This window comes from Alligator mississippiensis, chromosome 1 (assembly GCF_030867095.1).
Source record: "Alligator mississippiensis isolate rAllMis1 chromosome 1, rAllMis1, whole genome shotgun sequence".
NCBI classification, from domain to species: domain Eukaryota; kingdom Metazoa; phylum Chordata; order Crocodylia; family Alligatoridae; genus Alligator; species Alligator mississippiensis.
The window spans coordinates 243221268-243287647 of NC_081824.1; the positions used below are offsets into that span (position 1 = coordinate 243221268).

Consider the following 66380-nt stretch of genomic DNA (forward strand, 5'->3'; position numbering starts at 1 on the left):
TATTTTTTGAATTGAGTAATTTTTTATTATTTTATTCCACATTTCTAAACACAGTATTTTATTTTTTGTCTTAGTTGATTTTTATTATTTTTAAGAATTTTCTTTTGGGGGATTTTTAACATTATTTTGTCCCTTTTCTTACTATTTTTAATTTTTCTTCTGTGTTATTTTTGTTAATTTTTTCCCCATTTTTAATTTATTTCATGCTGGTTTCTGTTTCTGTTGCTTTTCCAATATATATTTTCATTTTTGTGTCATATGAGGATTATATCATTTTTATTGTTTTTCATGTTTTTCTCCATATTATTTCTTTTCCTCATTTTCTGTTTGTGTGTTCATATTATTCATCATGTTTATTCTTCCTTTCTCTTTTTTCTTGTTTTATTTTTTTTTAAATTTTTTTTCCTGTGAGCTTCAGTTTTGACGATGTGCATTTCCCATTAGGAGAGAATAATACTTTTTACATTTTACCTTGCAGGGATCCTGTTTTTTTGTTAGAAAATCCAAAATTATCTGATTAAAAATAAATAAATCCAGAATTCTCTGATTAAAAAACCCAAAATCCATGTTTTTCCACAATTAAAATGAAGTGCCATTATAAGTAGGAATCAGTTGAACATAGTGTTTTATTGATACTAGGCCTGTGCGAGTCGGCAGCGATCCGATCCAGCTTCGGATCTGGTCACTTCGGATGGCCGTGATCTGATCCAGAGCTCCAGACCTGGTTTCCGCCTCCATCCAGCCGAAACGACTCCAAAGTGTTGGAGCCGCCTCGGAGATCCTGCCATAGGGTATAATGGGGAATCAATTAAATATCTATAACTTTGTTGTTTCTTGTCTGATTTGGATGAAACTTGCAGGGATGGTAGCCTCTGCTGAGACCATGCAATCTACAAAGTTTCAAGAATATCAGTATAAGGGTTTGGGGGGAACTGTACCCCAAATTCTTGAAAGCCAAACTCATGTCACAGCTGTGTGTCACACCACAGGGGGGGTCAAAACTGCAGGGGTGGTGGCCCCTGGTGAGGCCACAAAGCCTGCCAAGTTTCAAGGATATCAGTGCAGGGGTTTGGGGAGAACTTCACCTCAAGCTGTGGACAAGCCAGACTCGTGCCATGGGTGACACTGCATGTGTTAAGGCGCAGCGGGGTGACAGCTGCAGGGATGGTGGCCCCTGCTGTGACGCCTGCCAGCAGTGGAGGAGATCGGTGCAGGGGGGCTCTGGGGCCCTGCACCCCTAGCTGCTGAAGGACAAAACTCCTGCCAAGACTGTCTCTGTCCTGGGGCAGCTGATTGCCTGTATTGAGTCTTTCCTCTCCTTAGCCTGGTTTTGTAGGTGCTAATTGATGCTCATTGAGTCGTTATGTAGTAGCTAGGTCCTGTGTATTGAGCTGGTCCCTGAGTCCCTGGTCCCTGAGTGAATCATGATTGATTGATTGGTAACTGGTAACCCAGTAGCTTAGCAGCCAGGCCTGCAGCAGTGTCTCCCCTCCCCGCCCCAAGACAGACACAGTCAGTCCCGCAGCACCCATGGCATGAGTTTTGCTTGTCCGCAGCTTGAGGGGCAGTTCCCCCAAAACCCCTGCACCGATCTTCTTGAAACTTGGCTGGCTTTGTGGCCTCAGAAAGAGCTACCACCCCTGCAGTTTTCACCACACTATGTTGTAATACCTAGACGTGACATGAGTTTTGCTTTCAAGAATTTGGCGTGCCGTTCCCCCCAAACCCCTGCACCAATCTTCTTGAAACTTGGCAGGCTCTATTCTCTCTGCAGAGTCTACCACCCCTGAAAATTTTATCCAAATTGGACAAAAACAAAAAAGTTATAGATACTTTATTGTTTCCCCATTATACCCTATGGCCGTATCTCTGAGGCGGCTCTGAGGCGCTTCGGGAAGCCGAACAAGGCAGCACTTCGACCCGGATATGCTGCTTTGGACACTGAAGCGCCAGGAGCTTCTCCAGATCTGAAGCTCTGTTCGAAGCCTTGCACAGCCCTAATTGATATATTTACAATTTTAAAGTAATTTGGAAGCCTACCAGTGCCTCAATCATTATAATAAAATATATTCTAAATACCTATATATTTTGGTGTTTGATTTTGGTTTATCATGGAAAATCAGAGCTCCCCCTGCCCCCTTCACTCACCAGGATGTGGTCCCAGCTGCAGCTGTCCCCCCCGCTGCTTTGTGATGCTGAGCAGTCCTGACATGCCAGTGCCCTGCTGGTACCTATGCCGCTGTCCCTTACTCCCAAGCCACAGCCCCTGCCCACCCCCCACTTGCTTCCTCCCAGCAGCAGCTCCTGCCCTGTACCAGGAGGATGTGTGGGGAAGGGTGTGTGTGTGTAGGACAGGGGGTGTGCAGGGAAGGGGGTGTGTGGGGCTATCCAGAGCTTGACCCCTGCCTTGATGATGCAGGGCTTGTCTGGACTTGCCAGAGCTTGGCCCCTGATGGCCTGAGCAGACCCCATGCCATTGGGGCCATGCACCAGGCTCTGACATGCCTGAACCACCACTGTGCCATCTGGGGACTCCTTGATTGTGCAGGGCCACTTTGGGCTCACCAGACCTTGGACCCGGCCCTGGTGATGTAGGGATGGTCTTCAAGCCCTGGCCCTCCAGCCCCCTCCTCCCCCAAAACCCTGTCCCACAGACTTATCTGCATGCAGCTGTTGGGGCTGCTCCCATCTCCTCACCTGGCTGTATTACAGGCTGTGTGTATGTGGACCAAAGCAGCACCATCCCCAACTAGATCATCACAGCCAAAGCTTTGTCCAGCCAGGTTTTGAAAACCTCCAAGGATGGAGCTTCCACCACCTCTCTGGGTAACCTGTTCCAGCATTTTATATTCTCCTACTGAGAAAATTCATCCTAATATCTAACCTAAATGTCCCGTGCTGCAACTGTAGAACATTGCTCCTTGTTCTGTCATCTGACATTGCTAAAAAAATAGTCTAGCTTCATGCTCTTTTGAACCCCTCTTCAGGTAGCTGAAGGTTGCTATTAAATCACCCTTCAGTATTCTCTTCTCTAAACTAAATAAACCCAATTCCCTCAGTTCTTCCTCATAAGTCATGTCCTCCAACCCACCCACAATTTTTGTTGCCCTCCCCTGGACTCTCTCCAATTTGTCCACATCCTTTCTGTAGTGGGGAGCCCAAAACTGAGCACACTACTCCAGATGTGCCCCCACCAGAGCTGAATGGAGGGGAATAATCACTTCCCTTGACCTACTGGCAACACACCTAACAATACAGCCCAGTATGCTATTAGTCATCTTTGCAACAATGGCACACAGCTGGCTCATATTCAGCTTATTGTCCACTGTAACCCCCAGGTCTTTTCTGCAGAGCTGCTGCACAGCCAGTCAGCTCCCAGCCTGTACCAATGCATGCAACTCTTCTGTCCTAAGTAGAGGACTTTGCACTTGTCCTTGTTGAAACTCATGAGATTCCTTTTGGCCCAATCCTCCAATTTGTCCAGGTCACTCTGAATCCTAGCCCTACCCTCCAGTATACCTATTATTCCCCACAGCTTGGTGTCATGTGCAAACTTTCTGCAGGTGCACTCTATGCCATCTTCCAGGTTTGTTGATGAAGACATTGAACAAAACCAGCCCCAGGACCAACCCCTGGGGCACTCTACTTGATACCAGCTGCCAACTAGACATCAAGCCAGTGATTATTACTCTCTGAGCCCAATGCTCCAGCCAGTTTTCTATTCACCTTATAGTCCATTCATCCAGTCCATACTTCCTTAGCTTGCCTGTGAGAATGCTGTGTATCAAAAGCCTTGCTAAAATCAAGGTACATCACATCCACCAGTCTCCCCACATCCACAAAGCCAGTCACATCATCATAGAAGGCAATCAGGTTGGTCAGGCATGACTTGCCTCTGATGAATTCATGCTGATTGTTCCTAATCACCTTTTTCTCCTCCAAGTGTTTAGAAATGGATTTCTTGGGGACCTGCTCCATGATTTTTCCAGAGACTGATTGGTCTGTAGTTCCCTGGATCGTCCTTCTTCCCTTTCTTATATATAGGCACTCTGTTTGCCTTTTTCCAATCGTCCAGAACCTCTCCTAATTGCCCTGAGTTTTCAAAGATGGTGGCCAATGGCTCTACACTCACATCAGCCAACTCCCTCAGCACCCTCAGGTACATCCCATCCAGCTCCTGCAGGTGGAGGTGAAGATCTCTGCTTGCTGCCAGAAGTCACAAGCCTCCAGCTTCCACCCTCTTGGGTGTCCATGTCCTCTCTCTACTCCATGTCCTCTCTCTACTCTAGTGCTGCATTTGGCATTTCTTTGTCCATAGAGCCAAATCAGTCAGCACTGAATCAAAGAACGCCTCATGGCAGACCATGCTTTGGAGCCTCACCACCTCCTCCTGTAACTCTCTTGCCTGTTGCCTGAGAGACACCACCAGGAGGCGCTGCTCACACTGCAGGCACTCTCTGACCTGGCCATCACTGGAAGGAACCTGCAAGCCGCAGTCCCTGCAGTCCCAAACCTGGCCCTGGGTGGAAGTGTCAATGGTGAGCAGTCCTGCCTGGACAGAAAACTCACAGATGTAAGCAGACGCAGTGGCTCTGGCATTGCAACTTCCTCCTTTCCCTGAGTCTCTTAATCTGCCTTCTCTCTCTTACTGCTCTTCTTCCAAGCACACCTTCCATAAAAAACTCACCTGGAACTGGCCTGTTTATTTCTCATTGGCCCCAAAATGTTCCTTTTTTTTTCTGCTTCCTCATACCAAGCTGAAAGACTTACCCCCCAAAAAAGGGGGAAGGGCCCACAAACTGGTCTCAGAACTGACCTGTGAACTGCTTGCAAACTGCTTACATGTGCAATGTGGGGGGCCGCCTGGGTGACGATGTCTGTGAAGGTGTCCTGTCACGTGTGGAAGGTGTGGAACCAGAGTTTGCTATTGCAGGTGCCAAGGACAATCTGCTCCCACCACTTAGTGCTGGTAAGGTATGCCCAGACCCTGTGCTCAACAATGTGGAGGTGGTCCCAAAGTACTCCGATGTTTATGGCATCCAGGATGCCCTCATCATCGTTGTCCAGCAGAAAGTCATGGATGCTCAGTGGGCAGGGGTACAGAGGCAGGACAGATGGTTTGGTGCATGAGGGTGCATTCCAGGGCCTCCCGCTGCTGTGCCAGGTTCAGCAGGCCATGCATGATGTACCATATCCTACCATGAGAGTCATGCAGGGTGATCAGCAGGGAAGCAGGAAGCCATAGTGTGGTATGGGATAGCTGGGACACACAGTGAGAGGACAGCAGGGGCAGATTGCTGGAAGTAGCTTGGTACTCACTAAGGCATGGGTCCCAGCATGCACCTGCTCCTCTAACAGTGGCTGTGTGAGGCCACTACTTGGTCTGGAGCAGGGGCTCAGATAGTCAGGACATCACCAGAAAGTACTCCTTGATCATGAAAACAATCCCTTGATTGTGAAAAATCCTGTCCCTGGTGAATGCTCATTGTCCTCCATCGGCCATACCTGGGCACACCATGCCTACTGATGGTGATCTTGGGGGCCAGCAATCGGCTAGTGCAGGGGGGGCTGGCTGGCCTCCCACCCTGAGAAGCAGTGTGCCCAGTGCCCACTGGCATGGGCTCTGGGAGTGGAGAAGCCCCCTGGTCCCCCACCCACCTGCACAGAGGCAGCCAGCCACACCGGGGACTTGGCCCGCCAGCCGGCTGCCTCTGTGCAGGCAGGGGATGATCAAACAGCTATCGGAGGGGGCTGGCCAGATCCCCAGGGAGAAGGTTCTCGTTGCTCCCCACACACAAGGACAGCCCCCCGGATCAGAGAGCTGACCGGCCAGCGGACTGCTGGCTGAGGCCGTGTGCAGGGGCAGGGAAGCGAGCCAGGCATCGGGGCATGGGGGCTGCCCACAGTTGTGCGATCCCAGTCAGCCAAGGAACTGCAGGTGTCAGGGAAACTGGTTCTAGGTGGCTGCATCTGCCCAAAGTTTCCAGGAAAGGAAAGAAGCACGGACAGGGGAGGAGGCAGTGAGGTGGGAGGTGAAGCAAGGGAAGCCAGGTGGCTCTAACAGTTTTATTGTTAAGGTTGGAATGAGGAAGCTGGGGAGAATGGAAAAATACTCAGATGCAAACACACCTCAGCCTAGAGCTCCCCAGTCACTAATGGCTTCATGGAGATTCACTCCTCCCTGAATCCTGCCTCAAGCCCATCCCTCCCAGTCTTCAGCCAGCTGCTATTCCAGTTCTGACCTGCACACACGGCTTTCACCTTTTTATTTTCAGAGTCCAGCCCCGGAAGCTTCACATGGATGGGCCATAAACCAGACTCTTTGCAATGTTGAGGCTGTGGCTGAGATCTGACTTCTCCTGCTCTAGCAATAATTAAGGAGAACTGTAGAGAAGCTGGGAGTTAGGTGTGGTCTGGGGTGTGTTAGCAGAGTTTAGTGCAGAGCTGAAGATGGCATAAATGAATCAATTGCGTGAAGGCAGGAGATAATCAGGAAGATGTTGAGGTAAGAGCTATAAAGCATCTCAGTGTTTTTTATGGTGAAAGGGTTCTCTGTTATTTGTTTCCCCACCAGCCTCCTTTACACCCTGTCAACATTTTTCCAGGAACAACTCTCTCTGCATGGGCCAAAGAAGAGATCTCCCTGTACATAAAAGCCTCCATGAAGCAGCACGACATGTGCAGGCATGTATAGGTGAGCATCCCCTTCTGTCTGGAACATAAGCCACTTTGAGAGGCCACACTGGCACCAGGGAAGGTGTTTCTGTTCAGCCCAGGCAGACTGCTCAGGAAATCAATCCCTGATGGAATTTTCATAATAATACTTACCACAGGTGACTCTGCTCTCCCCAGAGCAGCTTATGAATTTCAGCTGTCTAATCCACCCAGGAAATGTCATTCCAGTCCCCATTACACATCTGAGAAAGCTAAATAAATGCAGATGTGAACACAGAAGCGGGACAACTCAGGAAAGTACAGTGCATCCCAAAGAGGAAAGGTGGTAGTTATGGTGAGACACGGTCAGGAGCTTTTTTTGAAGCTGGGTAAAGAGCTAGCATTAAGCGCAAGCTCACAGGATTTATGGAAGAGATGATCCAAGGGCTAGAGACGCAGCTGGAGCTCCTGGTGGGATTCAGACAAAGTGAAAGTGAAAACAAAATGAAAGAGAAAAGAAGCTCCATGAACAACTCAAGATTCACTGGTATCCACTAAGTGGGATGACCTGAACGGCAAATCACTAGACAAAGAGGGCAACCTATGTATGAATGTCACCAAGAGAACAAGGCAGGGGAAGAGCCTGGCTACTTGAGGAGAAACAGGGCTGGCTAAAGAATTGGGTTTGTTGCCCCCGGTTAGCAGGCAGTAGATATGATGGCAAGAGACAAAAATAGGGAAGCCAGTCCCAGCAAATAGAGGGTAGAAAAGGTCAGAAAGCAGAAGGAAGAAGGAATGCTTTGAAATGTGGGTACTGCAAGAGACAACAACAGGTACAAATCTCACGCCCTGTCCTTTCTGTTCTGTTTGTACCAGGAGGAGTCTGTTGTTGGGAACTGTTGAGACTCCTGTCACCAGAACTGATCCTGAGAAGAGAAGGTAGTGCTGTCTGCCAGGAATAAATATCGAGCCGTGGGCCAAATGCTGGGAAGAAGCAGAGCAGGGAAGAACCCACGGACTGCCCTTCAGATCAGGACAAATAGCTCTCCCAGTGTACTCTGGAGCTGGCCTAGGGGTCTTGTCAGAGGGACAAAGAAGTGGGGGCCCAGGCTTCTGTGGACAGTCCCTAGAAAAGGAGACCTAACGTGCATGACCAGAGTGAAGATCAGACAGTCACTTGAAGGTCGGTGACGTGAATGGCAAGCTGCAGAGAAACCTTTGTGGGAAGAGGGGCATTGGCCTCGTGGAGGTACGGGGGAGGGGAGGGGTCCAAGCAGCCTGGGATGTGGACTGGCTGGAGTGCTAGGAAGAGCCTTAGCGGGGGTGGAGGCGGGGGCAGGATTGGGTTGTGCGAGGTGCTTTGAATGAGGGGGAAGGGAAAGGTGGCAGCTGACGGGGTAGCAGAGGAGACGGGGCACCGGGGCGCCCAGGAGAGCGAGCACGGCAAGGCCCGCCTAAGGAAGCAGGGGAGCGGGAGGGAGCCTGGAGCAGTGGCGGCTGTGCGAGCGTGGCCCTGCCTGGGGCTGCCCCGCGGCCGGGAAGACTGGCAGCCGGGGCCCCGGGGCCGGCCCTGCTGGCGGCGCCGCGCGGCCCGGGCAGGGCTCGGGCCCCGGGGCTGCAGCCGGCACCAGCCGGGCTCCGCCGGCTGAAGCCGCGCCCCGCCCGCGGGCAGTGCCGTGCTAATGAGGCGGCGCGGGGAGCTGAAGCCGGAGCGAAACCGGTCCGGTCCTGAGCGGCGGGCAGGGCAGGGCTGGGCTCCCAGCCGGGCTCACGGAGCGGGCAGCGGAGCGGGGGCGCAGCGCCCGGGGACAAGGTGCAGCAGCGCCGCCAGGTCCTGCGGGGCGGGGGGCGCTGGAGGGGCGCGGGCGCGTGCGCATGCTCAGTCCGCGCGTGTATTCACTGTTTGTTGCGTGTTCAACCTGTCGAGTGTGTGTGTGTGTGCGCGCGCTCGCGCGCAGCTTTCGTGTGCGTACATGGTCAGTGTGTACGCTGCTTTCAGCGTGCATGTGCGCTTAGCGGGGGGGGGGGGGAGAGCACCTGGTGTAGGGGGTTACAGGGGGCCAGGTGAGGGAGGAGGGGTTATCTGGACAGCACAGTGCTGGTAGGGCATGCATGGATGGCCTGTGTGTGCGCGTGGGTGCATGTGTGTGTAGTCATGAGGGCAGTGGAAGGAGAGCAGTGTGGCTGTGGAGGGTACAGGGCCCTAGGGAGGGTGGTGGTGAAGTGGGACAGAAGCCGTTGCTGCGGAGAAGGGGCTGTAGGTGTGCATTTTTGGGAGGACACAAAGGGAAGTAGGTGGAGAGGCTGGGATAATGGATAGGGTGGCATTGGTGAGGACAAGTGGTAAGCATGTGGAGAGGTCAGAGCCTTGGGGAGGGGAGGGGGTATCTGTTTGGACTGGGCAGTGTTGGGTGGGGCAAGTATGACTAAGTGGTGGAGAGGTTGGGAGAAGTGGCATATTATCAAGAAACTATGGATGGCATGTCCGGAGGAGCCAAGTTCTTGGGGAAGAGGCAGACACTGAGTGTGTGCGTGGGGGGACTGGGGGCTTGGGTGGGATGGCAGCTTGTTCACAGAAATGAGAGAGTGCTTGGGAGGATAGGTGTGCTTGGAGGTACCAGAGATATGTGTGCAAGCATGCAGGAATTGGAGTGTTGGGGAGAGAACATGTCCAAGAGTGTGAAGGGACCAGGTTGTTGCATAGGATGATGATGTGTGTGGATAGATCATGGTCTTGGACGTATCAGCAGTTTGTAAGACAAAATGGCAGAGTGCTGGATAGGACACAAGTGTGCATGTGTGTCTGTAGAAGGGCCAAGTTGAGGAGGAGGGACTGTGGGCAGAACAGGGCATTAGTAGAGTATGTGTGGAGTGGCCAGGATAGTGGGAAAACAGCAGTGTGGATGTGGAGAGCTCGGGACACTGGGGAGGGTGGCAGTATGTGGAAGAGAGGCTGTAATGCTGTGCATATGGAGTGACCAGGATGCTGGGAGTGATCAGTGTGTATGCAGTGAAGCCTGGGTGTTGGAACAATCCGAGTGTCTGTATGAAGAGGTCGTCTTTTGGAGGGTGATGTGTATGGACAGAACAGGGTGTTTGACAAGGTGTTAAGGTTAATTTTACTATGTGCTGGAGGAGTGCTGGAGAGAGCATAGTGCTGGGAAGACATGGATGTATGTTTTGAGAAGCCAGGCTGCTGGAGAACTTAGGCAGGCCAGAAGTCACTGGTTGGAGTGGCTGGGGCCACAGCATAAAGGGATAGGGTTTAAGTGTTGTGGTGCCGAGGTATTGGGCAGGATACTGGAGCCAGGGTTTTGCATGGGCACAGATTTCCTATATTAGATGGGTTGCAGTAGTCACAGCTAGTATCCACAGTGCCTGATTCTGAGTTTTCTGTCATAGGGTGGAGCTGCAAAGGTAGAAAAGATGCCCCAAGAGGAGAGTATGAGGCAGTGCAAACAGGGAGCACAACACCAGCAAAAGCATGAGGAGGTGCCGGAGAAAGCAGAAGAGAAGCACGAGGGCCTGATCGAGTTCCACAACTCTTACCGGGAGCTCTTCCAGTTTTTCTGCAGCAATACAACCATCCATGGAGCCATCCGGCTGGTGTGCTCCAAGAAGAACAAGATGAAGACGGCCTTCTGGTCTGTGCTCTTCTTCCTCACCTTTGGCCTAATGTACTGGCAGTTTGGGATCCTCTACAGGGAGTACTTCAGCTTCCCCGTCAGCCTGAACCTTAACCTCAACTCAGACAGGCTGACCTTCCCTGCTGTCACACTGTGTACCCTCAACCCATACAGGTACGAGAGCGACTCTCATGGCCTGCAAGCATGTGTTGTACCCTTGTGGGATCGAGGTGAATATCCATGTTCTTGTTTTCTTCCTGCACAGGAGGTAGAGACATAAAGTACATGTCTCCATAGGCATAACAAAATCAGAGTACATGCTCCACTGCTATTTAACAATGGAGTAACTATATCAGAGCAAAAACACTCTTATACTGGAATAGTGTCCATACAGGCACTTACACAGGTGTAGCTGTAGCAGAGTAAGTGCAACTATGATGGGAAAGTTCCTTGTGCAGACACACCCTGATTTGGAGGTCTCTTCTATCTACCTCATAGATACAGTGCTGTTCAGAAGGAGCTGGATGAACTGGACCGGATCACCCACCAGACACTGATGGACATGTACAACTACAACATGTCTGTGACACAAAGTGATTGGGCTGCCCAGTATACACACAAACGTAGCTCCAGGAGCCTGTTCCACTATGTTCAGCGGCACCCACTGCGGAGGCACAAGCGTGATAACCCAGCTATTGTGGAGGAGAACAACCCTCCTGTAGATAAAAGTGACTGGAAAATTGGCTTTCTCTTGGTAAGGTTTCTAGATCCCTCCTGATCCTGTCCTCTGTGATCTGATGAGGCAGCTGGGACTATCTTATAACATTAGCTTCAGCCACCACCACCACCACCACCATGTGGGAATACAATTAAGTTGTTGCAGCCGTTGCTAAGGAAAGATAGAGTTGGGAAGAGTGTTCAGGTCCCAACCTGTTCCCTTAAGAGCCTGAGAAGTGAACTCACTAGAATCTCATAGAAGCAAAAAGGTCTAGTCATGACTCACCCATGGAGAAGGATCCCCTCTTTCAGAGTGTAAAACTTTTGTTCACACACCACACAGGGCATTTTTACATATGCTTCCAGGGTAGGAGTGCTTTAATTAGAGCAGCTCTGAGAGCCGCTCTAATTAAAATGCCAGAGTGTCTTCACCATGCTTCAAAATGGTGGCGGGGGCACTTTAACTAAAGCTCATTGAACAAGCTTTAGTTAAAGTGCCTCCACTGCCATTTTGAAGCACAGAGATGATGACACACAAGATGCAGAGACTGGCTGGGGCACACCAGTTAGCACACTCCATCAGGCTTGATTAATTACAGCATGTCAGAGCAGCCTCCCGGCACATGTACAGGCACACATAGCTAGGTCTTTCTTATCCCTCTGGAAACTTCTCTGCAATTTGCTGCCTCCTCCATCACTCTCAGCTCTTTCTCCTGCCCAGGGACTTCTCTTCCATGTCCTTTATATGCATTTGTCAAGTATTACCTTGCTTTGTTCCCTATCCATAGTCAGGGAGCTCATATATCTATCTTCTGCTTCATCCCTTCCTCATGAACTTGGAATCTGTGACATAGCTGCCTTTTCTCTTGCAGTGCAATGAGAAAAGTGATGACTGTTTCCACCAAACATACTCATCGGGCGTGGATGCTGTGCGAGAGTGGTACAGTTTCCACTACATCAACATTCTGGCACGGATGCCCAGCACTAAGGACCTAGATGAGTCTAATTTTGAGAGTTTCATCTATGCTTGCCGCTTCAACGATGTTACATGTGACAAGGCGTGAGTGCTTGGGAGGACTTCCACGTCTCATGCTGAGAGCCCTCAGCATTCTTCCTCTTGGGTCAGGATACAAAAGCTGATGGAATATTAGGACATAAGTCAGAATCATTCTCCCTTGTTGAGTCCTCAGGCACCTACTTCCCATAATCTCAGACTGTGGGGTTGAGTTCTTCCCTTGGGGTCTTGGCATCTCCAGTTCAAAGATTCTGCTGTGCCAGAGTCAGTTCTTGGGCTCTGTCTCCAAGGGCTGGTTCACACCAGACATGTTTCTCCTGCAGTGCTTGAAGTCCCTTACTGTTGGGTGGGAGGAGCAGTTCCTTTCAGAATATACTGCCTCTGTTCCAGAGCCCTGACAGCCCCTCATCTGAACATTTCCGTCTCTCTCCAGGAATTACACTCATTTCCATCATCCCATTTATGGAAATTGCTACACATTCAATGATGACAATAGCAGCCTGTGGACATCCTCACTGCCTGGGATCAATAATGGTGAGAGCGACAGAAGATGTTGAGGGGCAGAAAGAGATTGTGGGCAGTGGGACACTGCTGGGCTTACTCTTCCTGGTAGTAGCAGATTTCTTCCCTTCCTGTGAGCTCTGTCTCTATCAGTCCCAGATCCTTACCTTCTTATTCTTAGCTCATCTTGGCTCTATGTTACCCCTCATTGAACTTTGCTCTCTGTTTTCCCTGCCTTCCATGGCCCTGATCACCCTAGTTTTCTGACACCCCTGCAGGTCTCTCACTGGTGGTGCGCACAGAGCAGAATGACTTCATTCCCCTGCTGTCCACAGTGACAGGAGCCAGGGTGATGGTCCATAACCAAAATGAACCAGCTTTCATGGATGATGGGGGCTTCAACATACGTCCAGGGATAGAGACCTCCATCAGCATGAGAAAGGTGAGGGAGGAATAGTTGAGATAGGGAAGAGGGGATGTGGGCTTCCATGGAGAACCACATGGGAAGATTTCCTTCAGTAGGCAATTGGTGAGATAGGAGCAGAGGAAAGAGAGAGAAAAGGGGAAAGCAGGGAGAAAGTGGTAGCAGGAAGGAATACCCAGATATTGGTTGGGGTAGATGGGACTAAAAGCTGGTAGAAAGGAAGTTGGGTATCAGATGCTTTAGGCTAAACTATTGTTTGAATCATCAGGAGATGACTCTGCGTCTTGGGGGCAGCTACAGTGACTGCACAGAAGATGGGAAAGATGTGCCTGTGCAGAACCTCTACTTATCCCATTACACTGAACAGGTAACCCATGACCTCTGGTACAAGGCCAGCTTGTTCCTTACCTTTCTGGAATACCATTTCAGCCCCGCTTGCCACAAAGGGATCTCTGTTTTCTTGGTACTGGGATTTGAAGTGAGGTCTGTGGGTTTGGGTTTCTTTGAGCTCTCCCCTTCTCTCATGGTTTCCAGGTCTGTATTCGATCCTGTTTTCAGCTGAACATGGTGAAACGCTGTGGATGCGCATATTACTTCTACCCCCTGCCCTCTGGAGCAGAGTACTGTGACTATACTAAGCATATAGCCTGGGGTAAGTGATCATGGGACAGGAGGAATTACATAGCAATACCCCAGGCTTTTGTAAACCCACCTATTCTAACCTTAACTCTTAGAATCTCCCAGCAGACCCTTGTGGAAGCTGCTCACCCCTCTGATGGGGCTCTTCTCTGGGATTTTCTCCCTAGAGCAGTAGGCCCCTCAGAATGTTAAAGGAGGTAGGGGCAAGAGGAAGGGTACCCATTTCTGGGCTACTCTTGCCTACATACAAGCCCCAGAGATTCTCTTCCTTGTTCAGAGATGTTGACCTTGCATTTCGCTCATTTGTCCCCTGCTCAGGTTACTGCTATTACAAGCTCCAGGCTGAATTCAAAGCTGACATTCTGGGCTGTTTCCGTAAATGCCGGAAACCTTGCAAGTAAGTTTCAGTTTGTTGTAAGGTGAACTAAAATTTTTCTCATTCCTAGAGATAGATTAACGCCAAAGAATTAGATTGGCTAGAGAAACTGTTCAGCGATATGGGGCAGAGGAGGGTTTGAGCATGTATAGTAAGACGTCTCAGGGACATTTAACTTCTTACCTCTCAGCATGAAGCAAAGTTAGGCTGCATGTGGTGGAAGCTGCTGAGGCTTCTATGTTAGCACTTACCTTGTGGATGTCCTAGTCTGACCTATCACCAATGCCTCTCTCCCTCCAGGATGACAGAGTACCACCTATCAGCTGGATACTCCCGGTGGCCTTCTGCCCTCTCTGAGGTAACAAGATATCTTCCTGCTTTTACTCCCTTCCCCAGCACAGGGTGTCAGACCTGTTCCATCAGTTTCTTATCCCCCAAAAAGAGATCCCAGCCTCCTCACAGTAGAACGTATTGATGATGCCCTTGGTACTTTCATTTCAGGATTGGGTGTTTCACATGCTTTCCCAACAGAATAAGTACAATATCACATCCAAGAGGTAAGAACTCCGGGGGGGAATCAGTAGGGTGAGAGGACTGAGATGATTCTGTGGGTAGAGATAAAATGCAGGGATGGTCAGGGCCTGGGGCCCAAACTGGTGACAGTTCAGCACTGTGAGGTTGGGCAGTAGGAATGACCCAGTCTTAGGGAAGGGCTAAGTTGAAAATCACATGAATGTCCATGAATAGTGAGAGCATGGGTCTAGTTCTGTGAAGTTTAGCAGAGTGTTAAAGACTGTGGGTGTGGGGCCAAGAAGGGGTAGGGGTGACGTGAGAACTGTAGTTGCTGTGGATTTGAGGGATCATAGGTTTGAAATGACACTACATTTTTGGGAATATTCTTCCTGTTTGGAAGGTCCCCATGGAATCTGGGAAAGACTTCAGGCTTAAATGTCGGACTGAAGTCTCAAGAATGGCAGGATGAGGGAACTGTACAAATCAAGGGGATATGATGGGGGAGTGAAAGTTTGATGGAAAAACAAAATGAAGAGGTTATGCCAACAGGCAGAGGCTGCAAGATGGTCATCATTTCCCTCCTTCTCTCTTAATAATAGGAATGGAGTTGCCAAACTGAACATATTTTTTGAAGAGTGGAAGTATAAAACCAATGGGGAGTCTCCTGCCTTCACGGTACATACTGCAACCCCTTGCTGTCTCTAGCAACCTGCTCCTTATAGATTCATAGATTGTAGAGTCGGAAGGGACCACAATGGATCATCATGTCTGCCCCCCTGCCCCAGCTTGGAACAATGCAAGTCCAACAGGGATGCTGAAATGGGATTGGAGTGAGGACTTCTTCAGTATGATGCTCTGCTTTGGAGGCTGTTTCTTTCAGCTGCATCACTAGCATCTATGTTTTTCTTCCTGAAGAAGGATGGGGGATGGAGATGTCTTCCTAGGCCAGGCATGGATGCTTTTGCTGGGAAGGTGCCTGCTAGTGAATGGAAAGGCCAGGACCCTTGTGCAGACCACATTCTCACTCTCTCCATCTGTTTCCTGCAGGTGGTAACCCTCCTTTCTCAGCTGGGGAATCAGTGGAGCCTCTGGTTTGGTTCCTCTGTTCTCTCTGTGGCTGAGCTTGCAGAGCTGATTTTGGATTTCGTCGTCATCACCTGTATCCTGTCCTTCCGCTGGCTCCGCGCCTGGCATGAGACTGCCTCCACTATGTCACCCCCGGGTGGGCATGACAACACTGACTTCCAGTCTGAGGTGTCTGGCCCCAGCACCCCACACCGCTTCACTGTTGAAGCTGTTGTGACCACATTGCCCTCCTACAACAGCTTGGAACAATGCGAGTCCAACAGGGATGCTGAAATGGGATTGGAGTGAGGACTCTGGTGCCATATCCTACCTACATGTAGCTCAGGGGTCACATGCACTACACCATTGATCTTGTCCTTGGGTCTGCAGCTGTGTGGCAGACCGAACCAGGGACCAATTTCCTGCTTGGTGCTAGAATAACTGTGGATTAGCTACACCTGTCCTTTCTTTACCTGGATCAGATCATAGCAGATCACTGCACTATTACTGGTGATGGGTTAATTTATATTCTCTTCTGGTGGCAAATTCTACAATCCTTCTCCCACAATGCAATGTGCTTAGTATCTGGTACTTACCATTGTCATGGGTTCCCAGTGATGGGAAACAAATATATTGTGGGGGTCAACTGAGCTCTTTCAGGTTCACATACACGCTCTCTTTTTTCTTGTACCAAGGACACACCCACTCTGGTCTGTAACCATTAGAAAATAAAAACTAATCAAAGAGGTTTTAGTGTGTGGCTTGGTTTGCCTGTGTGTAACAAGGAACAGAGGCAAGGGGATGTGACATTCTACAGCATGGATAGGTTACAAATCTGCACACATGCCTTTTCCCAGTATGGGGAACTAGGGGCTGCTTACCAGCTCTGAGCTATTTTTCCAAAGATTTAGTTGTTCTAATAAAAGATATCACATTTACCCAAAGAACCTTGTCAGCTCTGAGCTGTTAATTTTGCAGCCGAGTCCAGGCTGGCTATTTCTGCCCCTGTTGGAGTCTGGGGAGGAGGCTGGGAATGCCTGCCTGGAAGTAGTTTTTCTGTGCAGTTGCCCTCACTGTGCTGACCAGTATCCTCTCCTTCACCAAACTCCAGACAGTCCCAGAGTTTGTGACTGGGTCAGGGGGGAGGGGGAGAGGAAGAGAAGGCAGGGACAGACAGGTTGGGGTCCAGTATGGATGCACGAGCTGGCTCCAAACACATTCTAGCTTAAGGTCTGAAATCTTCTCAAGCATGCTACTGGCCAATAGAAAGATGTGTGCAACCCAACACACATCTCACTTCTGCACTCCATGCAGCCAATTTCCTCTTTCCTGAATGTTCTGGGACAGCTTTATTGTCTTGTGCCTTCCTTAGTTAGGACCGCTAGGGAACAGAGTAGTGCCTGACATTGAGAACATACCTAGACTGAGCTCCCACAAACAGTAGCTCTGGTGCACGCCATGGCAGAATGGAGCCAGCGTAGTGCAGAGTCAGGACAGCCCTTATGAGCTCTTCCCTTCTGTGTTCAAAAACTGAACATTCCCCCCAGTGAGAGAGGCTGCTGTGCAGCCAGCACAGGGAAGGACTGATTGCAACATGGGAATTATTAATAGAAAACAGGTTTGGAGACCTTTAATTTTGCATTGCAATGAAGCACAAGGACACTAAGAAACTTTTATGGAAATAGTACAAGAGACAATGAAGCTGTAGTCATAGAATGTATAATGTAAAGATGCTTCATAACTAAGGGACTGAGGAGGTTGGTAATTGGGAGATGGATCCACAGTTAAGCAGCTGCAGGACCACAAACTGAAGGACTACAGAGGTTGCCTCCTTCTCAAAAAAGGGTGCAGACAGAAGTGCAGCTCCCAGCTGTAACTCAGAATGATTTCTGTTCTGAGATACAAAGTTACCCCAGACCAAACAGAAGTACACTGTTGGTTCCAGGGGGAAGGGAGCCTGCAGTCAGGTTCCCATAGCAATGGTAAAGCTCTCTGCCAGTGCTCGCTGCTTCCAGAATGGAAGGGGGAAAGGCATTCTTAGGGCTCCCCAGCAGATGCTGAAGGGTGGAGTGGATGAACTGAAGCCCCCTTCACCTCAGGGGGGGCTCTAATGCATACACCCCACCCTCGGGCAGCAGGGAGTGGGAGAGGTGAAAAAAATCCCAGACTGAACTCCTCCATTCTTTCCCCCACTTCCATTCTGAAAACAGCAACAGGCTGGGAACTCTGCAGACATAAGTTACAAAAGAAGCTACATTTTGAATTCTGATACCTGATGCAATGAGGGGGGGCAGATTTTCACCGAATCAGCCATTTTTAAAGTTGTTTACAGCCGTGCACTTGCATTTGGTCACAGCTATAAACTGCTTTCTGTAGTCAGATTGGGCAAAATGTGTCACTTTGGTCTGCACCCAAAGCTCATTATTGAGTTATTCTCACTCAGGTATGCTTGTGTTTATGGAACCCAGTGATCACAAAAGGGTACTTGGTTGAGACACAGGACCTGGAATTCAGTCCTAGTCTGCCTGGTTCACAGGACAGATTTCAACCAAGGTCTCCCTCACCCTGGGTCAGAGTCTAATCACCAGGGATCCAGGTTTTCCATTTCCCATGGCAAAATGAAAAAGAAATGCAGATTTTCCCTTTCAACCAAGAAAAAAGTAGGTTTTTCATTTTAACAGAAAAAACACATGGATTTTCCTCTTTTACAAAGAGATCTCTGCAGGCTGGCAGAGTTCCAGCCTGCAAGAGCCTCTTGCAAAAAGGGCAGAAAACCCTAAACCCTGTCCCAAGTCAGAGGGAGAGGGGGAAAGGGTGGGCCCTGAGACTCTCGAGTTAGCCAGAACTTGGCTCACGCTCACTTAACCTCCTGAAGCCTTTGGGGTACATAAAGCTTGCAGGGGACTAGGGGCCAGCTTGGACCCCCCTCCGGCAGGGCTGGGGTGGGGGGCCCTGTGGGCCGGGTGTGGGTGCAGGTGACTGCCAGGGCTGTGTAAAGAGTCAGCAGGGCAGGTGGAAGGCAAGGCAGGGCAGGTGTGCTGAAGGAGGAGAGATGTCCGTGGGCAATCTCAGGCTACCACAGGAGAACCTGGGCAACATCCATATGCCCTGCTGCCAGGGGTAGGGATGGGCAAACAGGCAGGGTCTTTTACTTGTGTACTTCGCAGTGTCGAACACCTGGACCACCTGCCTTGCTCCCTGCTCCCACGAAGAGGAGGCAGTGGTCACAGCTCAGTGCTGCAGCTCAAGTGATGTTGTGGTGTGCTGGAGGCACCGAGCTGCTGCTGCTGTCCATGCACCGTCGGGCAGGATGGCCAGCTCCATGCCTCCACATGGGGCTACTAGCACTCCAGCAGAAAGCCACATGCAGAGCCAAGTAGGAGCCCACCCAGGCTGATGGCATGTGACTCCATGCCTCTACGTATGGCTTCCTGCTAGAGTGCTGAAAGCCCCAAGTGGAGGACCCACCCAGTCTGATGGCCCATGGACTGGGAACTGCATGCCATTGGGCTGGACAGCAAGCCATACACGGAGGCACCGAGTTGTGCACCATCAGGCCAGGCAGACTCCTGTTTGCCTCTGCATGCAGCTTCCTGCTTCCTGCTGAAGCGCTGGAAGCTCCATGTGGAGGGCCAGCCTGGCCCGATGGTGCATGGACTGGGAGCCATGTGTCATTCGGCTGGGCAGGAAGTTGTACATGGCACATAACTCAGTGCCTCCATTGGGCTGGGTGGGCTCCTGCTTGCCTTCACATATGGTTTCCTGATGGAGTGCTGGAAGCCCCATGTGGAGGCATGAAGCCAGCTGGCTCGACCCGATGGCATATGGTCTGGGAGCCACAGAATCAAAGGACCAGAAGGAACCTGCAAAATCATGTGCCATTGGGCTGGGCAGGAACTGTACATGGAGCCACTGAACTGAATGCCATTGGGCTGGTGGGCTCCTGCTTGCTTCCATGTGTGGCTTCCCACTGGAGTGCTGGAAGCCCCACATGGAGGCACCGAGCCCACCCAGCCCAATAGCACATGGCTCCCAGACCACATGCCATTGGGCCAGGCCAGCCCACCACGTGGTGCTTCAAGCACTTCAGCAGGAAGCTGCATGTGGAGGCAAGCAGGAGCCCACCCAGCCCAATGGTGCATGCAGCGAAGCTTGCTTGGTCAGCGGCTGTCCCCACAGTGTTCCATGTGGGACTAAGCCCTGCCAAAGGCAGCCAGTGCCATGCTCCCACCCATGAACAACGTGGGTCCCTGGAGGCTGAGGGGGCACAGTGACCACCCGCAGGCGGCAGCAGCGGTGTCAGCGGCGGAGACATGGTGGCAGTGAGCGGGGACCGCCTGCAGGTGGCCACAGTGATATCAGTGGTCAGGGTGGGCCAAGCGGGGACTGCCTGCAGTCACCTGCAGCAGTGTCAGTGGCAAGGCGGGGGAATAGTGAGTGGTAGGCAGCAAGTGGGGAGCACCTGCAGCTGCCGTTCATGCTGTTGGCAGTGTTGAGAGGGGATTGCCAGCAGCTGTGTCAGCGGTGGAGGGATGGGGGGTGGGCAGTGACTGCCCACAGAAAAGAGAGGTGGCCAACAATCTCAATCTATGCTCCCACCCACAGCCACCAGCCCTGGATTGGGCCAAGAGGCAGGGTGGGGCGGGGCCATTCCCAGCACAGCTGCATCCAGCCCGGCTCCCATTCAATTGTCACATCAAGGCAAGGGGAGCACAGCAGCACCTGGCTGGCTGCAGCCACACCAGAAGCTGTGAGCAGGCTGGGGCCAGCAGGGCTGCTCTGCTTCCCCAACCTCCAGCAGCAGCCACTGCTGCACCTATCACCCCTGCCATGCTGCTCTGGGTGGGCAAGTAGGAAGTCTCAGCAAGAGACTGCTGCCCAGCGCACACAGAGCTCTGACCTCCCTCCCACTCTGCCCATCCGGCATGACAAGCATCTCCTGAGGGTGGGCAGAAGGTGACTGGAAGCTGGAGCTTCATGTGCTGGGCAGGAGCCTCCAGGCTGAAACTGCCTTTTTTTTTTTTTTTTTTTCAAATGAAAATGTTGTGTGTTCCAAGCCAAATCAGCCAAACTGATTCCAAATCTGTAAGTCAGTCAAGAACCATAAGTGGCCCTACTACTGGCAAACATCCTTCACCCCACCTGGGGCTTCAGGTGTTTCCAAATACTGTGGCCGGCATCCTATGTGCAGGCCCAAGCTCAGAGGCTTGGGGTTCAGGTGCCCCCGAGTTTCACTTGCCCTTAGCCATAAGGCCCCAGAAGCAAGCTAGGGAGGAGTCTCTGCCTGCCCAGAGTGGCATGGTGTGGCAAGAGCAGGAGCTGTAGCTAGAGGCAAGGGGAACAAAACAGCCCTTCCAGCCCCAGCCACCATGCAGCTTCCAGTGGGGCTGGTCCCAGTGCAGCTGCAACCTGCTGGATGCTGCTGTGCTCTCCTCACCTCCAGCAGCAACTCCTCCTCCAACTCCTGCCCCCTGCTGCAGCACTCTAGACAGGTGGGCAGACCTCACGTCAAGCTGGGCCAGGTCCTGCCGGCACTGGGACCTCTCATGCAGCCAGGTTGGGCTGGTCCCAAATTTGCACCACGGGAAACATTTTTTCATTTGTGCACATGCCTTTTAACATGTCTCAAAGTGGTTTGAAACATGGCAAGAGGCTCATGCACACTCATCTGGATGCACCCTTTGTCATGAGCATGGTATAAAATTTCTTTTTTTTAGAGCCAAGAGCCTGGAGAAGAGAGAAATAAGTTTTTTGGAAGTATCAGGGTCTCAAAGTAAAAAAGGATGTATGTACTTTTAGATGGTCAGGCTTAGGGAAGACTAGGGACAGCATTTTTTAAGGAAATGGGGTTTTTAAGAACTGAGGTGTAGGAGAGGAGAGGGTTGGAAGATCACAAGTTTTTCACAAGAATCATAATCTTGGAAGGACGTGGTGTTCCCTGGATAACATTGATCCATCACTTCTCCAAAATCCTTTCCTTTCCATGGTTTAAGAGAAGGTTCAGTATTTTGTTAAGGACAAAGATCCTGTAAAAGATAGCAGTGTTTGAGCACTGAAGCCAGGGTTCTGGAGAAGAGAGGCCTACATGTTTTCAAAGGGCTCAGGTTTTGGAGAAGAAACAGATGTACATACTAGGAAGGAACGAGGATAACAGAAGAGAAGGATTAAGGTTTTGGATGTCTTGATGAAGAAAGGGGTATCCCTACTTGGAACAGGGAATGGTTTGTGCTTGAAAGGTGCTTATTTGTGAAGGGTTTGTGTTTTGCAAGGTGGTGTCTTGGAACAAAACAGCATGTTTTAGCTTGGAATAGGCTATGGCCTTGGAGAAGAGAAGTGTTTCATGTTTTTAAGGTAATGGGGTCTTGGAAAAGAACATGTCTGGAATGGGCCTAAATCTTGAAGAGAAGCATCACAATTTTGTTAGGGGCTACAACCTTGAAGGGGACATGGATGCTTGGGAGAGATGGCTCATGAAGTGTCAGAAGATTGAAGGGGCAGGTTTTGAGAAGAAAGGTCAGGATTATTTTTTAATGTCCAAGTTCAGAGAAGAGTCAATTCTACATGGGGTCAGGCCTTTGCAGGATAGATAGAAGTATTGACTGAAGCTGTTCCAAGACCTTGAAGAAGAGAATCATCAGTGATTTGGAAGGGGGTGTAATTTTAGAGACAAAGCAAGTGAGATTGGAAAGGTTTTGAAAAAAAACAACACTCTGTATTTTGGAAGGGCTGTAGTCCTGAAAAAGAAAGAAAAGTTGACAAAGAAAAGTATGAGGTCTTAGAACATTAGACAGGGTCTTAAAACTAAGTATTTTGTCAAGGTGCATGGTTTTGCAGATGATAGGGGTGTGGGTATTGCAAAGGAGTCTGGTCTTGTAGAAAACAGGTGGGTGCATGCTTGGATGGGATTAGGACTAGAGAAGAAAGGCTCAACATTTAGTAACAGACTGCGGTATTGAGAGAGAAGGATGTCCATGCTTGGAAGGGCCCAAGGTCTTGAGGGAAAAAAAAAGGGTTGCAAGTTCATGAGAGGCCAGGATTCCAGAAAATAGAATTGTGAGTATTTCAGAAAGACTGGTGTGACAGAGTCAGTATTTTGGAAGTAGCCAGAGAGGTCTGAGTACTTGAGGGAACCCAATCTTGGGTTAGTATTTTAGAAAGGCTTGAAAAGTGTATGGAGTTAAGGAAGAGACAGGATTCTTGGAGGAAAGAAGGGTCAGTGACAATGTGTTGAAAGGGTCAGAATCATGAGAGAGAGAACTGATTGGGCTTTTAAAGTGTTTGTGCTTGAAGGAGCCTGGATCATAGAAAAGTCTGGGGTGAATACGATTGCAGCAGCCAGAGTCTCAGAGGAGAACAGTGTGTGCCTGAAAGAGGTTGGAGCATTGAAAAACAAGGTCAGGGATTTTGTTAGAAGCCAGAATCACGAGCAAGTTTGGAATGAAGACATCTTGGAGACAAAAAAAGTGTTTAAGAAGGGACTGAGGTTTCAAGAGAAGAGACACATGACTATTTAGAAAGGGATGAGTCCTTAATAGGAGGTAGGGTATGAATGGGTCCTGCTCTTCAAGAAGGGACAAGTGTTGACTGGTTTGGAAGGGGCCATGATCTTGGAGGTGTGATCAAAATTTTGGGCTGTTTGCCAGCTGTTTTGTTTCGAGACTGTTTTGACTTGTTTTGAGCTCAAAACAGCAAAATCAAAACAAAACGAAGGGCTTCAAAACAGCCTCAAAATGAAATGAGGGCAGTCAAAACATTTTGAAAGTTTCAAAACGTTTCGAGTTTCGAAGCTCAAGCTGGGCTTGCCTGCAGGGAAACAGAAAGTAAGGAGAAGGATGGGGAAAAGGGGCGGGGGAAGGACTGCACTCATATTGACTGTGTAGCTGGCTAGTGACCGTGATCCTTCCCTGAAGTCCCTTCCAATCCCAGTGCTCTGGGGGAGGGATGGAAATACAGCATAGAAGGCAGCATTGTTTGAATTGGCATGCTTTTGGCCTTCGGGTCTGACAGTTACTGAGCTGCGTCTTCCAGCAGCTCAGGAGCATTAGACAAAGGTTACTACTGGCATTGATTTGAATGACTTCCTACTTGGTAGCCTAGCCTAGCAACTGGGATTCCAAAATACCTTTTCTTTCTTCTAGACCCTTTTATTTCATTATTATATTGATTTATTCCTTTCAATGTTATAATTATATTGGATATTACACAATAGAATTTGATTTATATAGGGAGATACATTTATATTTTATTTCTATACATTTATACCTTGTGGCATAGACTACACACCTTAGACAATTATATAGGAACACAGATACATTTATATATTTGTATAAAAGCAAGACACTATGAAACACACTGTGAAGTGTGGTGGAAAAGCAGCTGGCAAGCCTTCAGAGAGGGGCAGAAGAGGGGGTAGAGGGAGAGGTGCAAGTGTCCCCCCCAACTGAGATGCAGCTTCTTTCCTACAACTAGCAGGGATGAGGCTTCCACAAGCAGCAAGGAGAGGGGAGCAGTGGCAGTGCTACTGCCTGTGCCTGAGGCTGCATCTGTGATGACCAGAACCAAAAGGGTTAATGAACAACTTATAGCAAAAAAGAAATCTGCTTTTTGAGAGTAAGGCGTGCAATAAATATTGGCTAAAATAAACCTTATAAAACTGTTTCCTGCAGGCGCTTCCTGTCTGTCAGGAGTATAACCCGTAACATTATATTTAACTGTTTGTACCGATCATAAGACTGACATAAGTTTCAAAAAGCAGAGCTAAAAAATAAAACTGCAGACTTAGCTGATTTAATAATTTTTTTGCTTAAAGGTCAGTAAGATTAACAAATCTAACCACAAAGTATAATTAACACATCTTAAAATTTTTTTAAGTAGGTTGGACTTGGGCGGGAAAAATGCTAATCTCAGACCCCAAAGTGATGTGGTGTGATATGCTTATTGGTTAAACCCAAGCTTAGGCAGTAACCTATTATAATAATTTCTAACACCTTTTAACCCCATAGGGTAACAGCTGTAGGGTAAGATTGTGAGTGGCTCTAAAGACAACAGATTAGCATAAAACAGGATATAAAGGAACACGCACATTAAGTGACCAGAAGGAAGGACGGAATAGAATGGTCATTGCTGTCCCATGTCCCCGGATTCCTTACTCCCAGTGTGAGTGAGGACCAGATCCTGACTGAGGGATTTCCCCTGGTATTTCCTCTGACAGCCTGCATCGGGGATGCCTGACTTCCCTGGATCAACTTGGTGTACCTGGCACTGAGGGACAATCGGTAAGTTGCTAACCAAGTAGGAACTCTTTGTCAATTTGTCTGTCTGTTTTTATTATCACTGCCAATTTTTAACTTTTATTGTTATGTTGTCTGTTTATTAGCTTAACCTTTTTACTGACTGTTATACAAGCAAACTGTCTTTTTTGCTGCTTAAATATATTTTTTATTATTTTGTTGTTATAAGTAAAATTCATTTTTACTGTTATAAGTAAAACTTGTCTTTACTTTACTCCCAACTGGAGTTTGGTTGATCCCTGACCAAACAGCCCAGTGGCTGATACAGTTGCAGCACTCAGTCAGCCTGCAACTAAATTGATACTCACAGTGCCCAGCTGGCCTGTGACATGCACCCCCCTCAAAGGGCACCAGCCATAACCCACCCCCACCATCACGACAACAAGCAGCAGCACCAGCATGACAAGTCTCCCATTTCACTTCCCACGCTGAACCTTCCAGTGCCAGAGGAAGAGTTGGAGCCGAGTGCCCTAGCAAGGGAAATTCTGGGGAGGGGGGGGGGAAAATCAGCTGAGTTTGTGCTCCACACCTTTCAAGTTTCCCCTAGAGCCAGGTCTCCTTCCCCAGATGGCACTTCAGAGGAGGCTGAGGTAGAAGTTGCGGAGGCAAATGGCTTAGCTGAGTCTGCTCCTCCTGTTGCTGTGCCTCTGCCTGCTGAGGAGGGGGAAATTGCAGCATCCACACATGCACGGACACCCAGAAGCCAGCAGGTAGTGTGGTCTGGGATCATTTTTTGCTGGCAGATGATCCCACATACGCTATCTGCCTGCACTGGCAAACCAAAACCAGCTGGGGCAGAGGAACAAAACACATGAGCACCACAGGGATGCTGATGCATCTTCACAGGCACCACCCTCTAGCCCTTGCTCCTCCTCAGCCTGGCACCAGCAGGAGTGTGCCCAAAGGGAAGTCCCTCTCTCACTCCAAAGCCCCTGCCCCCCCCAAAGCAGAGGCAGGCCACCCTGGAACAGTGGGGGAAAGGCAGACAGAAGGGGCGGGGGGCGTTGCAAGGGCAAGCGAGATCACCCAGAGCATTGGGGAGATGCTTGCTGTCTATGACCAGCCCTTCTCTTTAGTTGAGCAGTGAGGGATCAGGTGGCTCATGATGCTTGTGGCCCCAGCCTACCAAGTGCCTGCATGCACCACCTTCAGCAGGACACTGGTGCCCTCCCTGTATGCAGCATGCAGGAAGTACTTGAGGGAGGAGCTGTGCAAGGCAGGTCCACAGGTGGCCTTACACTTCACCTCGGACAGCTGGAGCAGCCAGGGTGGAGATCACACCTACCTCTTCCTCACATGGCACCGGTGCAACCAGTCAGGCCGTCAGTGGGCTCTCCTTCAAGCAGAGATGATGGATGAGTCCCACACAGCAACAGAGATCATGGAGGCCATAAATTGCTTGGTGCAGGGGTGGCTTGTTGGGCAGGGCAAGTTCACCCATGGGTTCACGGTCACCGACAACAGGGCCAATATGATCATGGCGATCTGCGATTCCAACTTTGTTGGCATCTGTTGTGTGGCACACAAATTCCACCTCATTGTCAGGGATGCCTTGGAGAGGGACAGGGCTGTCAGTGATGGCACCAGCACCACCCGCAAGCTCATTTCCAAATGCAGGAAGGTGGCAGGCTACTTCCACCAGAGCATTTAGAGGGGCAAGATGCTGCAGGACAAACAAGCAGAGTTGAACACCCCACAGCACAAAATCATGCAGGATGTGGAGACTCAGTGGAACTCCACATACCTGATGCTCAAGAAACTGGTGGAGCAACAGAAAGCCATCCATGAGATGGCCTTGTTCAGGGAGATTGGAATCAGCAGCCCCCTTAACAGAGCCAAGTGGGATACCATCTTCCAGATCTTGGTGGTCTTCAAGCCCTTCCTCAAAGCCACCAAGACCCTCAGTGCTGGCAATGCCCTCCTTAGCCAGGTGATCCCCATAGTGAGAGAACTTCAGAGCCAAATGGAGAGCTTCCAGGGATTCAATGTTCCTGGCTGGAACAAGCCACCGTCACCAGACGTCCAAGCACTGTTGAAGCAGCTGAAGGAGGACATCAGGAAATGGTTTGATCCAGTACAGTCCACATGCTGGGCACCATATGTGACCTGAGGGTGAAGGAAGGCGTATGCAGCAGCCAACGCCAAAAATCAGTGGACAGAGGTGCTGGTGAAGAGAGTCAGGGAGGCAGAATGGTGGAGGCGGGAAGACATGGAAGAGCAGGATCCACTGTCCCATGCTAGCACACCATCCAGTCTCCTTCTCCACCACAGGCGCTGCCAATGTGGACAGAGGGCATGGCTTCCATGGTGCAGTCCAGAGGCACCTGACCCCACCATCAGGCAAGTAGCACTCAGGCCTTGGCGGCTGCCTAGCTTGCCAAGGATACGGAGCTGCTGCTGTACGACCCCTTGACCTACTGGGCAAGCCGCAGCCAGATGTGGCCGGATCTGGCCACAGTTGCCCACAAACACCTGTCCTGTCCCCCGCAACCAGTGTTCTAAGCGAGAGGATGTTCAGCATTGCTGGGGATGTTATGACACCCTACCGCACCTGCTTGGATCCTGGTTTGGTGGAGCAGCTGGTGTTCCTGAAGGTGAAGTTCCCACTGCTAGGGTTCCCCACGCTCCAGGTGCAGACAGAGTGAATGCCACCCTCCTCCCCCTGTCCACACCTATTACCTTTTTTCATTTTTTAAAAAGCCATTTAATTCCCCACTCTCAGAGATGGAGGGGGCACTCACTGCATCACCAGCCAGCAAGGGAACATGCCCCAGCTGAGCTCCCGTGCCAGGAAGAACTTGGAGGTATGGGCTGGGGCTATGGGAAAGGAAGAGGCCCCAGGTCCTTGGGATGATCACTAAAACTGCACGGTACCAGGGTCAGAGAGGCCTGGTAGGACTGCTGGGGCGCAGCAGACCCAGGAAGTGCTAGGACCAAGGATCCCCCTGGTGAAAGGCAGGTAGATCGAAATGAAACACTGTCCTGTTGAAAGGGAATGGTGCTGTTTCAGACAGCCCTATCACAAAGTACCAGAAGACTGGGGAAAAAGACTACTGTGCATACCACAAACTCCTGGAAGACCACTTCAGGCTCAACTCTGGACAACCCAACTGAAGTTTTTCCCTAAACTGTGGAATAAACTCACCCCAAAGGTGGTGCAAATCACTTACTCTGGAAATCTTCAAGAGGAGACTAGACAGTCACCTCACTAGGGTCACCCAACCTCAGTTGCCTTTCCTGCCTAACGCAGGGGGTTAGACCCAATGATCTTGTAAGGTCCCTTCCAGCCCCTAACAGTCTATGAATCTATGCTCGACTCCCACATCTTGGGATCAATAGTATTTTCCTTAAGGAGCGTTTGCAGACACGAAAGCTTACATCCCCAGTGTCAAGTGTTAGCAATATATGGTGTTAGGAACACTGACTGTGGGAAGAGGTCAAGCTGGAATACTACACGTGAAGAAAATTTCCCATCACTGAACTCAGGGCTGCCTTGCCTATAGAATCTCTCTTCCTCTAAGGTGCTTTGTTTTCTGCTATTAAGTAGGTCCTGCTGCTTGCCTTCCTAGCAGGAGTTTTCTTGTTGTAACCCCCTCCACTGAGGAGAGGGGAACTCTCCTCTGCACATGAGGTTGAATAACTGAGAGTCTGACATGTTGATTTTAGACTTGCCCCTTCCAATAAGTAGCTAGCCCCAACAACAATCCCACTCTCTCCTCCATGAAGGGTATTGATGATACCCTTGGTAAAAATGAAAGCATTTTAGGACTGGGTGTTTTAATGCAGCTTCCTCACAGAATAAATACAGTATCACATCCAAGAGATGAGAGCTCTGAGGTAAGAGGCACAGGACCAGAGACAGACACAGTGATGGTGGGGTGAAGAGATTGAGGCCCATGTCCAGATGGGGCGTGGGGACAGTCAGGCAGAGATCAAACCAGTCAGAGAGAAGAGACTGGCAGAATGACCAAGAAACAGGGCCCAATTTACCTAATGATGGCAAGTGTTGCAAGTGGCTGGGCTAGTCAGGCCAGGCCCCAGTCCCACATGGTTTGACTTCCATATTCACACACACTTAAGCTTAAAGAAACAACACAGTGAGTATAACTAGAGAGCCTTTAATTACTGTCAGCTAGCTGATTAAACTGGCTGGCAGAAGGGAAGTATACAGAGGTTACACATTTTAGGAGATGATAGAATAATTACATCTTTTATAACTTTGTTTTATATTGCATAACTATAGAAACTAGTTAGATTTTGAGGTCAAGGTCAGAAAACTAATTAGTACTTATTATATAGACAACTATGCAGGTATACCCTATCTTACTACTTTGGTATGTCTATTAAGAATATCAGGAACTACAAATCCACACAAAAAATGTGGTACAGAAGAAAAAAAAAAAAAAAGTGCTTCAGAGACCTGGGATAGGGTTCATGGATTCAGTTTGGTACTCAGTAATAATTCGGACTGTGCAACAATGAGGTACTGAAGTATGTATGGGGGAAGGGATCTGCAATCTTAGGCAGGGACTCAAAAAAGGTGAAAGCATGAGGGTTTCTGATGTACAGACTGAACTGACAGGAAGTTTAGGGCTCTATATTGCAGTGTGGGGCAGGGGGGAGTATTAAGCATTCAAGAATCACATGTTAGTTTGTAGTCACTGTAGATCTGACCATATCTGGGGTGTTAGCCTGCTATGTCTGGGGTATAGTATAGGTTTGAAAGGATGCAGGAACACCAGCCTGAGGATCCTACTCTGGTGCCCAGTCTCTAACTTAGGACTAGATACTCCAGTAGAATTGCTAGGCACCAGGAAAAATACTCCTCAGAGACAAAACTACTAAAAGCATTAAGATAACCTTGTTTTTGAATAAGACACTTTACACTGCCAGAGGAAAAAAAAGTGTGCTTAGCTTACAGTAACTGAGATTCCCTGAGGTGCATTATCTACACAGCCTTCTCCTGGTGCTCTATACACGTTGGATGCTTTTGACTTCCAGTACCTCTTGAAGTTATTCCTGTACGCTAGATACCCTTGCACCTAGCATCCCCTCTTTATGTCCTTGTGTAGGGGAGAACAGGTACAATGGTTCCTCTGTCCCATAATCAAGTATAGAATCACAGAGAAGTAGATGAAAAGGAAAGGTGTCAAAGTTGCAAATAAAATACCTTGAAGAGCTTTAGAAACCACAGGTATTTTAAGTGACTGCCTACATAGATTTTGCTTCTGGTGGCAAGAGTTGTGTGTACTTGATGGTGGGCATTATGAGACCCAATTAAGAGCAACTGAAACAGTCCTCCCTCCCAGCTAGTTTCTTGTAAAAGCATAAAACTTAAACTCCACAAAAGGAAACTATGAATTTCAAAGGCAGGAGCACTAGCAAAATGATCCAGTAGATGTGCAGTCTAATTAGTAACATGAATTTACAGAGCTGAAGAGAGAAGTAGCCAGAGAAGATTCAGCCAGAATATTCTCTTCAAGGGATGGAAGGTACCAGGATATACCTCTAAAAGGCCTGCTAGAGAAGGATATTGCCTTTATATCCCATTGTTAGCAGAATGAGAGGGACCTGTCTGAATTCAGCTGACTGGGTGGTAATTTAATTTACCCACATTAACTTGGCACTGGTGGCATAATTTTCAATTCCCGCTGGCTCATGAAGGATACAGCTTCTTCAAGTTTCCCTCCCCCAAACAGAGTTTCAAACCACATATATATCTGGGAAGTAGAATGGAAGCTTTACACTGAACACAAGTCCACCTCCTCATTCCCACTTACCCTTTGGCTTGTCCACCAGATGCATACTCCTAGCATGACTGGAACTGGTGTCGTACTGTTGAAAGGCTGTGCTTCACTTCCAGATGCCTGGAACCACTTTTTTTTTTTTTTTTTTTCCAAAAACACATGGGAGGATTTCAAAGTGAGTAGTAGAATTAGAATGAAGTCCCTTTCCCTCAAGGGCAAAGTGTAAGGTCACCCTTCCCTTTCCCCACTCATATCCACACAGAGACAATAAGGTGGCAGACGCAATAAGGTGGTGGGATTGTGTTTGTTAGCAGAGTTCAGAGTACATGAGCTGGTTGCTCTACATGCCAGAAAGGAAGGTTACAGTTGTATTTATAGAGGAGATTACACAAACCACACGTGCGTGAGACAGCGGCTGAAGTCCTGTGGAAAGGGAGGGAAGTCCCTTGCTTCATCTTCTGGGGGCCTGGGGACAGGTATATTTTTGCCCATGCAGAAAGACAGAACAGGGTGAAGGAGGAGGAGAGAAAGGCAAGATACAACACCCTAGAGGAAGAAATGGAAGAGACAGCCTCAAGGCCTCAGCCACCAGAAGACCAAGAGGAACGAGGTGCCAAAGCTTTGTCCAGGAGAGTTCGAGAGATGATTTTACTTCTGTCCATCCATAACCAAAGCTCAATTCCACGGGGGATGGGGAAAGTCCTCTAAGGACGAGGGCTGCTTCACTCCAGATCTTCATCTCTACCCTTTCCGAAAGGGAAGGATGGGGAATAGCAGGGAGATGGACTCAATGCAAGTGAAATGCCAGTGCATGGAGGTAAACATGCAAAAATCCAGCCCCTTCTCAGCAAGCCCTGAAGGAGGAGACCCTTCCCAGCATGCCCCAAGACAGCAAGCAGCTTTCATTCTCATCAACAGTTCTCAACCTCACTCCCATAGGGAGGCCTCACCAATTGCACCCCTCCCCCTTCCCAGTATTCCACCTGGCTATGGTATATAACCCTCAGAGCACCATGCTGAACAGTTCCAGGAGTTCTAGTTGAAGGGGCCTTCCTTCAATCTAAAACATATCTTTACTCTTTTCTCCACATTCTCTCCCCTCTCATCCTCTGGAGGTAACAAGTCACCCACAAAAAAAACCCCAAACTACCCACAACACACTTTTGTAAAGATTTACTATGCAACTTACTTGTCCATTCAGTCCAGAGCAGCACTTTAAGGATTTAGAGCAGCCTTGTGAAACACAGCCCTACCTAAATAGGATTTGCCTATATAAGATCATACCTTAGCCTCAGTGAGGAAGTTGCACATTTCCTTCATGTAACTGGTACTAGATCTCAGGAACACTGGCAAGTTCCTACTCTTGGTTTAAAAAAAATCTAGGGCAGAGTTTGCAGCCCAAGGGAAGTAAAACTATTTAAGCTTGTTGATGGGACAGATTCTCAGAGAACCAGGAGTTGCTGGATGTGGGAATCTGGTGCCTCTTTCCCAAAACCCATCCTCAGAGCAGGGCTGCATTTGGAAGCTGCTCTTGAGAGTCTGCTCTGAATTTCTCTTAACTCTTGCGAGCGTAAGGGGCTTTAGAAAAAAAATAAAAATAGCAATAACCAAGGACTGGCCAAGAAACGCAGAATCCAGCCCAGGACAGGCTGGACCTGGCTATGCCACAGAACATGGTAATCATGCAGTCCTAAGAAGCCCTTTGATTCCTACTCCTGATTCACTCCTGCTCCACCCCCCACCTTGCCCCACTATACCCCCAGCATAAGCTACATGCCAGTAAATAGCTAGAGGGTCATGTGCTCAGCTGAGTCTTGTAGGTGTACAGAACACCAATCCAAATACTCCTGCTGCTACTGCCCCTGCATGTCATTCCCCATGTTGCAGAAGAGTGCCTATAGCCTACTGCTTTTGAGTGGAAGACTAAGTAACCAGTGGTAACCAGATTTCAGAGGTTAAAGGGAAACACAGAATTGTTGCCATTGGCTCCTTTCAAAGGAAACAATGCTGAACAGCCAGCATGGGAGTCTTCTTTCAATCCCTGGAGCTCCTTACTGCCAGGGAACTGCTTAAGGAAGCTCACACTACCAGAGCCCAAACCTCAAGGCACTGCTGTGAAGGAAGTTCACACTGAAGCTGTGCTACAACTCCAATTACAACAGAAGCTGGAGGGGGCAGAATTCTCCCTCCCTTTCCCTTCTCCTCAAGTGGAGCTGCCCCTCCCAGGGGCTGCAGCAGCTGTTGAAGGGATTAGCCCAGGTCCAGGGAAGATGCATCAGAACCTCATACAGAAGACAAACAAACAAAAAAATTAATGATGGAAAAGCCAGGTGGAGGGAGCTTGGGCAGGGGAGAGATAGGGTGATCAGGGAAGGTAGGCTGCAGATTATGGGGAACCACATTCAAGTAAAAAAGTAGACTGCAGACAAAACAAAAGAGAAAAAAAGAGAGAGAAAGAAGGAGAGAACAAGAGGGCCAGTTACACCAAAGTCCCCACACTCATCAACCAAAATATCTCCCCCAGCTGGGAATTTGGGTATTTCAACCCACCTAGTGCCAGGCAGAGGTCCTTTTGTGTAGAAGGTAAAAAGCAGCACTTCAAAGAGAGACTGCTCCCAAACCTTATTTATTTGTAAAAACTTTCATAAGTCTCTGGGACTGACAGGAGGTTCCAGTTCCCTGTCCAGTCTCATTGAGCAGTGAAAGTTGCCACAAGTAGGCAAAGTTACTCTCAAGGCCCCTAATCAAGAGGGAGAAGGTTCCCTGACCTTGTATTCTGGCCCACCTATTGGTACTTACGTGCAATAGCAACCACCACAATGGCACAAATGACTCCCAATATGATCATCATCTGGGGAGAGATTACGAAATGGTGAGACTCAGTAGGCTGGCATGAAGTAGTGTCCCGTGCCAGCTGGAGCATCTATTTATGCCCTTCAAAGCAGACCTCTAGTCTTCCACATAACATGGCCTGACACAGTGATACAAGCCTATCATCTCAGTGTAACCAGGTAGATGTACTGGCTAAACCAGGCACTTCCAAATCTGAGTGACTAGCAACCCTAGGTCAGAAGCTTCAAAAAATATCCTCTCAGCCTGGACAGCAACTGCAGGGCTGGTTAAGTCTGATCTTGACCCAGCCAACCTTGTGCCTCAGAGGCTGAAAAGGAAAAAAGCAGAGAACCACTGAAAGGATACAATTCATGCACTCCTAAGAAAATTACACCCTTCAGCTAATCCTGCTTGTAACACATTCTGTTCTTTACACATTGCTAAGAGGCAGAATCATGGGCAAGATGCTCCACTAGATTGGCATACAGCTATGCAAGATCAGTGACATTTTCTTGTAGAGACAGACAATTGTTTAGCTTTGGTGTAAGGAGGGGGCTGGGCAGCCAGACTCACTTTCATGTTCTTCCAGAAGTACTTCCTCTTGAGCTTTCCAGCACTGCTTTCAAACTGTGAGGCACCAGCCTGGAGAGCATCTGCCCGGTCATCCAACTCTGACAGTTTCTGGTCTCGCTGCAGCACTTTGTCCACATTCACACGCATGATGTCTACCACCTGCAAGGGGAAGGGAGTGACCCTTGGAGTGTCTCTAGACACTGCTACATAACAGCTCAGAGAAAAGGCAGGCTCACACACAGCAACTTACCTCCTCCACCTGGGCCTGCGTCTGCTGCAGCCGGCGGTTACTACTCATGTTGGGTGGAGGGCCAGGGGGACCCCCACCCGGTGCTCCCCCTTCTGGGCCTGCTTGCTGCGTTGGGTCAGACCTGAGGAGACAAGGAGACATGCCAGAGAAGAAACTGGAAGGTGATGCAGGTTTTACCCCAGACTATGAGCTGTGCAGGAACAGAGAGCCTGGAGGGGACCACAGAGAAGGGAACCCAGCAGGGCAGGTGGTGGTGCCAAATGCCCGGATGTGCCCAAGACCAGACCTGCTCCTCACTGAAACCCGACACAGGTGGATAGGGCTGTTGAGGAGCGAGGGGCTGATGGGCATCCTCAGGGCAGGGGCACCCACTAGCAGCCCCCCAGCCACAGCCGCCTGCACGGGGACCGGGACAGGGCCTGGGCCGCTGCTGCGGGCAGCGCCTGTGTCCGTAGCGCGAGCGGGAGCGGAGCCGCAGTCAGGCAGCCCCGCGGGGGCAGGAGCCGCAGAGCCGACAGCCGGGCCCCCACCCCTTTCCTGCGCAGGGGCCCAGGCGCCACGGCTCGGGAGGCGGCCACCATGGCCCGCGCAGGGAAAGCGGAGCCCCGCGCCCGGCAGGTGAGGGCACCCCTGCCCGGCCGCGGCGCCGCCCTCGGGACGCCCTTGCGCGCGGCCGGGCACTGCAGGGAGCCGGGCTGCGCCCGCAGCGTGTCGCAAAGGCCGCGCCAGGCCGGGCCGGGGCGCCCTCGCCAGGCGCAGCCCAGGCGGAGGCTGCTGCAATGCGCCACTCGGAGCCACCGCCGCCGCCGGACCAACACAAGCCAGGCCGGCTCCGCGCCGCGCCACGCCCCGCCCCCGGCCCTCGAGCCGAGCACTCACATGGCCGGGTCGGGTCGCGCCGGGCCGGTCCCGTGCTACACCGAGTAAGTCACCACGCTCCGCTCTGCACCAGGCTGTGAATGCGGCGGCCACCGCCTCCAGCCTTTTATAGGCTGGTCGGGCCTCGCCCACGGCGGCGCCAGCCAATGGCGGGCGCTCCGCGCGGTGCCCCTCAGCACATGGAGGCAGCTCCGGGCCAGCCACCTCCCCCCGCCGCCAGCCAATAAGCGCTTCCGTCTCTTCTCTTGCTACACGCCTGGCCAATCAACGTGCACCTAGCACCTGCCACGGCCGTGACTGCAGAAGCCGGCTGGGCTGTTCCGCGTCCGTAGTCGCTGATGGTGGCAGCTCCGTGCACATGTAGGACCCGCGCTGGGGCCGGGGGTCCCTGGTCGCCGATGGAAAGCGTTGTTATCCAGCACCGTCTGCACAGCCGCGTGCGGCACTGGATCCAGGCTGCAGCCCTGAGTGACAAAGGGCGGCGGATCACCCCCAGCCGCAGGTTTCCTTTGACCCCACCCCAAGTCACGGCTACCAACCACTACATCCCAGGGAATTCTGCGCAGAGAAATTCAGTTATGCAAAATTATTATTTTTTTTTTTACAAAGTAAGCTCAATGTAACACTAATTGAACCTTCTTTAGAAATATATGGAGGAACTTGTGTGTGTGTGGGGGGGGTCTGATTGAGAGGCAGGTTTTGGGTAAGCATGCAAGGGGCAGGGTTGTGAATGTGTGGTGAGATGTGGGTGTGGGGAGATTGTGAAGGGGTGCTGGGGGTGTGGGCTGCCTGCTGCCACACCCCCATATGCCCCTCTTCCCCTCCCTGCACACAGCCCTCCATCACCACACACCTCTCTGGCACAGCCCCTGCTTCCAGCATGCCCTCTAGGTGGTCCTGTCTGTAGCAGGAACAGTCCGCAGTGGGGCACCAATTCTGGGTGCTGCACGTGGCAGCACAGACTCAGCCTGGTTCAGCCTGCAGGTGCCTTTAGGCCAGACTACACTTGCTCTGTGCAAGCATTTGGGGCTCATGGCACTGCAGGTGGGAACCACATGCAGCTGCAGGTACTCAGCTGCATCCACATGCCACTGGGGGCTCTGCCTGTCCCAGTTAGGAAGGGGCCCAGGGTTTCCCACCAGGTGCTGCCACCAGCAATGGGGGCTCTGCACCATGGGATGTGGGGCAGGGGGCCACACCCACACGGACACATACACCCCTCTCCTGCAGGCAGGAGCTCCCCTTCGCACTCTCCAGCGACACTCCAGGGAATTATGCAATATTATGTTATTACGCACAGTCATACGTTTTACATGCAAAATTACATGGGCACGTAATTGCATAATTCCCTGGGGTGTAAACCACCATCACATTTTTGTCCTCTCTTGGTTCAGCTTTCATTGTTTTACCTACATCCAGTCCTCAGTTGTAGGCGGGCACTAGGTAAGAGCCAAGACTGCTGGGTCTGGCTGATGTGAAAAAGAAGAGAGGGGTGTTATCAGTACTTGAGATCTCTGCACAGTCTCATCCAGTGACCTCAGATACACAAGTAGGAGATAAGATGGAACCCTGGAAGAACAACTCACAGGAAAGGTTGAGGCCAGGGTGAGCACTCAGCTGTCACCACACTCTGGGACCATCCTGCTAGGAAGGAGTGGAACCAGATAAGAGTGGTTCCACAAATACTCACCTGGTCCTATAAGCATGCTATCAGCACCTCGTGGTCAACTGCAGAGTGCTAAAAAATCTAGGAAGATCAACACTACACTTTCTGCCATTGATCTGCAGATTGTTTGCCCAGGCCACAAGCAATTTAATCCAGTCAATATAAATGGGACCAGACCAGGTTTCTCTACCCCCAACTCTGATTCTGCAACTGCACTGGAGGTTCCCAAGCCATGCCAACTATGAGTGATTTTGTCTAGAAAAGTGGTCGCAAACTGCTGCTGGAAATTGGCCAGCACATCATAAGCAAGGAAACATTGTAATAGTTTCCTTAGGGTGGGAGGAGCAAAAGTAATGCAGCCCTGCTGCAAATAGGGCTTCCTAGCTGCTCTGTGGACACCTCCCTTTTCACCCATTTGTCCCTTCCCGCAGAGGCTCCCACTGCAGGAACAAGGAAAGATCTTTTTTCCTTCGTTTTGCTTTTCAAAACCAAGTTGTGTATCTTATTTGGGGACATGTTGTATGGGAGAAACTACTGTGTTAACCATCAACCTTGCATTAAATAGCAATATATCAGGCTCTCCACTGGTTGTAACAGAACAGGGAAACACCAAGTGCCTCCAAAGACATTTTCTTACTCCTTCCACCATCCAACCCAGCCTCGTTTCCCAACCTCCCAACCCTCTAACTTCCTGCATTCAAAAAAGCAATGTCCTTCCCCTACTCCCTCCCATCCACTCCCACTCTTCCACCAAGTTGTGCTCGTAGTCTCCAGCAGAAGAGAAGGTTTTCAAGATGCATCTTCAGAAGGCATAGGGGAGCCCCAAATTAATTTGTTTCCTGTAGCAATACTAGTTTGTCCAAGGACAAAGCCAGGTTACCTGAATACACTTGACAGGTTTATCCTCCTTTCTCCGCTCCTCCCCACACCACATGATTCCATGGATATGGTACAATCAAATGTCTAAATTATGAGAAGTAGCCAGCATACAAAACTACAGACAGATCATACGTACCTGAGCCTGAGTTAGCTTTACCCAGTCAGTGACAACTTTAGCCTTGCAAATGGGTGAGGGCACACCAGTTTCAAATGTACTCAGAATATTTTATCCAAAACCCGAGTTTGGTTTAGCTCATTGGTCCACTACTACTTTGCCGCTTTGCTGAGCTATGCATATGGATCACCTCTAACCTTGACTGCTCCATATTCACAGTGACAGGGTGTGATGTAGGAGATGATAAATTAAATGCTTTCTGGTCCAGCTCACGCCTGTCTGTTGCTCTGTCTACACACTACTACTCTGCAGATATTCACCCCCACTCTTGTTGCCTCCCAGGTGGAAGGTCAGCTGCAGAGTCCCCAGTCAGTGGCCAGCATCACTTCTAGCTCCATGTATATCCTGGGAACTGACCTTGCTCCACACCTTTGAAATTGGAAGGAACTTGCTATCCTGTACAGCTGTTCCTGTATTCTATCTCCTGCTGTGGGCCACAATACCTGGTATAAAAGAAAAAAAAAGTACTGATGTACTCTGATGCCTACCAGGAAGGGGAAAACCTTGGTGCTACCAAGCTTCCAGGCTTCCACCTAGGTCCAGGCTTGACATTGTGGAGACTCCAGCTTGCAGGTTCTTTACAGTGACAGCCAGGGAGGGTGGGGGGAAGTGCCTGCGATGCCAGCTGTGCCTCCTGGTGGTATCCCTCAGGGAGCAGACAAGAGAGCCATAGGAGGAGGTGGCAAGACTCCAAAACATCCTCCGTCATAAGGACTTGATTGATTCAAAACCTGGCTGGAGGACACCTGGACTGTCAGAGGCAATGCTAGAGAAAGAAGAGTACACGGACTCCCAGAAAGGCAGAAGTTTGTGAACGCTGGCAGCAAGCAGAAGTTTTCATATCTCCACCTGCAGTGGCTTTCCTGGAAAACAGATATTGAGCCTTAGCAACAGAGGAGGAGCAGCACATTCCATTGGTAGAAGAAACCAGCCCAGGCATTGCCAAGGTTGGGAGAATTAAGATCACTGCCACCAATAGGGAGCAACAGGTGGTGATGGTTGCTGGAAACTCCCTTTCTGCACGGGATGGAGGCATCCAACTTCCAGCTTGACCCCTTGTCACAGGAGGTCTGCTGCTTGCCTGGAGCCCAGACTTCAGATGTCACGGAAGGATTACTGAGACTCATCCGGCCTTCTGAGTGCTCATCAATGCTGCTCGTTCATGTGGGCACAAATGATACTGTCAGGGGTGCCCTGAGCAGATCAAAAGTGACTACAGGGCTCTGGGAGAATGGGTGAAGGAGACAGGGGCTCAGGCAGTGTTCTCCTCAATCCTTTTGTTCAAGGGCAGGAGCAAATGCATGGCTGTGTGGACAGCATTGCCAGCAGGGCTTTTGCTTCTTCGACCATGAGATGTTGGAAGAGACAGGATCTACCTGACAAAGCGATGGAAAAGCACCTTTGCAGACAGGCTCCCTAACTTAGGAGGGCTTTAAAACTAGGTTCACTGGGGGATGGAGACCAAAGCCCTGAGATAAGTAGGGAAGTGAGTGACTTGGGAGGAAGCACAAGCAGGAGGGCACAACAGGGGAGGCCTTCTCTTTCTTCCTGAAAAAGTAAGGCAATCAGCTAGGCAGCTTAGGTGTCTGCACACAAATGCACAGAGCCTGGGAAACAAGCAGGAAGAATCAGAAGTTCTCACACAGTCACGAAACTATGACATGATTGGAACAACAGAGACTTGACAGGATAGCTTGCAGGACTACAGCACTGTCATAGATGGACATAAACTGTTCAGGAATGATAGGCAAGGTGAGAAGAGGAGGAGGAGTTGCACTGGATATAAAAAATGCTCAGAACTCCAATATGAAACTGGAGACAGGCCTGCTGAAAGTCTCTGGGTTAGAGTCAGAGGGGGGAGCAACAAGGGTGATATCATGGTGGGCATCTACTTTAGGCCACTGGACTAGAAGGTGGAAGTAGATGAGGCTTTCTTCAAAAAACTAGCAGCAGTTTCCTGACCACAGGCCCTAGTTCTCATGGGGGACTTCAGTCAACCTGATGGCTGCTGGAAAGGCAACACAGCAGTGCACAGGCAATCCAGGAAGTTTTCGGAGAGTACTGGGGACAATGTCCTGATACAAGTGTTGGAGAGGCCAACTAGGGACTGTGCTCTTCTTGACCTGCTGCTCACAATCAGGGAAGAATTGGTGGGGAATGTAGTAGATGGCAACTTGGGCAGCAGCAACCACAAGATGATTGAGTTGAGGATCCTGAGGAAAGGAAGGACAGCAGCAGAGTAAGGACATTGGACTACAGAACAGAAAAGCAGACTTGCAACTTACTCAGAGAACTGAAGGGCCGAACCCTCTAGGAGGCCCATCTGAAGGGTAAAGGAGTCCAGGGAGCTGGCTGTACTTTAAAGAAACCTTACTGAGGGTGCAGGAACAAGCTGTCCCAATGTACATGAATACTAGCCAGACTAGCAAAGTGGAACTTTGCACAAACAACTAGGGAGGAGTACAAAAGTATTGCTTGGGCATTCCAGGATTAAATCAAAGGCCAATGCGCAGTTGGAGTTACAACTAGCAGGGGATAAGAAGGACAACAAGAAGAGCTTCAACAAGCATATCAGCAAAAAGAGGAAGATCAGGAAAAGTGTGGGTCCCTTACTGAATGGGAGAGACAACCTAGTGAAAGAAGATGCAAAGGCTGATGTACTCAATGTCTTTTGCACCTTGCTATTCACAGGTGAAGTAAGCTCCCAGACTACTGCACCTGGCAGCACAGCTTGAGGAGAAGGTAAGCAGCCAACAGTGGCAAAAGAACAGGTTAGGGACTATTTAGAAAAGTTGGATGTGTACAAGTCCATGGGGTTCGACGCAATGCTTGCGAGGGCGCTGAGGGAGTTGGCCATTACAACTGCTGAGCCTCTGACCATTATCTTTGAATATTCGTTGCAGTTGGGAAGAGGCTCCGGATGACCGGAAAAGGGCAAATATAGTGCCTATCTTTAAGAAAGGGAAGGAAGATCCAGGGAACTACAGCCTCACCTCAGTCCCTGGAAAAATCATGGAGCAGATCCTCAAGGAATCCATTTGTAAGCACTTGGATGAGAAAAGGGTTATTAGGAACAGTCAGCATGGATTCACCAAGCGTGAGTCATGCCTGACCAACTACCTGATTGACTATGATGAGATGAATGGCTCTGTGGATGTGGAGAGCAGTGGACATGATATACCTTGAGACTTTACAGGGCTTTTGATGCGATCTCCCAAGCAAGCTAGGGAAGTACAGGTTGGATGAATGGCCTGTAAGGTGGACAGACAACTGGCTTGGTTGATGGACTGAAAGGGTAGTAATTCCCAGCTCAATGTGTAGTCAGCAGCTGCTATCAAGACCATCAATCGTGGGGGTCAATCCTGGGACTGGTTTTGTGTAGTATGTTCACCAACAATCTGGGAGATAATCCCAGTGTGATCTGAAGTGAGTTGAACCCTTAGCAAGTTTGCAGATGACACCAAGCTTGGGGTGGGGAGGGTGTACTAGATATACAAGGGTTACGTAGTGGCGAGTATCTACTTTTAGAACTCTTTATTCCACAGGTGTTAATGGCCCTCTCAATTTAACTGTGTTGGTGTTGCTCCAATCAAGCCAGCCTTTGTTCTGCATTGTCTGTCAGCTGCTCCTGGTAACTCCTATTTCACAGCTCATTTCAATGAATCCTAAAGAATCACAGAGAAGTAGGGACCTTCAGAGGTCATCTAGTCTGCCCCCTGCCTGAGGAAGGTTTATCATGTTGTTAGGGTAGCTTGTCATATTTTATGCTTTAAACTTGCACCTGCTTATAGGGTGGTGAATTATAAATATTGTTTAAACTTTTTTTTTTTTTATATTCAACCTTATTTAATCATTGTTTAAGTTTTGTATAGTATCATTATCTTTTCATTTTGTTTAGCAGCTGGCCTTGAGTTATTTTTGTAGAGCTCATAGTGCTCATTATATCTTTTCTTTTTTATCACTGTGAGACGTTCTTCTAATGTAACATAGTTATGGCCTTGTTACCAGCTCAGATTAACTGAACTTGGCACTGAGCAGCTGAATCACAGGGATGAAATGATTGGATATGTTGTTGAAAAGTGATAAGGGAGACCAATGGACAATGCCCAAGACACTGGAAAAAGGCCAAATTAAGAGGTGTACTTGTGATGGGTCTGTTGAACAAAGTAATACGCTGACAGGATAAAATATGGACAGTATGCTGACTGCAGAGAAACCAATCTGAAAGCAAGGATTCATCAAAGGAGTGAAGTTAGAGAAAATAATAGAAGGGGACAGCAAGAAAGTTAAGTGTGTCATCACAGTCATAAATTCAGCTTCAATACCTGTCTGGACCGTCCCAGCCAACGACTCACTCTTTGCTTTCAGGAACTGAGTGGCTGCCTTTTTTGTTAAGCAAAGTAACATCTGGGATTGGGTGAGATCAGTGTACTAAATGTTTCTCTCTCTCTGTGTATAGAAACTGTTAAGATAAAGTTTGTTGCACTAATAAAGTTAGACATTCATTTTAGGACACTGAGTTGTCTGTGTTCATATTTCACATTCCATTTAAGGGTTAACTGAGCTTTAATGATCCCTAAGCATTGTGAGCAGTGGTGCTAACACAGTCCAAAGCAATCCCATAAAAATCATCATCTAAACTTGGCCTATGACTACCATCAACCCTGACAAAACACAGATGTAGCACCCTCACAGGTAATGAAAGGGAGCCACATCCGTCCTGCTTCTATAAAGTGTTTTCAGAATATGCTCAAGAGATCCCAGGGAAAGGCCACACATGCTACAGAAAAAGGCAAAACCTCCCTCAGTCCAGACCAATCTAGCCACAGGGTAGCATTCCTTCCTGACCTCAAACCTGGCAATGGGTTGGACCCCAAGCGTAGAGGCCAGACCCCCTAGCCAGGAACCTCCAGCTCTGAAGTCCCAGCAGGAGCATTGGCACAGCCCAGTTGCAGTCCTCAGCCAGGGCCGCAACCAGCACCCAGCTCCTGAGCACAGCTTAGTTATGCCTGTTTTCACTTTGATCCGCTAGGACTCAAAGATCCCTTTCCACTTCCGTGCCACCCAGCTGGTCATTTCCTAGGCAGTAGGTGTGCTGGACATTTTTCCTCCCTAGGTGCAGCACTTTGCATTTCTCCTTGTTGAACTGCATTCTGTTTTCTGCCCACTTGTCCAACCTGTCCAGGTCTGCTTGCAGCTGTTCCCTGCCCTCTGGTGTGTCCACTTCTCCCCATAGCTTTGTGTCATCCGCAAACTTGGACAGAGTACACTTCACTCCCTCGTCCAAGTTGCTGATGAAGACATTAAAGAGCATCAGTCCAAGGACCGAGCCCTGCGGGACCCCACTGCCCACACCCTTCCAGGTCGAAACCGACCCATCCACCACGACTCTCTGGGTGTGACCCTCTAGCCAATTCGCCACCCACCGGACTGTGTAGTCATCCAAGTCACAGCCTTTTAACTTGTTCACCAGTATGAGGTGGGATACCGTATCGAAGGCCTTCCTGAAGTCTAAGTATACGACATCCACCCTGCCTCCTGTGTCCAGGCGTTTCGTAACCTGGTCATAAAAAGAGACTAGATTAGTCAGGCATGATCTGCCTGCTACGAACCCATGCTGGTTTCCCCTCAGCATAATTTGTCCTGCCGGGCTCTCGCATATGAGAGCCTTGATAATTTTTTTAAAGACTTTGCCAAGGACTGAGGTGAGACTGACTGGCCTATAGTTGCCCGGGTCCTCCTTCCTCCCCTTCTTGAAAGTGGGGACCACATTGGCCCTTTTCCAGTCCTCCAGGACTTGGCCTGTGCACCACGAGCGTTCAAATATTCCTGCCAGTGGCTGTGCAATGATGTCGGCCAGTGCCTTCAGTACCCTCAGATGGAGCTCGTCCAGGCCTGCCGACTTAAAGGCATCCAGTTCTTCCAAGTGACTCTGCACCATCTCAGGGTCTACACATGGCCGTCTGGCACCTTGCTGCTGCCTCTCTACAACCCCAGTGAGAGACTTGTCTTGCCCCTCTCTTAGGAACACTGAGGCAAAGAACTCGTTGAGTTCAGCCTCGTCCCCCCTGTCTGTCACCAATTGCTTCTGCCCATTTAGTAGGGGTCCTAGTCCTCCCTGGGCCTTCCTTTTACTCCCTATATATCTAAAGCACAATTTTTTGTTGTCCTTTACTTGGGATGCCATCCTCAGCTCCATGGTAGCTTTGGCCCATCTAACTGCCTCCCTACAAGCGCGAGCAGAGGACGTATACTCCTCTTTAGTGATCTCTCCCTGTTTCCACTTTATGTGCTCCCCTTTTGGCCCATAGGCTGCTCTGGATTTCTCTGGTCAGCCAAGGAAGCCTCCTGGCCCCTTTCCCTCTTTTTCCTCGCATCGGGATCGTCTCCCTTTGTGCCCGAAGGATCATTTCCTTAAGGCACAGCCACACTTCTTGGGCTCCCATCACTTCAAAACTCCTACTCATTCTAATGACCTGCCTTCCATCTTAGATGATCCTGGTCTGAGCTCAAGCCACTTGGCTCATCTCAGTGCCCTTAAAATGAACTGCTACGTGCAGACTCATCTACCCAAGGCTCTTGAAACAGTCTTTCAAGCATGGATCAGTGGAGCTGAATCCTGGTGGAAAGGTACATGCTGTGGGAGGATAGAAATGGAAACTAAGTACAGTTACTGGACACCCCGTGACTATTTTTATGTGCTGATATTCATTCAGGCAACTGTAACATTAGATCAGTGGCATAGCTGAGGAATCCCAGGTGGTTATTGGCAAGGCTCTTGGGTCACATAGGGAGCCAGGCTGTGTGGCACATTCATCCTTAGGGAGTTTTTTTGGGCAACAGCTGCAGGGGATGCTACAGATCCCAGCATTAGTATTCCACTGGTATCTAAATACCCAGGCTGCTCTGCATGCTGCTTTTTCTCTAGTTGGTCTCTGACCCTTACTCCCTGGCCTTCCTTCTGTACTAGAGGAAAGCTGTTGCATCTGAATCCATTTAGTTGCAGGCTTCAGCTCATGTCAGGGTCATGGAAGAGGTTTTCAGTGCCTTAGGCAACATATAATATATCAGAGAAAGAAATAGAAGAGACAGCCTCAAGTCCTCAACCACTAGAGGACCAAGAGGAATGAGGTTACAAAGACTTGCGTAGGAGAGTTTGAGATGTCTGTACTTCTGTCCATCCATCACCACAGCTCAGCTCAACAGGGGGTGGGGAAATGGCTCAAAGACCACTTCACTCCAGCTCTTCCGTCTCTTCTCTTCCTTAAAGGGAAGGATGGGGAGCTCCAGGGAGATAAATTCAGTGAAAAAAAAAGTCTTGTCAGAACAGTCCTTCCCCCAGGTAGTTTCTTGTAAAAGTATATCCCAAACTCCACAAAAGGGAGCTATGAATTTCCAGAGCAGGGACACTAGCAGAATGATTCAGTACATGTGCAAACATTACTAACATGGACTTATAGAGCTGAAGAAGGAAGTAGCCCGAGAAGATCTCAGAATATTCTCAAAGGACTGAAGATGCCAGGATATACCGCTGAATGGCTTTCTGCTAGAAGAGGACTGTGTCCTTGTATCTTCCTTTCAACAGAAAGGAACATGCCTCTGCCAGCATACAGCTGACAGGACAGTAATTTAAAATTTAGCCATAGCAGCAGTGGCATATTAAACATTCAATTCCTACTGGCTCATGAAGGCTACTGCTTCTTCAAGGCTCCCTCCCCTTCGCATCCCTGCTGTATTCAGTGTAAAGCTTCCACTCTACAAGTCCACCTCCTTATTCCCACTTATCCTTTGACCTGTCCACCTGATGCATGCTCCCAACATGACTGGAACTGTACTACTGAAAGGCTGTGCCCAACTTCCTTCATGTAAAAAGAATGAGGTTTAGGGCATCTGGATTTCAAAAGCGAGTACCGGCAGAAGCCCTTCCACTCAAGGGAAAAGCATAAAAGTCACCCTCCTATTCCCATTCATATCTACACAGAGACAATAAAGGTGGCAAACACAGTAAGGTGGTGGGAACATGTTTGTTAGCAGAGTTCAGAGTACATGTGCTAGTTCCTCTATGTGCCAGAAAGCAAGGTTACAGTTGTGTTTATAGGGATCTGGGGCTGTGTGTATTTTTCCACCATACAGAAAGAAACAGAACAGGGTGAAGGAGAAGAGAAAAGCAACATACAACACCCTAGAGAAAGAAAGTGGAAGAGACAGTCATCTTGAGGCCTCAGCCACCAGAGGAACAAGAAGAAAGAGATGCCAAAGCCTTGTCCAGGAGAGTTCGAGATGAAAGTTGTACTTCTGTACATCCATCAACAACAGCTCAATTCCATGGGGCTGCTTCACTCCAGATGTTCATCACTACCCTTCCCCAAAGGGAAAGATGGGGAGTTGTAGGGAGATGGACTCAGTACAAATGAAATGCTGGTGCATGGATGCGAGTATGCAAAATCCAGCCCCTCCTCAACAGCCGGGTGGGGTAGGAGACCTTTCCCAGCATGTCCCAAGAACAGCAAGGAGCTTTCATTCTTATCAGTTTCCTCAATCTCACTCCCATATGGAGGGACCATCAATTGAACCCTGCTTCCCCAGTAGCCCTCCTGGCCCTGGTACGTAACCCTCAGAGCATTATGCTGAACAACTAGAGCTCCCTGAACTGAAGGGGTTTACCTTCAACCTAAAATACATCTTCACTCTTTTCTCCACCCTCTTGTCTTCTGGAAGTAAGAAGTCACCCACAGAACAAGCAAACCTTAGTAGAGACTTACTATAAAACTTGCTTTGTCCATTGAGTCCACAGCTGCTCTTGAAGGACTTAAGTAGGGCTGTGTTTCCCAAGGCTGCTCTAAGTGGAACTTAGACTAAGGTATGGTCTTGTATAGGCAAGTAAGGAGGCCCCACATCTCCCTCTTGTAAATGGGACCCGAGCTCAGGAACACTGGCAAGTGCCCACTGTTAGCCTCAAAAAACTGGGGCAGTTTGCAGCCCTGGCACACCGATTTAAACTTGTTAATGGGGGCAGATTCACAGAGAACCAGGGAGCTGTTGAAAGTGGCATCAGATTCCCACATTCTTCAGAGCAGAGCTGCACTTGGAAGCTGCTCTTGAAACTCTGCTCTGAATTTCTCCAACTCCTGCAGAGAATAAGAGACTTTAGAGAAAAACAGTAACAACCAGAGACTGGTCCAGAAACACAGGGTAAGTTTGTTCCAGTTTCCAAAGCAAACTAAGAATCCCACCTGGAACACCCCTGACCTGCCCTTACCACAGCACATGGTAAGCATATAGCCCTAGGAAGCCAAAAGGATCAGGACCCCTACTCCTGCTCCACCCCCCACTTTGCCCCACTATACCCCCAGCATAAGCTGCATGCTAGTAGATAGTTCCAGGTTCACGTGCTCACTTGAGTCTGTACAGCTGACAAGAACACCAGTCCAAATACTCTCACTGCTAGGTGTCCCTGCATGTCATTCCCCATGTTGCAGAAAAGCAACATGCCTATAGCCTACTGCTTTCGAGTGGAAGACTAAGCAACCACTGTAACCTCCGAAATCTGGTTAAAAGGGAAAACCACAAACATTGTCACGGGCTCCTATCAGATGAATCAATGCTGAAGAGTCAAAATGGGAGTCCTCCTTCAGTCCCTGGGGGCTCATGACTGCTAGGGCACTGCTTAAGGAAGCTTACACTGCCAGAGCCCAACCCTCAAGACACTGGTGTGAGGAAAGTTCACACTGAAGGTGTGTTGTGACTCCAATTACCATTGCAACAGAAGCTGGAGGGAGAAGTATTCCCTTTCCTTCCTCCAAATGGAACTGCCTTCCCTGGTGCTGCAGCAGCTATTCAAGGGGTTAGTCCGGGTCTAAAAGAAATGCATCAGAACCTCATACAGAAGACAAACAAAGCCAATAAAAAGAATTAATAAAATGTAAAAGCCAGGTGGAGGGAGGGACCTTGTGCAGTGGAGAGACAGGGTGACCAGGGTAGGTAGGCTGCAGACGATGGGACCCGCATTCAAGTACAGAAGTAGACTGCAGACAGAAAACAGAAGGAAAAAAAAAGGAGAGAACAAGAGGGCCAGTTACACCAAAGTCCCCATTTCTCTCATCAAATGAGAAGTCTTCCTTAGCTAGGAATTTGGATATTTCAATCCTCCCACTCGCACGCAGTAGCTCCTTGATGTAGAAGGTAAAAAAAAAAAAAAAAAAAAAAACCAAAACCAACAACAACCACAACAAAAACCAACCACGACCAAAAACAAACAAACAAAACACAAAAAAATAAAACAAAACAAAAAACAACACACAAACCAAAACCACACACTACTTCCCAAGACACGGTTTGGAAATAGTCTATTTCTTCATAAGCTTTTTAGTACATCTGTATCTCTGGGCCTGACAATCTGGCCTGCCTGGAGATTTCATTTGACCCACCAGCAGGTGCCTACCAATTAATTGTATCCAGCCAAATGCATGGCTGTCCCCTGCTGTACTTCACATGGGGCTGAACACCAACCCATTTCCAGAACAGTGGGCTCCTCTCCCATCCTCCAGCCCAGGAGGGTCCCAGCCCCAGCCAGCACACTGCCTTCAGGCAGGGCTGCTGCTACAGCTGCCCAGGGAACTGATCGGCATCCCCCATCCTCCAGTGGCTCCTCTTGCTGCCCCTGCTACAGCACTGGGGCAACAGGTAGAGAAGCAGGGGTTGGTGGAAGGAAGCTGCAGCTGGGCCGGGGCCCAAGGCCAGGGTGGTGGGAGCACGGGGCCCAGGTCAGCCCAGTTACATTGTGCAGGGCTCCCTGCTGCTCCCGGGACTTGAGACACCAGGGGGAAGTCCCACCATGACTGAGCCAACAGCCTTCCCTGCTCCCTACAGGTACAGGCAGCTCCCAGAACTGGCTGGAGACATGCACCACCCAGGGCCTTCTACTTGTGTGGGTCATAAGTACTCCAAGGGCCAGCTGCTGCTGCCACCACTAACAGCAGCAGGAGCTGTGCACTGTGGAGAGGGCCTCCTACATGCATACCCATCACACCCTCCCCCACCCCCCTCAACCACACCCCACACACATTATACAGGAGTAAAACTTTATTTTGAGCTACTATGTGATCACTTCTATATACACACTACAAATACATAAATCAGGACTTTTTAAATCAAATTAATATTATACTAGATGTTTGATTTTTAGTACATTTGTTGGGGGGGGGGGGTTCCAGGTCCAAGATTGCAAACCTTCCCCCTCTCAAAATGAATTTTGAGGGCAAGGGGAGAGACTTCCAGTGGCAAAGGTCAGGGATTAGGGGCAGGACTTCTAGTCCCAATATGGCAATCAGGGTGTGGGACACTTTTCAAGAAGAGTTACCCTTCCAGGCCCCTGACACCTCACCAGAACCAATTAAGCAGTCCTCAGCAAAAGTAAAGTTAGCCACCCCTGGCTCCAGCCCCTAACCAAAAGGCCCCATTTTACTAGTCAGGAGCTCCCCATCCTTATATTCTGATCCCCCACAGTACTTACGTGCAATAGCCACCACCACAACAGCACAAATGACTCCCAATATAATCATCATCTGGGGAGAGATTGTGAAACAATAAAGACTCAATAAGGTTGGCATGAGGTAGTGTCCCCTGTGGTGTTGGAGTACCCATTTGTGCCTTTCAACAACAGCTCAGACCTCCAGTCTTCCAAATAGCATGGCCTGAGACAGTGATGCAAGCCTACCATCTCAATTAAATACACAGTGAACGCTGGCTGCACCAGGCACCTCCAAATCAGAGCGACAGGCGGTCCCAGTGAGAAGCGGTCAGTGCCACAGAGGCCAAAGAGCAAGGAAAAGGCAGAGAACCACCTAAAGGATGCAATTCATGCACTCCTAAGAGAATGAAACAACTCAGCTAATCCTCCTTGTAGTGCTACTGCAGCCTGTTCTCTACACATGGCTCAGGGCAGACAAATGGGCAAGACGTTCCACTAGCTTGGCATATAGCTATGCAAGGCCAGAGACAGACAACTGTTCAGCTTTGGTGTAAGGAGGGGGCTGGGCAGCCAGGCTCACCTTCATGTTCTTCCAGAAGTACTTCCTCTTGAGCTTTCCAGCACTGCTTTCAAACAGTGAGGCATCAGCCTGGAGAGCATCTGCCCGGTCATCCAGCTCTGACAGTCTCCCATCTCGCTGCAGCACTTTGTCCACATTCACACGTATGACGTCTACCACCTGCAAGGGGAAGGGAGTGACCCTTGGAGTGTCTCTAGACACTGCTACATAACAGCTCAGAGAAAGGGCAGGCTCACACATAGTGACTTACCTCCCCCACCTGGGCCTGCATCTGCTGCTGCCGGCGGTTACTACTCATGTTGGGTGGAGGGCCGGGGGGACCCCCACCCGGCGCTCCCCCTTCTGGGCCTGCTTGCTGCGCTGGGTCAGACCTGAGGAGACAAGGAGACATGCCAGAGAAGAAACTGGAAGGCAATGCAGGTTTTACCCCAGACTATGAGCTGTGCAGGAACAGAGAGCCCGGAGGGGACCACAGAGAAGGGAACCCAGCAGGGCAGGTGGTGGTGCCAAATGCCCGGATGTGCCCAAGACCAGACCTGCTCCTCACTGAAACCCGACACAGGTGGATAGGGCTGTTGAGGAGCGAGGGGCTGATGGGCATCCTCAGGGCAGGGGCACCCACTAGCAGCCCCCCAGCCACAGCCGCCTGCACGGGGACCGGGACAGGGCCTGGGCCGCTGCTGCGGGCAGCGCCTGTGTCCGTAGCGCGAGCGGGAGCGGAGCCGCAGTCAGGCAGCCCCGCGGGGGCAGGAGCCGCAGAGCCGACAGCCAGGCCCCCACCCCTTTCCTGCGCAGGGGCCCAGGCGCCACGGCTCGGGAGGCGGCCACCATGGCCCGCGCAGGGAAAGCGGAGCCCCGCGCCCGGCAGGTGAGGGCACCCCTGCCCGGCCGCGGCGCCGCCCTCGGGACGCCCTTGCGCGCGGCCGGGCACTGCAGGGAGCCGGGCTGCGCCCGCAGCGTGTCGCAAAGGCCGCGCCAGGCCGGGCCGGGGCGCCCGCGCCAGGCGCAGCCTGCTGCAATGCGCCACTCGGAGCCACCGCCGCCGCCGGACCAACACAAGCCAGGCCGGCTCCGCGCCGCGCCGCGCCGCGCCGCGCCCCGCCCCTCGCGCCCAGCACTCACATGGCCGGGTCGGGTCGCGCCGGGCCGGTCCCGTGCTACACCGAGTAAGTCACCACGCTCCGCTCTGCACCAGGCTGTGAATGCGGCGGCCACCGCCTCCAGCCTTTTATAGGCTGGTCGGGCCTCGCCCACGGCGGCGCCAGCCAATGGCGGGCGCTCCGCGCGGTGCCCCTCAGCACATGGAGGCAGCTCCGGGCCAGCCACCTCCCCCCGCCGCCAGCCAATAAGCGCTTCTGTCTCTTCTCTTGCTACACGCCTGGCCAATCAACGTGCACCTCGCACCTGCCACGGCCGTGACTGCAGACGCCAGGGGGGAACGAGCTTCTGGTAGTGGGGCGCTGACCCGGGGGAGGGTTGCGGAATCAGCTGCGTTGCCGCGGCCTGGGCTCTGCGGACTGGAAGCACATGGCGCCGCGGCCGGGCAGGGGCAGCACGTTAGAAATCCCACTGCAGCCCCCCCCCCCCAGCCGAGTACAATCCCGCTTCCCTCAGGGGCTCCGTCTCTCGCGGCAGGGAGGAGCAGGATGGGAAGGGCCTGTTCCGGAGTCCTTTTTTCCCTTGGGCTGCTGAGACGTTGAGGAAGAGAGCCTGGGAGCCGGAATGGGGAGAAAGTGGACAGAGGGATGTAGGAGGGAAGGAGGACTTGGCAGAGAAGAGTAACGGTTTTCGAGGAGGCTAGCTGGAAACAGAATAGGTGGAGGTGCTGTCATGCTGCTTGAGAAATCAGGGCAAACAACTAGTTACCTCCAGTGCCTGTTTACAAATACACCAAGCCTGGGAAACAAGCAGGAAAAACTGGAAGTCCTTGCACAGTCACAGCACTATGATGTGATTGGAATAACAGATGTAATGGGATGACTCGCAGGACTGCAGCACTGTCATGGATGGGTACAAACTGTTCAGGAAGGACAGGGAGGAAACGAGAAGAGGACTTGTGCTTTATATGGCTCTTTTACATGATTACTCAGAGCTCCCTATGAAACTGGAAATGGGCCTGTTGAGACTCTCTGGGTCAAGGTCAGAGGGGAGAGCAATAAGGATTAAGTCGTGGTGGGGGTCTGCTATAGACCACCAGACTAGGAGCAAATGATGGATGAGGCTTTCTTCAAACAACTAGCGGAAATTTCCTGATCACAGGCCCTGCTTTTCATGGGGGACTTCAATCGCCCTGACATCTGCTGAGGCGCCAATACAGCAGTGCACAGGTGATCCAGGAAGATTTTGGAGAGTGGGGACAACTTGGTGCAAGGGTTGGCGCAGCCAATTAGGGGCCATACTCTTGACCGGCTCCTCACAAGCAGGGAAGAATTGGTGGGGAATGTAGTAGTGGATGGCAACTTGGGCAGCAGTGACCATGAGATGACAGAGTTCACGATCATGAAGAAAGGAAGGGTGGAGAGCAGAAGAGTATGGACCCTGGACTTCAGAAAAACAGAATTTGACTCACTTAGGAAACTCATGGGCAGGATCCCCTGGGAAGCCAGTCTGAGGGAGAGGAGCCTAGGAGAGCTGGCTGTATTTCAAAGAAGCCTTACTGAGAGTGCAGGAACAAACCATCCTGACGTGCAGGAAGAATAGCAAGTATGGCAGAAGACCAGCTTGGCTTAGCAGGGAATTCTTAAGTAAACTAAATCATAAAAAGGAAGCTTATAAGAAATGGAAACTTGAATAAATAACTAGGGAGAAATATAAGAGCATTGCTCAGGCATGCAGGGATGAAGTCAGGAAGGCCAAAGTGCAATTGGAGTTGAGGCAAGCAAGGGATGGGAAAGGTAACAAGAAGGGTTTCTACAAGTATGTCGGTAGCAAGAGGAGGATCAGGGGAAGTGTGGGTCCCTTACTGAATGTAGAGGGCAACCTTGTGATAGAGTATGCAGAAAAGGCTGAAGTTTCCAGTGCCTTTTTTACCTCAGTCTTCACAGGCAAGGTCAGCTCCCAGACTGCTGCACCTAGCAGCACAGTTTGGGGAGAAGGTGAGCAGTCCTCTGTGGTGAAAGAACAGGTTAGGAACTATTTAGAAAAGCTGGATGTGTACAAGACCATGAGGCTGAATGGGATGCATCCATGGGCGACTGGTGCCACCTTGGGGGGGGGGGGGGGGGGCGCGCGGGCACATGCCCCCTCAGCAACCAGTCAGCAAGCAGGGGGGCAGGGGTCCCTTGCGGCCAATCCCGCTGACCATGGGGAACCCGATCCCGCACCAATCTCACTGACTAGCAAGGGTCCCCCACAGATGATCGCGAGGCAGACAATTGCTCCGGCTGATCGTTGCAGCTGCTTCCAGAAGTGGCTGTGGCCACTTCTGGGAACGCAACAGCACTCCACTCGTTGGCCAGCGTTTCCAGGGGGGGCACCCCTGTGCTCCCCCTACACGTTGCCACTGGATGCACCCAAGGGTGCTGAGGGAGTTGGCTGATGTGATTGCAGAGCCATTGGCCACCATCTTTGAAAACTCATTGCAATCAGGAGAGGTCTTGGATGATTGGAAAAGGGCAAACATAGTGCCCATATTTTAAAAAGGGAAGGAGGATCCAGGGAACTACAGAGTAGTCAGCCTCACCTCAGTCCCTGGAAAAATCATGGAGCAGATCCTCAAGGAATCCATTTGTAAGCCCTTGGATGAGAAATGTGTTATTAGGAATAGTCAGCATGGATTCACCAAGGGGAAATCATGCCTGACAAATCTGATTGCCTTCTATGACAAGGTGGCTAGCTCTATGGATGTGGGGAGACTGGTGGATGTGTTGTACCTTGATTTTAGCAAGGCTTTTGATATGGTCTCCCACAACATTCTTGCAGGCAAGCTAAGGGAGTATGTGCTGGATGAATGGACTGTAAGGTGGGTAAAAAACTGGCTGCAGCACTGGGCTCAGAAAGTAGTAATGAATGGCTCGATGTCTAGTTGGCAGCTGGTACCAAATGGAGTACCCCAGGGATCGGTCCTGGGGTCAGTTTTGTTCAATTTCTTCATCAGTGACATGGAGAATGGTCATCAGTGCACCTTCAGCTAGTCTTCAGATGACACCAAGCTGTGGGGAATAATAGGTACATTGGAGGGTAGGGCTAGGATTCAGAGGGACCTGGACAAATTGGAGGATTGGGGCAAAAGGAATCTCATGAGGTTCAACAAGGACAAGTGCAAAGTCCTGCACTTAGGACGGAACAATCCCATGCAGTGGTACAGGCTGGGGGCTGACTGGCTGGGCAGCAGCTCTGCAGAAAAGAACCTAGTGGTTACAGTAGACAATAAGCTGAATATGAGTCAGCAGTGTGCCCTTGTTGCCAAGAAGACTAACAGCATTCTGGGCCGCATTGGTAGATGTTGCCAGTAGGTCAAGTGAAGTGATTATTTCGCTCTATTCAGCACTGGTGAGGCCACATCTGGAGTACTGTGTTCAGTTTTGGGCCTCCGCTACAAAAAAGGATGTGAACAAATTGGAGAGTCCAGCAGAGGGCGACAAAAATGGTGAGGGGGCTGGGAGACATGATTTACAAGGAAAGACTGGGGGAACTGGGCTTATTTAATCTAGAGAAGAGGAGACTTAATAGCAGTCTTCAACTACCTTAGGGGGGTTCAAAAAAGGATAGAGCTAGGCTATTCTTAGTGGTGGCAGATGACAGAACAAGGATCAATCATCTCAAGTTGCAGCAAGGGAAGTTTAGGTTAAATATTAGTAAAAATTACCCACCTAGGAGAGTAGTAAAACACAGGTTTGTCACAAGGCAGGCCAGCATGTTCTGCATGAGCTGCAGCGTCAAGACAGTTATCAGGAACAGCCCCTCAAAGCACACTGTAGTAGTTTACCCTCAAGATTACTAAAGCATGAACGATAGTGGCTGGGGTGAAGCTGAAGGAAAGGGACACACCTTTCTCCCCAGGCAGAGCTGATGAAAGGCACTCCTACCCAGCCCCACCATCTGAACATCCAGGTGCAGCAGAGGATCCAGAAGTAACACAAGACTGCAAACCTGACTGACAAAGGGAGGCTGATCTCCATCAGTGATAGGTCTCATGCCCCCACCCCAAGTCATGAGGACTGCCAACCACCATCACATCTTTGTCCCCTTTTGGTTCAGCTTCCATTGCTTTATCTACATCCAGTCCTCAGTTGTAGACAGGTGTGAGGGGAAAAGAGTGGGGCAGGGGAAAAGCTCCGAGAAACTTGAACAAAAGGTGCTTACCTCAGGTGCCAAGAGCAGCCAGTCTGGAACAGAGAGCATGCCTTCGGAGAGCGTGATACTATGCTTTCGTAGTGTGTACTCCCTCCAGATTGGCAGAAGGAGCACAGGAACAGGTATTCCTGCCCCCAGAGAGGGCCGGTAGAGTGAAGACCACAGTCAGCGGAATAAGGAGACACCAGAGATCTATACTTATGACACCTGGCAGGCAACTGTGGGGGAACCAAGCCAGTGCACTGGACAAGGTTGTTGGAGGACCACTGAAAAAGCCCAAGACACAATGAGGAGCCAGCTGGGTGGAGATTCAAGTGGCAACTATAGGAATTCGAAGTCAGAGGAAGTGAATGAGAGCAGAGAAGCTGCCAGCGAGTCAGGCTGAGAGTTTCAGGGGCCATGCCTCTTTGATTTCCATCTTTAGCCTTGTTTGTTTGTTTGTTTGTTTGTTTGTTTGTTTGTTTGTTTGTTTTGGAGCTGCGTCCTCACCCCCCCACCAAAAAAAAAAAATCGGGAGGGTAACAGGAGAGAAAACCTTTCCCTGTGAAAACAGTGACTTGGACCCTAAGGAGTTGTGGTCAAGGTAGGAATTCCTGTAAGGGAGAGGGACCAATTTAAGTTATTTTCTGGACCTTAAAGCTACTGATCTAAACTGGATGATTCATGCAATGGTGAGTAATATATTTAAGAATGTATTTAAGTTGATTATTCCATGAACTTTAAAATAGCTGATCCAAATTAAATGACTCATGCATTGGGGAAGGATTGATTTAAGTTGATCATTCTATGGACACTAAATGAATTGATCTAAAAGATTGGACCCAGACACTAGAGGGGAATCAAGCCAAGTTAATTGATGTATAGACCCTTAAACTGACCTACGGTGATTGACTCACAAGTCTGTAAGGAATGGATCCAAGTCATGGCCTGGTAGAGCCTGACTCAACAGATTCAAAATTTGGGACACCTTTCCTCTGTAAGCCAGTGATTGAGAATGAGCAGCTCAGTGAGTTGATGCAGGATCAAGACTCCGACACATACCATCCGTTAGGACATGGTAAGGGTGGAGTGGAAAGGGAGGAGTCGTCCCAGGAAGAAAACCCATCTGGGTGGACTGGTAGAATCATGACTCAACCTCTGTCCACCTCCCAATAATTAATATATACTTCAAGACACGGGGGGCAAGATACAGAGGGACATTAGAGAGGTTGGTAGTGACAGGACCATCTGGTCGTCCCCACAGCCCACCTGGGCAAAGTGGGGACCATTGCTTTATAGTACACACCCCTGGCAGCAGGCACGAGGTAAAAATCAAGACTGCTGGGTCTAGGTGATGTGAAAAAGAAGAGAGTGAGAGTGGATGTCATCCGTACTTGAGATTTCGGCACGATCTCATCCAATGGCCTCAGCTACACAAATAGGAGATAAGACAGAACCCTGGAAAACTCACAGTAAAGGTTGAGGCCAGGATGAGCGCTCAGCCATTACCACACTCTGGGACCAAACTGCTAGGAAGGAGTGGAACCAGTTAAGAGTGGTCCCACAAATACTCACCCGGTCCTATAAGCATGCTATCAGCGTCTCATGGTCAACTGCAAAGAGTGCTGAAAAATCTAGGAAGATCAACACTACACTTTCTGCCATTGATCTGCAGATTGTTTACCCAGGCCACAAGCAATTTAATCCAGTCGATATAAATAGGACAAGACCAGGCTTCTTTACCCCCAACTCTGATTCTGCAACTGTACTGGAGGTTCCCAAGCCTTGCCAAATATGGGTGATTCTGCCTAGAAAAATGGTAGCAGGCTGCTGCTAGAAACTGATGCATACATCATAAGCAAGGAAATACTGTAATAGTTTCTTTAGGGCAGGAGCAAAAGTAGTGCCCCCATGCTGCAAGTGGGGCTCCCTGGCTGCTGTCTGTGGACACTTCCCTTTCCACCCATTCATCCTGTCCTGCAGAGGCTCCCAGTGCAGAAGCAGGGAAAGATCTTTTTTCTTCATTCTGTCTTTCAAAATTAGCTGTGTATCTTATTTGGGGGCATGCTGTATGTGAGAAAATACTGTTAACCATCAACCTTGAATTAAATAGCAATATATCAGGCTCTCCACCAGTTGTGACAGAACAGGGAAACACCAAGTGCCTCCCAAAGACATTTTCTTACCCCTTCCCACCATCCAACTCGGCCTCATTTCCCAACCTCCCAGCCTTCATTCACTTCCTGCATTCAAAAAAGCAATGTCCTTCCCCTACTCCCTCCCATCCACTCCCACACTGCTCTCACACAGGAAAGTCCTGTCCTATAACATTATTTCCAAGCCTCTTCTCCCACTGGGGGCAGCCTGGCTGTGGCCATCCCCAAATCCCACTCATTCTCCCATTCTCTCCCAACAATCATACTATTCAATTTAAAATAATGATAACAAAAAATGCTAGAAGCTTGTCTGTCCCTGCTGTCCTACAGGCTCCTGCTCTGGATGCCCACCCCAGGAAGGCGAAGTTCTATGCTCCTAATCTCCAGCAGAAGAGAGGGTTTTCAAGATGCATCGTCAGAAGGCGTAGGGGAGCCCCAGATGCATTTGTTTCCTGTAGCAATACTAGTTTGCCCAAGGACAAAGCCAGGTCACCTGAATACACTTGACAGGTGACTCCTTTCTCCGCTCCTCCTCACACCACGTGCTTCCATGGATATGGTACAATCAAATGTCTAAATTATGAGAAGTAGCCAGCATACAAAAACTACAGACAGATCATACGCACCTGAGCCTGAGTTAGCTTTACCCAGTCAGTGACAACTTTAGCCTTACAAATGGGTGAGGGCACACCAGTTTCAAATGTACTCAGAATATTTTATCCAAAACCCCAGCTTGGTTTAGCTCATTGGTCCACTACTGCTTTGCCGCTTTGCTGAGCTACGCATATGGATCACCTCTGACCTGGACTGCTCCATGTTCACAGTGACAGGGTGTGATGTAGATGATTAAATGCTTTTTGGTCCAGCTCACGCCTGTCTGTTGCTCTGTTTACACACTACTACTTTGCAGATGTTCACCTCCACTCTTGCTGCCTCCTGGGCAGGGGGTCAGCTGCAGAGCCCCCAGTGTCAGTGGCCAGCGTCACTTGTAGCTCCATGTAGATCCTGGGAACTGACCTTGTTCTACACCTTTGAAATTGAAAGGAACTTGCATAGAATACAGGGACAGCTGTTATATATCTCCTGCTGTGGGCTACAATACCTGGTATAAAAGAAAAAAAAAATACTGATGTACTCTGATGCCTACCAGGAAGGGGAAGAAAACTTGGTGCTACCAAGCTTCCACCCATGTCCTGGTTTGACATTGTGGAGACTCCAGCTTGCAGGTTCTTTACAGTGACAGCTGGAGGGGGGAGTGACTGTGATGCCAGCTGTGCCTCCTGGTGGTATCCCTCAGGGAGCAGACAAGAGAGCCATAGAAGGTGGCAAGGCTCCAAAGCATCCTCTGCCATAAGGACTTGATTGATTCAAAACCTGGCTGGAGGACACCTGAACTGTCAGAGACAGTGCTAAAGAAGAAGGAGTACATGGACTCCCAGAAAGGAGGAAGTTTGTGAACACTGGCAGCAAGCAGAAGTCTTCATCTCCACCTGCAGCAGCTTTCCTGGAAAACAAATATGGAGCCTTAGCAACAGAGGAGGAGGAGCACATTCCATTGGTAGAAGAAATCAGCCCAGGCATCCCCAAGGTTGGGAGAATTAAGATCACTGCTGCCAGGAGGGAGCAACAGGTGGTGATGGTTGCTGGAGACTCCCTTTCTGCACGGGATGGAGGCATCCAACTGCCAGCTTGACCTCTGTTCTTGGGAAGCCCACTGCATGCCAAGCCCCAGACCTGAGATTTCACGGAAGAATTACTGAGGCTCATCCAGCCCTCTGACTACTACCTCATGCTGCTTATCTAATGATACTGGTCCCCCTGAGCAGATAAAAAGTGGCTACAGGGCTCTGGGTGCAAGGGTAAGGGGGACAGGGGCTCAGGTAGTGTTCTTCTCTATCCTAGTCAAGGGAAACAGCCCGGGTAGGAGCAGATGCATCCTGTCAGTTAATGCGTGGCTGCACGGATGGTGTCATTGAGTCATAGGGTTGGAAGGGACCTCAAAGGATCATCGGGTTGAGCTCCCTGCATGAACAGGAAAAACATCTGAGGTCAGATGACCCCAGCCAGGCGGCTGTCCAGTCTTCTCTTGAAGACCTCTAGGGTAGATAATTGCACCACTTCTTGGGGGACCTTGTTCCATAGTCTGGACACCCTAGTTGCGAAGAAGTTTTTCCTAATGTTCAGCCTGAAACTATCTTCCAGGAGTTTGTGGCTGCTGTTTCTAGTTTTCCCCCAGGGCGCCCTGGTGAACAATTACTCCCTCAGCCTCTCCTCGTATGGCTTGCCATGGAAGTCCCTGATCATACGGGTGGCCCTTCTCTGGACCCTCTCGAGCTTTAGCACATACTTGTTGAAGTGTGGAGCCCAGAACTGGATGCAATACTTCAGCTGCGGCCACACCAATGTTGAGTAAAGCGGGAGAATCACTTCTTTGGTTTTACTGGAGATGCATTGATTGACACATGCCAGAGTGGCCCTAGTGGCTACCGTGTCGCATTGCCAGCTCATATTCATGCTGGTGTCTATTGTTATTCCCAGATCCCTTTCATTTGTAGTGCTGGTCAGGTTAACGATACCCAGCCTATAGGTGTGCTGGGGGTTCTTCCTTCCTAGATGCAGCACTTTGCATTTGTCTACATTGAACCTCATCTGGTTCCATTCTGCCCAACATGCCAGCCTATCTAGGTCTGCTTGTATCTGCAACCTATCTGCGGGTGTGTCTGCACAACCCCATATCTTGTCATCTGTAAACTTGGCCAATGGGCTTTTCACCCCCTCATCCAGCAAGGATTTCGTTTCTTTGACCACAAGATGTTGTTCCAAGAAGGATTGCTAGGCAGAAAAAGGCTCCGGACCTGATGAAGAGATGGAAGAGCATCTTTGCAGACAGGCTCACTAACCTAGTGAGGAGGGCTTTAAAACTAGGTTCGGGGAGAGTGGAGACCAAAGCCTTGCAGTATGTGGGGAAGCAGGTGACCTAGAGGAATCAAGTGACTTGAAGGAAACAAGTCGGGCTTTAAACTAGCTTCGTCAGGGGAAGGGGCCGCCCGAGGAGGAAGGGATGTTTCGCCAACTAGCAAGGTGACAAGAGAAACAGAAACCCAGGTAAGCAACAACAGGCACAGCAGTCCTGGGAGCAGGGTAGAGGTACATGCACTCTCAGGAGGCCTTACATGTCTGTACACTAATGCATGTAGTATGGGGGGCAAGCAGGAGGAACTTTGCCTTCTGATTGCAGGGAAAAATCCAGACTTAGCGGGGCTCACAGAAACCTGGTGGGATCCTACCCACAACTGGGTGGTGGGCATTCAGGGATACACACTATATAGAAGGGACAGGACTGGGAGGAAAGGCGGCGGCGGTGGGGGGGGGGGTCCCCCTCTATGTCAAAGAGCAATTCACATCATCAAGAATTAGCCTTGGGGTGGAGGAAGGTCAGACAGAGGCACTATGGGTCAAACTTCAAGGGGGACAAGGCAAAAGGGATCTTACGGTGAGTGTCTACTAGAGACCACCCTGCCAAGGGGTTGAGATGGACCAGGATTTCTCAGTACAGCTTATGGAGGCAGCTGGGTCTAGGGATGCTGTTGTCATGGGGGACCTAAACTACCCAGATATCTGCTGGGAGGAGCAGTCAGCCAGGTCTGACCATTTGCATAGGTTCCTGGCTGAAATACAAGACCTCCACCTTATCCAGGAGGTGCACAGCCCCACTAGGGGAGATGCCTTGCTGGACCTGGTCTTGGCTACTGGGGATGACCTGGTGAGGGGACTGCAGGTCCTTGACCACCTGGGTGACAGTGATCGTCGCCTGCTGGAATTCACCATCCAGCGCAGGGTGTTGAGGGCTTCTACCAAGACTAAAGCACCTGACTTCAGAAGGGCCAACTTCAACAAATTTAGGAGATTAGTGGGGGAGGCATTGAGGGCCCAAAAGGTAGAGGAGATGGGAATCCATGAGGGATGGTCGTATCTTAAGGGGACGATCCTCCAGGCTCAGAGTGTGACAGTCCCCGAGAGAAAGAAGTGGGGTAAGAGTGCTCTGAAACCCCCATGGCTCAGCAAAGGCATTCGAGAATGCCTAAGGGCCAAAAGGGAGGTGTACACCCGGTGGAAGAGAGGGGCTATCACCAAGGAAGAATACTCCTCCTTGGCCCATGAGTGCATGATGGCCATTAGGAATTCTGGCCAAGGTGGGGGTGGAGCTCAGGCTAGTGGCCAGGATTAAGGACTACAAAAAGTCCTTCAAATACACTGGGAGTAAGAAGTGGGCACCGGGTAACATAGGGCTCCTGTTAGACTCAAATGGTAATCTTGTGGCTATGCCAAACAAGAAAGCCGAAATCTTTAACAAGTTCTTTGCCTCCGTTTTCTTGGACAGGGAACAGGACAGCTCTCCCACCACAGGTAGGGGCAATCTTGAGGCTAGCACTGCCAGGCCTCGGGTCTGCGGAGAAGTAATTAGGAATCTTCTGGAAGGACTGGATGTTTTCAAATCTGCAGGCTCTGGCGCCCTCCACCCACGGGTGTTGAGGCAGCTGGCGGGGGTTATTGCTATGCCCCTGGCCTGGCTGTATGAACGATCGTGGTCCACGGGCCAGGTACCCAAGATTAGAAACTAGCTAATGTGGTCCCCATCTATAAGAAAGGGAGGAAGGAGGACCCGGGAAACTATAGGCCCATAAGCCTCACATTGCTCTTGGGGAAAATCCTTGAAAAAAATCATTAAGGAGCACATCTACAAGGGCCCAGCAGGGGAGATCATGCCCAGGGGAAATCAACATGGGTTCGTTAAAGGCAGGTCCTGCCAGACCAACCTGATGGCCTTTTATGACCAAGTAACTAAATCCCTGGATGATGGTGTCGCTGTGGACATAGCCTTTCTGGACTTTAAGAAGGCCTTTGACACTGTCTCTCACCCCATTCTCATTAATAAACTGAGTGATTGTGTAGCAGAGAGCCCCCTTTTCCTCTTGCCTGCAGTTGCTCTCCCCTCCTTGGATATGTTTTTCCTCTTCTACTTTTTCTTCCTTCCTCTTTCTTTCACTTTAAGATAAAGAATTGTGTTTTACAAAATGCGGACACAAATTTTATCTCCCCGTATATTTTGGTATTTTGATCTATTTGTGTGCCATGGCATTTGTAGCTTATATTTTATACTCCCCACCTTTCAACTTTCAACTATAAATGTGTTTAGTAACAATGTTAACAAGGGCAGGAGTCAAACTGCCGCTTCCTTGTATCAGGCGGGCCCCTGAAAGAGCAAGTGAATCAGTGATTGAATGCGTAATACAGTGGCAGGGGGCAATTAACACCTAAGGAAACTGCAGATCAACCAATGGAAGAACTCAATAGAAGACAATGTAACAACCAGGACTGATCAAGGGCTAGAAGCCCTGGTCTGAGTTAATCAACGTCGGGGACCAACTTTTGGGATGAATATCTCCAGATCGACCGCTCCCAGAGCCCTATTCAAAAATCATCAACGGACTCCCAAACCTGCACGTACATGCGGACGACCCCTGGGGCTGACAGATGCCATCCAGTAGCCACCGAGGGGGAAGTCCCACGAGGGTCAACGACCCCTGGATTGGGCAAACCTGAAAACTGGGGTCACCAAAGTCTGCCAAGGACAGATAAAAAAAGCGGTGAAAAGTGACCCTCACCAGCGCCCTCTTGATCTCCAACTTGACCAGCACCCGACCTGTGCAGCCAGAAGGACCAGCTGGTGACCCCCTTCTGGAGGATAATACCACACTGAAAGAAGCCTCAACTGGCCATCGACGGCAGACTCCAGCGCTTGTGGGCTAGGTATACCCAACTCTTGTAGCTTGCTACTGTGTGCGTGCGTGCGTGCAGACCAGCCCCAAGGTTTATGATTTAACTTCATTACAGTGCTTCAATCAACCTAATAAACCAGAATTTTAAGGATCCTGAGTTGGACATTTGTAGCCAACAACTGTGGCATTGATGCCTATACAGTTGGATGGGTCAAAAATTGGCTGATGGGGCACACCCAGAGAGAGGTGGTGAATGGGTCATATGCCACCTGGAGGGATGTGAACAGTGGGGTCCCCCAGGGCTCGGTCCTGGGACCCAGATTGTTCAACATCTTCATCAGCGACTTGGACAAGGGGGTGGAAAACATGTTGTCCAAGTTTGCCAATGACACCAAGATGTGGAGAGAGGTAGGCACATTCGAAGGGAGAGAGAGGCTGCAATTAGACAGACTACAGAAGTGGGTGGATGGTGATAGGATGGGATTCAATGTAGATAAATGCAGGGTGCTGCACCTGGGGAGAAAGAATCCACAGCATAATACAAGATGGGGAGCTCCCCCCTTGTGAGCACAGAGGTGGAAAGGGATCTTGGAGTCATTATTGATTCCAAGATGAACATGAGCCGCCAATGCCAGACCGCAGCCAGCAAAGCCAACCACACCTTGTCATGCATCCAAAGTGCATCTCAAGCTGGTCCGGAGAGGTGATACTCCCCCTCTATGCGACACTGGTTCGGCCTCAAGTGGAGTACTGCGTTGAGTTCTGGGCACTGCACTTTAAGAAGATTGTGGCCTGCCTTGAGAGGGGCAGCCCCTATGAGGAGAGGCTGAGGAACCTGAACCTGTTCAGCCTCAGCAAGTGGAGGTTGAGGGGGGATTTGGTGACTGCCTACAAACTTGTTAGGGGAGATCAGCAGCAAATAGGAAGAGCCCTATTCCCCCCAGCAGCATCTGGGGTGACAAGGAACAATGGCCAGAAGCTGCTAGAGAATAGGTTCAAGTTAGAGATTAGGAGGCACTATTTCACTGTCAGCGTAGCTAGGATCTAGAACCAACTTCCTAGGGAAGTGGTCCTCACTCCTACTTCGGGTAAATTAAAAAAGAGGTTGGATGAACACCTGTCTGAGGTCATGTGATCCCAGCATGTGCTTCAACCAGTGGCAGGGGGTTAGACTAGATGATCTATTCAGGTCCTTTCTGACCCCAAACTACTATGAACCTATGAATAAGCAGGAGGGGACAACAGGGAAGGCCTTCTCTTTCTTCCTGAAAAAGTAGAGCAATCAGCTACTCACTTCAGGTGTCTGCACACAAATGCATGGAGCCTGGGAAACGAGGAGGAAGAACTGGAAGTCCTCACACAGTCATGGAACTATGACGTGATTGGAACAACAGCGACTTGGTGGAATAGCTTGCAGGACTGCAGCATTGTCATGAATGGTGTAATGGGGCTGTCTCGTGGCCTATGGTTTTGTTCAATATCTTCACCCACAATCTGGAAAGTGATCCCAGTCTGGAGTGCACTCTCAGCAGTTTGCAGATGACAGCAAGCTAGAGGTGGGGGGCAGTGGAGTAGTAGATATACTGGAGGCTGGGATTAGGATTAAGAGATCTAGACAAATTGGAGGACTGGACCAAAAGAAACCTCATGCATTAGTAGGAGTGTTGCCAGCAGAGTGAGGGAATTGATTATTCCCTTCCACTCGGCATGTGCGAGGCCACAACTGTACTAGTGTTGTTTTGAGGCCCCCCACTACAGAAAGGATATAGACAAATTGGAAAGAGTCCAGAAAAGGGCAATGAAATGGCTAGGGGGCTAGAGCACATGACTTCTGAGAGGCTGAGGGAACTGGACTTATTTAGTCTGAAGAGAAGACTGAGGGGACTTAATAGCAGCCTTCATCTACCTGAAGACTGGCTACAAAGAAGATGGAGCTAGATTGTTTTCATTAGTAGCACATGACAGAACAAGAAGCAATGGTCTCGAGTTGCAGCAAGGGAAGTTTAGGTTAGATGTTAGGAAAAACAAAGCCTTAGAACACATCAGCCAGAGATTGTAGAATCGCCACCCTTGGAGGCTTAAGACCCAACTAGACAAAGCCTTGGCTGGAATGATGGAGTTGGGTATGGTCCTGCTTCTGCTTTGAGCATGGGGTTCGACCAGGTGACCTCCTGAGGTCCCTTTCAACCCTCATTTTCTATGGTTCCCTAAGCTCATGAAAGGGGGGGGTAGGGTCCCCAAAAAGCCTCAGGGAGGGTGGAAGTCCCTTCAGCACACACACAGTACCATGGCAGCATAGCAGTCAAGTTGCTCAGTGCCATCTGACTTACCAAGCCTTGATAGCAATCAGGTATTGCCAGCTTCTAAATACCTACCATCACTTGCGTCGTGAAAATGACTCACAGGTCAGTGGTCTCCCTCTAGACTACTGGAACTAAAGTTCTTCCATCACAGGCAATTGTTCCACACCAGCAATACAACTCTTTTCTGCCGCTCTGAAAACTTTCTCCTGCAGCCAGAAGCAGGGTTTGAATTTTCCAGTCCCAGAGCTGTCCTTGTGGCCAGAATTTTCTCTTGTATGCAAGCATCAGCATGCTATAAGTGTCTTTCCTTTCTTTGCTGAGATAAATGACTCAGCCAGGTCCCTTGCTCCTGGTTCTGAGGTATCACTGCATCCCACTATTTTTTAGAATACAACCAGAGCTGAGGGCTTCCCAGACTTTGCTACCAACTGGATCAAAACAGAAATTCCAATGGTGCTTGCCAGGAAACAAGCTATGACTGAGCCCTAACAGCTGCTCCAATTTCCAATCCTGACATGTCCTACTAAATAGGTATCCCCACCACTACGGGAAAGAAACTCATTTATTTTGGCATGATTCTCTTGCTTTGGCGAACTCTGGATGTGGAGCGGCTTGGTAGAGATGCTGCTTTCCCCACACCACTGCAGAGGATTCAGCTCTGCTGGTGAGTGTTTCTGTAATGAACTCTCAGTACCATCAAAAGGTTTTTAATAGTAGTGCTACTCAGTGAACTGGATGCAAGTTTAAGGGGAGTCAACCAACTTGCTGATGTTTCAAAGGAGGCCAGGCACCCACCACACTGACCACATCCACAACCCTCTCCCCCTCTAACCATGCTGCACATCCTTAGCAAATTGTAACTTCACAAACAGCACCAAGAACTCAATGGGAGTAGAGTGAAATGGAAAAGCAAAAAAAGTTGTTTAAACAAGAGTGATTAGTGCCAAATGTAGGAACTGATTAAATTAAAGATCTCTTCTCACTTGGGGCCTGTTA

At 49.9% G+C, this 66380-nt stretch overlaps 2 protein-coding genes and 1 long non-coding RNA gene across 8 annotated transcripts; 2 read left to right on the forward strand and 1 right to left on the reverse strand.

Annotated features, from left to right (window-relative positions):
- Nucleotides 1–6233: 6233 nt before the first annotated feature.
- Nucleotides 6234–16278, forward strand: SCNN1A (sodium channel epithelial 1 subunit alpha). Of its 6 annotated transcripts, none has more exons than XM_019476483.2 (15): nt 6234–6505; nt 6606–6694; nt 7531–7903; nt 10057–10454; nt 10779–11034; nt 11870–12057; nt 12446–12546; nt 12792–12955; nt 13206–13304; nt 13472–13589; nt 13895–13973; nt 14253–14310; nt 14454–14509; nt 15065–15140; nt 15513–16278. In XM_019476483.2, the coding sequence occupies exons 4-15, from the start codon at nt 10081–10083 to the stop codon at nt 15837–15839; spliced, it is 1896 nt and encodes a 631-aa protein (XP_019332028.1). In that variant the 5' UTR covers nt 6234–6505; nt 6606–6694; nt 7531–7903; nt 10057–10080; the 3' UTR covers nt 15840–16278. The 6 variants fall into 6 exon arrangements, with proteins under 6 accessions (XP_019332028.1, XP_019332029.1, XP_019332033.1 ...); XM_019476484.2 differs by having other exon boundaries at nt 7531–7837; XM_019476488.2 differs by lacking the exons at nt 6234–6505; nt 6606–6694; nt 7531–7903 and adding an exon at nt 8041–8097.
- A 7801-nt stretch (nt 16279–24079) lies between these two features.
- On the reverse strand, nt 24080–50169 carry VAMP1 (vesicle associated membrane protein 1). Its single transcript, XM_059724303.1, has 7 exons — nt 50122–50169; nt 49872–49914; nt 49334–49385; nt 34223–34343; nt 33973–34131; nt 33367–33418; nt 24080–26371 (listed from the first exon to the last, which is right to left on the reverse strand). The coding sequence occupies exons 1-7, from the start codon at nt 50167–50169 to the stop codon at nt 26136–26138; spliced, it is 711 nt and encodes a 236-aa protein (XP_059580286.1). The 3' UTR covers nt 24080–26135.
- A 2931-nt stretch (nt 50170–53100) lies between these two features.
- Nucleotides 53101–63232, forward strand: LOC132247686 (uncharacterized). The gene is made up of 2 exons (XR_009458984.1): nt 53101–55837; nt 57632–63232. It is a non-coding gene; the product is annotated as an uncharacterized LOC132247686 (long non-coding RNA).
- Nucleotides 63233–66380: the final 3148 nt, after the last annotated feature.

Excerpts from the sequence above, each read along its gene's own strand:
- SCNN1A (XM_006258362.4), top strand. Across the intron at positions 13,974-14,252 it reads AAATGCCGGAAACCTTGCAA|GATGACAGAGTACCACCTAT; the intron begins GTAAGTTTCAGT and ends CTCTCCCTCCAG. Across the intron at positions 14,311-14,453 it reads GGCCTTCTGCCCTCTCTGAG|GATTGGGTGTTTCACATGCT; the intron begins GTAACAAGATAT and ends CTTTCATTTCAG.
- VAMP1 (XM_059724303.1), bottom strand. The coding sequence starts at position 50,169 with ATGAGTAGTAACCGCCGGCAGCAGCAGATGCAGGCCCAGGTGGGGGAG. Across the intron at positions 49,915-50,121 it reads TGCAGGCCCAGGTGGGGGAG|TGCTGGAAAGCTCAAGAGGA; the intron begins GTAAGTCACTAT and ends GTTTGAAAGCAG. Across the intron at positions 26,372-33,366 it reads TGTGGTGGTTGCTATTGCAC|GCATCCCTGACAATGAGGTG; the intron begins GTAAGTACCAAT and ends TCCCTCTCCAAG.